Source organism: Perognathus longimembris, chromosome 9 (assembly GCF_023159225.1).
Source record: "Perognathus longimembris pacificus isolate PPM17 chromosome 9, ASM2315922v1, whole genome shotgun sequence".
NCBI classification, from domain to species: domain Eukaryota; kingdom Metazoa; phylum Chordata; class Mammalia; order Rodentia; family Heteromyidae; genus Perognathus; species Perognathus longimembris.
Window position 1 is genome coordinate 5,497,406 of NC_063169.1, and position 71,795 is coordinate 5,569,200.

Consider the following 71,795-nt stretch of genomic DNA (forward strand, 5'->3'; position numbering starts at 1 on the left):
GATCAGTTTCTCTGGATAAGCACTGAGTAGACGGATGTGCACCCAAAGCTTCCTAGTGAAGGCTCTCAGGACACTTGCTAGAAACTAAAAATCAGCGGCCGGGGTGGAGACTGTATGTAGCAGGATTAGAGCTGTGTCTTCTAACTACCCTGTCCCACCAAAGCTCAGGGCCAGTCCAGGGATGAAGGCTGCTGCCCTTGAGCTTTAACACACCTCGCAGCCGGGGAGGTGGGTCTCCCACTGATGGAAGCATCTGAGCCAACACAGCACCTGTCAGACTCCAGGGAGGGAAGCTGTAAACCATAGTGTGATAAGTCCATTTCCTTCTGGATCACCAGTGTGCTTTGCTATGTAAAAATGCAGTGTGTGCGTGTGCACACACACGCACACACATGCACGCACATGTCTTGGGGCTTGAACTCAGGGCTTGGGCACTGTCCCTTAGCATTCTTTCTCAAAGCTAGTGCTCTAGCACTTGATCCACAGCTCCACTTCCAGCTTTTGGTTGGTTTCTTGGAGATTAGATTCTCATGGACTTCCCTGCTTGGACTGACTTTGAACTGAGATCCTTAGATCTCAACCCCCTGAGTAGTTAGCCTGTGAGCCACAGGCACCCAGCAATGAATAACTAAATATGTATTAAGAAATCACATAATTGGGTTCTAGGCCTGGCCCTGGGTTTAATCCAGGATCACAAATAATCATTGTAAGATGCTAAAAGAAGGATTTGTTTGATTTGCTAATTCATTGACCATTTCCAATCCATAGTTTTACATAGTACAGAACTATGGATGCATCATATTTCCTGACATTTTTCCTTCCTTCCTTCCTTCTTCCTTCCTTTCTTTCTCTTTCCCTTCCTTCATTTTTCATTGCTTCCTTTTCCTTCCTTTCTCCACCCCTCCATGCCCCAGTCTCTTTCTCTTGGCTTTCTCTCCTCTATCCTCACCTTCCATCACCAACTATAGTACATCAAACAGAAAAGATAGAAGTAATGGCTCTGGGTAGAAATAGACTTAAGTTTGTCCCAGATTTGTTTCAGGAATAAGCAACGTGCACCTCCAGATTCCCTTTTACTTAGGCATGTGTTGAGTGTTTTTAATTTAGTTAAATATGTCTATCACCATATTCTCTTGGTCTTTCTTTAAACCAATACCAATATTTCTTGGAGATAGTTAACTCTAGAAGGATAAAAATACGTAAGTAAATGCAAAAAAAATCACATAAAACTGACCATTTGTTCAAAGAGAAGGCATGTAGAGGGGCTGTAAGTACAGGAGTGAACCAGCACCTGTGCGTCAGGAGTTGAACTAGGTCTCAATCACCAGGCGGACTCAGCGCCTCTAAGATTGAAATTCCCATCTGGCTTCGTGATTGCTGGGGCCCCGGCTTGACACCCGTGTGCCCCAGCAAGTCTGCAGGTGCCTACTGTAGAGGGTGGGCTCCTGGAAGACATCAAGTGTCTGGGGTGTTAGGGTCTCAGATCTCTACATGCACATGGTCCCCTGCAGGTGTGGAGACTTGGGGACCCCTGCTCCAGTTAGGGAAGCAGATTGCCGTACACATCCTGCTGGACCCAGAGCTCCTGAGAATTCAAAGGATAATAGACAAAATGTTATTGATAAGTATTGACTCCTAAGAAGAACTTTATGTTTAACAGGCTACGTCATGCACAGTGACCTCCTGGGCCTACTGTGCTCTGAGCACTTTAGTTATGGAAAACAAGGCTACTTTTCCTCTAGATGGTGCTTATATGAGCATCTCTAACATTGTCTTCAGTCGTGTCCTTCTTCAATACATTCCATTCTGATGAATTCTCCTTTAAAGCGGCCTGTTCTTGTACAGATATAAATTAATATTTGTTGAGAAAATTATTGATGACTTAATCCTACTTTTAATGTTATAAACTAGTCCAGGATGGACCTAAAGCTATCTGAAATGTGTAATGTTCAGAGGAAAAGTTAATGAAAATGTAAGAACCAAAGAAATAGCCAGATGCTGGTGGTTCATTTGTGTCATCCTACCTACTCGGGAGGCTGAGATCTGAGGACTAAGGTTCAGAGCCAACCCAGGCAGAAAAGTGCATGAGGCTCTTATCTCGGATTAACCAGCAAAAAGCCAGAAGTAAAGTGATGGCTCAAGGGGTAAAGCACCAGCCTTGAGTGGAAAAAAATCCTTGCAAAAACATGAAGGTCTGTATTTAAACCTCAGTACCAGCCCAACAAAAACGAAAGAAACAAAGAAAAAAAACAACACCACAGAACCTGGTTTGGGGGTTTTGTTGTTGTTTGTTTATTTTTAAGGGGGAAAAAAGGAAACATCTCACCAAGTGGACCCCACTTATTTCAAGCAGTTAAGATTGTCATCTGATTAACAGCGAGGTGGAGGCTCTATGAGCCGTGGGGATCCTTTTCCAACTGTATATTGCTTTGGCTCGCGGGCTTGAAGACGCCTCAACGCACGCCCCTCCCCTGCCAGTCAGAACATTTTTAAGGAAACGTAAACGATTCTGAAGTCAGCAGATCTCTGACTCTTTATAAGAAACAGGTTGTGCTGGACTTCGAGATAATTAATGCCATACTTCCCCAGCTATGTGGTGCTATGTCCCCAAGTCTCTCTTTTCATTTTAATTCTCCATGAATCCTTTGGTGGAAACCCAGAATAGTATTTAACTACAAAGAGATAATTATGTGGTATGTGTATACCTTTCATGTTTTCATGACTTCCTTCATCTTGTTAATTCAGAGCAATATGTCCTTACTCATGGATCTGATAACTGAGGTAAATGTAAGGTGCAATGGTCAAGGAACTAAAAGCATTATTCCATTACATAATTCTTGAAAACATGATTGGCTTTTATCTATATTTTATTCCTGTATAAACGATTTAAATCAAGCTGATTATGGTGGCTCCTGCCTGTAATCCCAGCATCTGTGAGGCTGAAACACTTCGCACTTTGGGCGAAGGAACAGATGGATGGATAAAGAAAGTGTGGTCTCTGTACACAACGGAGTTTTACTCATCCATAAGGAAAATGGAATGATATCCTTGATAGACTAGTGGGTGGTACTGGAGGTCAACACGTGAAGTGGCATCAGCCAATGTCACCAAGAGTTAACGATTACATGTTTCCTCTCAGCTGTGGAACACAGGTGGGAGAAGTAAGGACACAGGAGTAGAAGGGAGTTCAGGGTCTTGCAAGGTGACTCTGAGAGGGAGGAGGCTCAAGGGGTGAATGTGTATGTATAGAAATGTCATCGAAAAACTCCTTGCTTTGTGGGATTAATATTTAGTACTAAAAAGAAAGGTGCAAAGAAGATACATTTTAAAATAATTTCTATCATTCCCTGGGGACAAACTCTGCAGGCCACATTGTAGATTCACCCCTGCAAGATGACTTGATTATTCTTCCTCACGGATGAAGCCACGAAGACCTTGTGCAGCACGCACTGGGAGTTCAGCACACCAGCACAGTAACAGGAGCTCGCCTGGGCCTCAGAGATCCTGACAGACCCCAGCGGCTCTGGGTGACCTATCCAGGGCAGCCAGCCCCTCGGCCACACCGAGTGCATCAACCAAATGCTTACAAAGCCATCTCGTGTGTAAAACATCACTGGGTTTGGAAGACATTTTAGATCACTGTCATGAAGGCTTATTTACATTACAGAGGCAATCATCCGATCACGGCAATTAGCCAGGATTATTACCAGATTTGAGTAATTATCTTTTAATGATATAATTTTAAAATTATACATTACATTATCTTCACCAATGCCAAATTTTTTATTTCATAATTTCCCAGCATAAAGTGTAACTTACTATATGGCACTATGTACATTTCCTACAGAAATTACATCTTCTTTTATTCTTAATTACAGGACCAATCTTCTTATAATTTGTTCGCAACCAAAGAAAGTATTTGGCCTTTCAGGAAAATGCAATTGTAGATGGTAAACCAAAAGCGGTCAGATTTCTCCAGGCATATTAGAAAAGCGATTACTTCTCATACAAGACTCCAGGCACTGTCAGCCAATCAGTGCGCCTCAACTCTCCAGTTCAGAGTTCTCTTGGGAATGTCAAACAAGCAAACAAGAAGAACATGGCCGCCAGGGGTCAGCCCCAGGGAGTCTGCTTTCATGGGTGTGGGGTGGGGCTTGTTGCCTTCTCAATCTCTCCTGGGCTGAGAACCACTAGGAAGATAGTTTTAGCCGATGTTTAGTTTCTTGTTTTGGAGAGAGTTGCCCGTGTACAAAGTCAAGATGCCTGTTCAGAGCCATGAACTGAAAGGATGACTGGAAGAAGAGTCAGACAGCAGCAACCATGCTGACTTACAGGCTCATCAAATGGATTTTAACGTATGAAATGCTGAGCATACCAGCAGACCAAGAGTCTCAGCAGTCCCCTTTCCTTGCTGAAATACACAGGATCATTTGTCAGGGACTTGCAAATTACCAGGACTTCGGAATCGATGATTGACCTGCTTCAGGACTGAGCATCTGGGGCCTGAAAGCAAAAGTACTAGAGTGACTAGCTCTTCCTAATATTATGCCTTACAAGTTGAAGTTATTAGAAGATTTTAGTAGACAGGGCTTGGTGCTGGTGGCTTAAGCCTGCAATTGTAGCTACTCAGGGGGCTGAGGTCAGAGCGTAACCCCTCAACGATAACCTGGGCAGACGAATCTGTGGCACTCGACTGTTCAATCAACGAGCAAACAGCCAGAAGTGGAGGTGTGGCTTGACGGGTTGCCTAGCCTTGAGCAAAAAAGCCCAGCGAGATCTGAGTTCAAACCCCAGTACTGGCACTGAGGGAGAGGCCGAAGGTGAATGTGAGGTGGGTAGGGAGGAGTGGGGACCTGATGGAAGCAGGGAGGATGTCCTTTCCTCCTCCTGAGACTCTGGGAAGCCACAATAATGGCTCCGAGGAACGCAAAGCCCCAGTGACCCTGGAGCAGACGCCCTCAGGGGACAGGTACTGTGCCCAGGGCGGACAGTGACCACCACAGACCAGACAGCCGGGACTCACCCCAAAAGACAGTCCGAGGGACCCTGTGAGCCTAGGTGGGGCTACCGATTACTGGGCCCCCGTTCTCACTCTGACACGGAGATGTCTGTGCTGGCGCCATCTTCCTCCTCTTCTTTGCCAGGGAAGCAGGCCAACCAGGCCTCACCACAAGGTGGGTTCCAAATGGGAAGCCCTGGGGGAGACTTGGACCCACCCACCCAGAGTTAAGAGGCGCCCGCACCTCCTCCGGCGTCCTTTCCTCACTTTCTCATCAACTTCGCCTCTGCTCCTATTCCTCTTGCCTCATAATTCTTTATTTGGTGGAGAGAAAGGACCCAAGATACCTAGATGAAAGCAGCACAAGAGAAGAGAATAGAATAGAGGGCTGGGAAGATGGCCTAGTGGCAAGAGCGCTTCCCTCGAATACACGAAGCCCTGGGTTCGATTCCTCAGCACCACATATATAGAAAAAGCCAGCAGTGGCGCTGTGGGTCAAGTGGCAGAGTGCTAGCCTTGGGCAAAAAGAAGCCAGGGACAGTGCTCAGGCCCTGAGTCCAAGGCCCAGGACTGGCAAAAAAAAAATAATAAATAAAGGAATAGAATAGAACTTAGTAGATCTGGCTTTATTTTATTGCTACTAGCTCTCAGAGAGGGAACAATCATAAATTAAAAAATAAATAATATAATATCCGTAAATATATTTACTAAAAACGGCTGCCTTGATGACTTTGTTTGCTGGAAAAAAGACTCACTAGGTATGGCTCTTATTGATCTTCACTTTGATCTAAAAGATCTATTTAAGGATTTAATACCTGAGATTTTCCCTAATTTCTCACAACAGAACAAAACTATTTGATTAAAAAAATTCTAGGCCTGCTGGCTCTTGCTTGTAATCCTAGCTACTCAGGAGGCTGAGATCTTAGAATCACGATTCAAAGCCAGCCCAGGCAGAGAAGTCCATGACTCTTACCTCTAATGAACCACCAAAAAGCCAGAAATGAGTGGAACGGTGGTCCAAGTGGACCCATGGAAACCTATTCACAAGCAAATAGCTGTAGTGAAGAATATCCAGTCCCATTCAATTCCCTTCAACATACAAAAATTCACAGGTGAAGTGCTCCCAGGACTTCGATGGTGAATGACAGATGGTTGCTGCCGCAGGTGGTTGACAGTCTGGTGACTGCCTTCTGACACTGCCTGGACTGCAGGTAGACTCACGTCTCCATGGGGGCTGCCCGGGTAATAGACAGGCTGCCTCAGCAGCGCTGACTACCGTATGGGGCAGCTCTACCATCACAACACTCCACAGGAAACCGTTCAGTTGATGCACCCCAACTTCCCGAGCCCGGGCAGGCAGGTGTGAAATCTCAGCGTGGAACTCCAAAGAAGGCATGCACCCATTCTTTTTCTAGAACCAACCTCCTGAAAGCATAGTGGTCCCACAATCCCATACATATTTAAGTGTGTGGTTTCAAAGGCTTGATAGTTTCGTAGAATCACCACCACACTCAAGATAATAACTGATAGGTAGCCATTTAGACATGAACTTAAAATGGAAAACTCTTCAAGGCCTCCAGTCACTAACGGGAAAAAGGTGAGGTAGGAGAGACACATACATAGTAACCATGAGAGAGGGAGATCGCAGACGCTGAGAGAGACACACCATACTGTCACGACAACTTCCTGACTCACAGACCACAGGTGACTTCTGCCTTGCAGGCCGTTCTTAGCAAGAGGAATTTCTCACAGGCAATCTCAGGAAGTACCCAAATCCAAAGACTCATACTGTTGTGCCGTTCTCATTGTAGAGGCAACCCACTTTCAGTCTATTTGTATTTGAGTGTTGTTTTGTTGTTTTGCCAGTTCCAGGGGTTAAATTCAAGACCTCCACAAACTGGCTTTTTTTGCTCCTGACCAGCATTCCACCACGAGTCACTGGTTTATTGAAGATGGAGTCTTGTGGACTTTCTGACTGAACTGACCTTGATCCTGGCGGTTTCAGCTCCCTGAGTAGCTAGGATTACAGGCCTGAGCCACCAGCACCTTCCAGAAAGTGTATTTGTGACAGGGACTTATACTCTTCTGTGTTGCCATAAGTTAACCAAAAGTAAGAGAAAAGCCAGGTGACAACGGCTCCAGTTTTCCTCTGTCTTTGGCCAGGCCATTTTCCCTAACTATAGGATTGCCTTGGGTCCTAGGAAAGGCAGGACAGATGGATGACACCTTAATGACAAAGGACTGGAATTACCACTAAGGAACAGCCTCACCGGACAAATGACCCCCGAATGAGCACAGTTACCCACGGCAATGAGGCTGTTCCTCAGACTAGGAAAAGCCATCTCATGGAAACTGGATTGCTCCCCTCTAGCGACGTGGTTTCTATGGAACCCTCGAGACTCAGAACTGAGATAAGGGCCATCAGACCACAGCTGTCACTGGGACTTTATGCATCCCTTTTGTCCCTTTCCCTTAACTCTTCCTCTATTTTATCTTACTGCTCATGTCTGTGCTTTGAAGATGAGCTGGTGCGCTATCTTCATGTGGTATGACTATGCATTCCTCATAGTATAGCCTCTCTCTCTCTCTCTCTCTCTCTCTCTCTCTCTCTCTCTCTCTCTCTCTTGTCAGTCATGGGGCTTGAACTCAGGGCCTGAGCACTGTCGCTGAGCCTCTTTGTGATCAAGGCTAGTGCTCTACCACTTGAGCCACAGCGCCACTTCTGATCTTTGAGTAGTTAACTAGAGATAAGAGTCTCACAGGGACTTTTCTGCCTGGGTTAGCTTTAATCCACCATCCTGAGATCTCAGCCTCCTGAGTTGCTAGGAATACAGGTGTATAGACTCTGTACTTTTGTGTTGGTTGTAGGGTGTGTGTGTGTGTGTGTGTGTGTGTGTGTGTGTGTTTCAGAAATAAGATCTCACTCTTCAGTCCTCACTAGCCTCAGACTCCCTTAGGATCCTCTGGCTTCAGTCTCCAAAGAACAAAGACTCTAGGCATGTGCCACCATAGTCAGCTCCAATACCGTTCTTTTGTTTCTGAGAAGAGCCTTCCAGAAGAATCTGCAGGAAGTGGTCGAAAGCCAAAGTCCCCCCATCTCCTGACAGTCAACTTTGTTCACTATGATCTCACTGGAATACCAAATCTCCGCCCAGGGGCTGTTCCTACTTCCCATGAGATAGATGGAGAAGGAAGATCTGGATCGGGGAATGGACTGGCTTCCTCTACATTTAAAGCCATTCTTTCATCTATGAATATGCAGAGGATTCTTCAGTAAAAGCTTCTGCTTTCGCTTGTTCAGTTCAGGGTCGGGTTCTGCTTTGCAAACTGCCCCCTTGCTCACTCTCTTTAGTCACTGCCTGTAGTAACATTTTCCCCTTTTCTCTCTCCTAGCTCTGTTTATTGGTTTTGTACACATCCAGTTGCAAACCCATTTCATTTGGTTACAATGTACAGATTGTTCAAAATCTTTCATCATGTCTAACATAGATCTCTATTTTCCCTTTGCTTTTAAGGCATTGCCTTGATAGCTTGTGTTTTCACTTTCAGACAATTCAAAATACTTTTCTCATGTCCTTTTTGGTTTTGTTCAACCTATGGATTATTAAAAAGTGTGACTGATGCCTGATATTGACTTTACTACTCATCTTTTTGTTATTGATTTCTAATTTAATTTCATTGTGGGTAGGGGATATACTTTATGAGGGCTACATACTTCCTAACTTCTTTTGAGACATTTTTATGAGACTCCGCTCTAGGTTCTACATTGATAAATGTTCCATATGAAACTTGGCATGAAAGCACACTTTGGTCTTGTTGGATGCAGTAATTTACAAATGCACTTAGTTTTGTCCCTTTATTACTAGGATTTGATGCTAGTTATAAAAACTGATAAAAATTTTTGTGCCATCTACTTTGGAAAAAAAATTCTTTTAAGAGTTTTCCTTTGATGAAACACATGTTTTGTGAACTTCTTATTTGGGGAAAGCACAGAGGATCATTTGAAGTTCCCAAGTGGTGTGCAAGACAGGTAGGTTAGCATCACTAAACCATAAAGAGAATGCAGGCTCTTTATTACCTAAGAACTTTAATCTGGAAAATTCTACTAATTTTTTTGTGTGGTAGTACCGGGGCTTGAACTCAGGGCCTTGCACTGTCCCTTAGCTTTTTTCTCAGGGATGATACTCTACCACTTTAGCCACAGCTCCACTTCTGGGTTGTTTTTGTTTTTTTTTTGGTAGTAAGTTGAGGATATCTTACACATTTTCCTGCCTGTACTCTCTTCACACTGGGCTCCTCACATTTCAGCCTCCTGAATAACTAGGATTGCAGGCATGAGCCACCAGCACCCAGCTTAAATCTAAGTTCTTGAAAATACTTGCCAACAGATGGCCAAGCCATTTAGGTTGATGCATATGAAAAAAAAATCAAACTTACCATAACTGAGAACAACTGGAATACTGTCCACTAGGTAAAATTGCTTCCGTTCTTTGTGCTGTATTTGTGTCATTATTTATTATGCGGTCTTTAATACTGTTCCTGTTGCCCCATGCAGGACTTCGCAAATGTTTATCACAATTTTACCTATGGCATAGTGTTCATTTCCTAACTCAAGGGATGAGAGGACTAGAGCATGGAGAGCCTGGTGGGGGACATGGGTTGCAGAGGGCTCAATGGTGCTAAGATGGACACCCGAGTTTGTTTGGACAGCACCACCCAACTCCTCCAATTTCATTCCCCGCTAGCCCCTCCCCTTCAAGCTCCCCAGCTCTCCTTGGGTGGGCAAGGTGAACTCCATCTGGCCCTTCAGTGATGATCCCACAGCTCCGTGAGAAGTCATTTTGCACAGTTGGGGATTTAGCGCAGTGGAGGAAGTACCTGTCTAGCTAAAGTGCAAGGCCCCGACTTCAGTCCTCAGAGTGGTACAACAAATAAAAATAAAGAAGAAAGAAAATCAAAAGGAAAAAGTCCCAAAGCAATTTTCCATAACTTTCTTTGGCTAGACGCCAAGGCCCCAGAGTACACATCTGCTCCCGGCCTGGCGGGAGCGCCCCTCCCTGAGCCCATCCTAAGGTTGCTTTGGACAAAGAGGAATTAGAAATGTCACCTACCACATTGCCATAACAACGAATTCAGTATGTCTAAGGGTATTCATTTCTCTTTGTACAGCTAGGCCTATTAGAAAACATCCGTATCTGTGTTCTGGTAGCTTCCACCTGGTGGTCCTGGTTCTTCCTTGCCGACCAAGGAAGCTCATTCCCCTTCGCTGTGACAGGGTCCCCAGAGGATGAGACGCCCGCTGGACTTTTCCCTCCACCGTCCGGCTAGGCAGAAGCACTCCTTCAACTAACTTGAGTTGTAGGTCTGACTACTTTGATTCTCCCTCTCTTAGAGCCTGGCCTATTGGTCTGAATAGTGGAGGGAGCCAGTTTCGGTGTCAATGGATGCATGACTGGAAATGTAGGCGAGCAGAAAGCTGGAAGCACGGGCATCAGCTCCTCAAATCCAAATTACTGCTGGGCAAAGTGGGCCCCAGGCTGGCCAGATATTACCAGTTTTCTTGAGAATCTGAGTATCAGTATCCCATGAAATTCCTTTTTTTTTTTTTTCTGCCAGTCCTGGGCCTTGAACTCAGGGCCTGGGCACTGTCCCTGGCTTCTTTTCTTTTCTCAAGGCTAGCACTCTGCCTCTTGAGCCACAGCGCCACTTCTGGCTGTTTTCTATATATGTGGTGCTGAGGAATCGAACCCAGGGCTTCATGTATACGAGGCGAGCACTCTTGCCACTAGGCCATATTCCCAGCCCGCAATTCCTCGTTTTTGGTTTTTTTTTTTCCTATTGATAATACTTTATTTGGGGGGCTCTTCCTCACTCCCCAGGATCAAGCAAAGATCTAGCCTGTGGCCATCGATTTGAAATACTTTTTAGAAACACTTCAAGGGCTTTAGATTATCATCTGAACAAAGCAGAGGTTCTATACCACTGGTTCTCAACCCATGTGTGATACAAAGGTTTCTAAGGGCCACAGTGCATAAGGTACTTCTCTGAGGTTAAAAAAACTTATTGGGGGCTGGGGATATAGCCTAGTGGCAAGAGTGCCTGCCTCGGTATACCCGAGGCCCTAGGTTCGATTCCCCAGCACCACATATACAGAAAACGGCCAGAAGCGGCGCTGTGGCTCAAGTGGCAGAGTGCTAGCCTTGAGCGGGAAGAAGCCAGGGACAGTGCTCAGGCCCTGAGTCCAAGGCCCAGGACTGGCCAAAAAAAAAAACACAACTTATTGGGCATTAGTCCCTCCTGCTCCATGAGGAACGTGTCCCCAAACCCTTGGGAGATACTGGGAACTATGGCTAGAGTTGAGCCCCAGTAGCGCAACAAAAACGCACATATCTGTGACAGTAACAAAAGTTTAATGTATAAAACAGGCAACATACAAGATAAACAACAATAACCAAGTAGAATAATTACAACACTATACTGCAGTAAATGTCCTATGAATACAGGCTCTCTCAAGTGCAGGTGTGGTTGCTTCATCCTGTAAGCCCTAGCTACCTGGGAAGCAGAGGTTGGCCAGTCAGGCTCAAAGCCAGTCCAGGCCTGCAAGTTTGTGAGACTATCTCAACCAATAGCTGAGCATTGTGGTATATGCCAATTATCCCAGCGTTAGAGGAGATAAATGGAGGGCACAGTTACTCACACTGTCATCCCCTCCCCAGAACACCAGAAAGCACAAGTAGAAAAAAGCCAAGCTCAGATTGCTCTACTCAGAAACGGAGCCCCTGCCTTTAAAAAAAATCAACACAGAAAGGGGCTAGAGGCATGGGTCAAGGAAGAGAGCACCTGCCTACCAAGCACAAGAAAACAACCAACTTCCCATCTCTCCAGTACTCCCAGAGTGCTTTGCAGATACTTTATCCTAGCATTTGTAACAATGATAGACACATCTATCATTATTTCATTGAAGAGGGGGACTATGTCCTAGTTAACTTGGAACTCCTCGCGCCTCCCTCTGTGACGACGTATTTAGGCATCCTCAATTTGAACGGGCAAGCATGAGTCTCCGGATGGTCCTCAGAGGATGCCCACAGAGCCCTCCCTCTGCCAGGGCATCCTTCTTTCCGTGGCTCTGTGCTGTCCAAGGTATGTTTCTGTGACTGAGTTGCTTTGTTTTTAAATTGCTGATAGTTGCTAGGTGATGTCCCTGAGCCTCTCCTGGTTGCTACGTTTCGCATACTCTGAAAGCTCCGTTTGTAGCCTCTGGAGTGGCACAGGGTCTCAGGAGAACCTGAGCTGCAACCGCACCCGTTTCTGCGGAGGACAGGAGCAGGCGGGAAAGGCATGCAGCAGGAATCAGCCTATCTCTGCCGGTCATTCCTGGCGCCTGTCTGCTCCCTGGGCATCCCACCTCCTCGCTGCCCAGCACTCCTGCCTGAAGGTTCAGTCCACGGGGGATGGACCGATTAACTCACAAAATGAAAAGGTCTACTAATCTGAGCAAGAAAAAAACTATAATACGGAGGTTATCGCTTTTTTAAAGCTTTTATGAGATAATGTCTCTTTCTGTTATTTTACCTGTATACTTTAAAACAGATATTGTATACCAGATGCTTTGTTTCAACAGACGACTTGTATTCAAAGCAGGATTTTGAGGGATCTAGATAATTTTTCTTTTTCCAGATGTTATAGTGAATTTCCTTCCTCTCTAATTAGTGGGAATGAAGGTACTCTGATGAGTTGACTAACCCCAGTTAAGCAACCAAAATATATGGTTTCATGTAAAGAATAATTACTAATAGTCCCCTAAAGTGTGCTCCTAGATAGTCCCTAAGCAAGCAAGGTAGCAGGGAGGAGGGTGGGAAAGATGAAATGAAGAAATAAGTAAAAGCTGTGTGTGTGCCAAAAAGTACATACCCAGAGACGCTTTCCGCCACAGGAGGAACGAAGGGGCGGAGGCCGCCAAAGACCCCTTCTACAATTCAACCAATCCCAAGAAGTGCATACATTACAATTACCCAATAGGAAATGCTGACACGTGAGTGACACCGGAAAGAGTGCACATCCTACACCACTCACCCAATGAGAAGTCAGGGGCGGGGCCTCCTCTCCAGGAGGATAAAATGCTTGCGCCTCTGCCCACCCAATCTTTCAAGGAAGACATTGGTGTCACCTCTTCACCAGTGGCGTCCACTCTCTGAGCCTGGATGGGTGAGTGTGATTCTCGTGCTTTTTCACAACAGTTTCTCAACATTATTCTTGACATTGAGAGGAAATCAGGAAAAGAAGTTCATAACTGTTAGCAGTGAGGAGACATCCAGACACATACACAAACTGGTGAAGCAATTCAGATGATAGTGGGGAGTCCGAATGCCCCCAGCCCAGGAGACCAAGACAGCGCCACTAGGTGGATCTGGCAAGGAATGTGCCCTGGATAGACTCCATGGGGGGGGGGGGTCCCCCCCTCTACCCCTTTCCCTTTGGCCTTTTCTGACGTGATCACTATGTCTGTCTTGGTGGTTAAACAGGCCTTCCAACAGACCAACAGTCTTTATGAGGTCAAGACTCATTTTGAGTCAGGATACCTAGCGGCACCTTTGGTCTAGATTGAAGCCTATTCTAGCAGTGAAACTCTTGCAAACTACCAACTGGCTAGCTTGTTACCTATCGCTTTCTAGCATATTTCTTTGTCACATTTTTTGTTTTCCTGCCCTAAGTCCTCTCTGTTCTCAGTCAAGTTCTCTCCCCACCTCCATCCCAATGGTAGGGTCACTGAGAAAGAAAGCGACACCATTTTAAGTTCTTTTGACTGATCTGATCCAGTTGAAAGGAAGGGATGGGCAACGGACCCTAATCCATGACTAGAGATCTGATCCTTGCCACAAAAATGATCCTTGCTATTTTGTTTTTGTGTGTTTTGTGTGTGTGTGTCTGTCTGTCTGTCTTCTGTGCATGAACTCAGGACCCAGGGGCTGGCTCTTAGCTTTTGTTGGCCCGAGGCTACCACTCACCCCTTGAGCCATAGCTCCAGGAGCCTCACTGACGTTCCTGCCCCAGCTGGCTTCAAGCTGGCATCCTCAGTTCTCAGCCTCCTAAGTAGCTAGGATTACAGCCATGAGCAATTGTTACCCAGAAGTAGCTATGCTGTATTGCTCAAGACAGTTTGCGTTTGAAAGACAGTTGGCTTTTTCCAACCTTATACATTCCTGACTTTGTAGATTCTTAGACTTTTTCATTTCTCCTTAGTACTGACCGACGCTTCCCTGAGTATATCTCTTTAAATATCCTGCCAGATGCAGCTAGCAACAACTGACAAATGGTAGCAATAATCTTTCTTCAACCTCTTCTCTATGTCAGGTATGCTACTTCTCTTCCAATTTACTGCAGACAGAGTTGGACTACGGATTTCGTTACTAGAAAATATAGCTATCTACTCCTGTCTTTAGTGACCGTTTCCTGATTCCCTCTGACCAAGTATTAAACCAAAGCCATGCATTTGGGGGTTTTCCTTTATTATTAAATCCATACCCCACTCTTGAGATTCTGAGTTCTGTCGTCTCAGGTTAAGCTAGGTCATACTGTGGATTCAGATGGCCCCAGATCTCAGCAGTTTCTGTGAAAGGCACTTTGTCCCTCGCGCATGTCCACTGCAGAGGGCTCCCGGGGCTCCGTCCACTCCGGGCGCACAGACAAGGGGAGCAGCAGGAGCTGCTCCACGATCCCAGCTTCCTCTGAGGGAAGGCAGGCTTCGTTTTGGCTACAGGTCCTTGGGAAGTGCTCTGGCAGAAGCCATTCCTCTGCAGAGACTTCCATCCACTCGGCTCGCGGTGATGAAGAAGAGACGCAAGGACTCAGTGGCTGACGGGATAGCTGAGAATGAAAGACACAAACTCTCGGTTGAAAGGCAACGAAACTAAAGAACCAGACTAGGTTGTAGGAACACCTCCCAAAGTCACACCCAGAACCAAATCACTCACAGAACCTCTTAAGCTGACCAGAGGGGCTCGCTTCTGTAGTCCTGGCTGCTTAGAAGGTTGAGATTTGGAGAGTTGTAGTTTGAAGCAAGCTCGGGCAGAAAACAGCAAAAAGCAGAGCAGGGAGTGTGGTTCAAGTGATTCAGTAAACTGCACAACTGCAAGTCCTGGAGTTCAAATGTACCAACTCCGCCCCCCCCACCCCCCAGGAACCTCTTCTTCAGCCAAGAGTCCACTGGTTATCAGAACTGTGTGACAGTAAAGACACGTTCTCAGACAGGAAGTCACCACCTCACCCTCCAGTCTGCCTACAGAGCGGAGGCAGGGAGAACTGCCTCCCAAAACCCACAGAGAGCCAGCTGCAACTGCCTCGCACCCTGTAATCCTAGCTACACGGGAGACTGACATCTAAGGACCAAGGTTCAAAGCCAGCTTGGGAAGGAAAGTCCATAAGAGCCAAAACCAACTCCAGGCCCTGACTTCAAGCCCCTGGACTGGCACAAAACAAAACAAAACCACCACAGAGCAGATGCCAGGGGGAGTCTGCCCAGATGTTTCTATAGAAAAACAATAAATAGAATAACAATAGCGAAATAGAATAACAATAAAGAGAATAAAAATAAAATATTTGATTTAAAAAAAAAAGAAAGCCAAGAAAGAGCATGCACAACAGACGTGGCAAAAGTGTGGTCTCCCCCAAACTTCACTTTCTCAATTTCATGCCAGTGAACCCCAAACCTTAGCTGCCATGCACACTCCAGAATCTGCACAACAACAGCTCTCCAACATTGCCGCTCTTTACAAACACAACAAAAGGGCAGAAGGCAGGTCACCACACTATATGGTAATATAATAAATACTTTTAATTTGGGGCATTTTAAATCCCAGCCAATTCTGAAGTCATTTTAAGAAAGTCACAGGAAGCATTTGTCATCAGTCCCTCAGGGATTCAGGATAAATACAACATTTCTTGGGCTCTCTTGTAACCGAAAGGACTGTATTAGCTATGCACAAAAGATTCAAAGTGAAAAGTTCATACGTTTTTTCCTCTAAAATCAGGAACAAGACAAGGATGTCCACTCTCTCCATTCCTTGTCAATATAGTATTGGAATCCAACCCTACTGTATGCCAACAATGAGATGAATGAGTCTGAAATCAGAAAAGCAACTCCTTTAGTAATAGCCTAAGAAACACTGAAGAATTAACCAAAGTGGTGAAAGACCTCTAAAACTTTAGAAACCTGAAAAAGGAAATTAAAGCAGATTTAAGGGAGTGGAAAAACCTCCCATGCTCCTGGATTGGGAAGACTATCATCATAAAAATGGCTATACTGCCCAAAGCTATCTACAAATTCAATGCAATATCCCAACAACATACTTCAATGAAACAGAATGCAAAAATTCATATGGAGTAACAAAAGGCCTCAAACAGCAAAAACAATCCATAGCAGGAAAAAGTGCTGGAGGAAGTAGTTATAAAAACAGCTTGGTACTGATACATGAACAGCCCAAGGACCAGTGGAATCAAACTGAAGACCTAGATATGGTCCCACAGACCTAGGGCCATCTAATCTTTGATAAGGGGGCCAAAAATCATCAGATCTAAGAAAGACAGCTTCTTCAACAAATGGTGCTGGCAGAATTGGCTATACATGTGTAGAAAACTGATATTAGACTTTCATATATCACCCTGCACCAGAATCAACTCCAAATGGATCAAAGACCTTGAGGTAAGGGCAGATACTGTGAAAATATTACTGGAAGGAAGAGGGGATGCACTAGGATTCCTTGGCACTAGCCAAAACTTTCTAAATAATGATCCAGAAAGACAACAAATCAAAGAAAGGCTGGATAAATGGGAGTGCATTAAACTGCAGATCTTGTGCATGGCAAGGGACATGGCTAGCAAGATAAATAGAAAGCCCACCGATTTGGAGAAGATCTGCACTTGCTATACTACAGACAAAGGTCTCGTATCAAAAGCATACATAAAGCTCAAAAAACTAAACCCCCCAAAACAAATCCTCAAAGGAACAACCACCCATTAATAAGTGAGCTAAAGAATTAAAAAGAGACTTTTGTGGAGAGGAAATAAGAATATCCAATAGACACATGAAGTAATGTTCAACATCTCTGGCCATAAAGGAAATGCAAATCAAAACCACATAGTGATTCCACTGCACTCCAGTTAGGATGTCCATTATCAACAAAACAAATAATAGTAGATGCTGGTGGGGATGTAGCCAAGAGGGAATGCTACTATGCTCTTGGTGGAAACTCCGGAAAGCAGAATGAAGGGTCCTCAAAAGACTAAATATAGAACTACACTATGATCCAACAACCTCACTACTGGGCATTTACCCTAATGATCACAAACAATGCCACACTAAAACTACTAGCACAACCATGTTCATTACAGCATTATTTACCATAGCTAAGATATCAAACCAACCCATATGCCCCTCAGTAGATGAATGGGATCAAGAAAATGTGGTGTATATACACAACAGAATTCTATGCTTCCATCAGAAAGAATGGCATCGCCTCATTCGTAAGGAAATGGAAAGACTTGGAAAAAATCATATTAAGTGAAGTGAGCCAGACCCAAAGAAACACGGGCTCCATGGTTTCCCTCATTGGTAACCAATGGTCTATGCCTAGGATAATCCTAGCAGAGGATCGCAATAGCTCAATAGCTATGTACATATGACCATATAAAATGATGCTAATTGAAATGAACTCCAAGATACGGAAACAAGGGATTTTTGTTTTTTTTTTGTTTTTTTTTGCCAGTCCTGGGCCTTGGACTCAGGGCCTGAGCACTGTCCCTGGCTTCTTCCCGCTCAAGGCTAGCACTCTGCCACTTGAGCCACAGCGCCGCTTCTGGCCGTTTTCTGTATATGTGGTGCTGGGGAATTGAACCTAGGGCCTCGTGTATCCGAGGCAGGCACTCTTGCCGCTAGGCTATATCCCCAGCCCCTGTTGTTGTTTTTTTAAATGTGTGAAGTTATTTCTTTTTTCTTTCATTTTTTTCCTTTGGTTTATCCCCTGCTGTCACTATTTTTTATTTTGGTACCCTGTATCTTGAATATATATTTATCTGATTTGGGGAAGGGAAAGGGAATCACCAAATGGTGAGACAAAGGACAAAGGGTGAACCAGTGCAACAGTGATACTCACAAGACCCTGTGTTGGAAATGAACTTTACGACTTGATGGGGAGAGGAATCAGGGAGGAGGGAAAGTGGGAGAAAATACGCATTACCTTATTTATGTTACTGTCACCCCTCTGAAACCACCCTTACAATTAAAAACAGAAGAGGTAAAGTACCAGATTTTAGACACTGAAGCCTCCCAGCGTTGAGTAGCTGGGCATCTCCAATTTCTGAATCATGAAGCAACATGATAGAGCTGTATCCAATTGTCCTGCATAGCGGCCCCCAACAGCACCTTGATCAAACGGGGTGCAGACAAGGAGGGGCTCTGGCGTGGCACTGCTTTCTCACACCCGAAATCCTAGGTGCTCAGGAAGCTGATCTGAAGATCACACTTTGAAGCCAGCCTTGGCAAGAAAGTCTAGGAGATTCTTATCTCCAATAAATCGACTAAAAGCTAGGAGTGGAGGCGAAGCTCAGGTGGTAAGTGCCAGCCTTGAGTGGAAAAACTAAGAGACGACACCCAGTCCCCGAGTTCAAGGCCCAGGGCCAGTACAACACACACACAAACACACAGACACACACACACAGAATGGACAGAGGTAAAGGCTGGCTGGTTGTAGATATTTACATCTCTTCCTCCTGACTTCCAGAGACAGCCCAGTAGCACAACTTGCCACTTAGTAACCACTAGCTACAGAGAAATGGAGGACTAAAGCATTTGTTTTGTCCAGGACTTTTACCACATTAGAATTTTGTGGGAAAGGAAGTGTAGGGTGGATATTGAGCAGATAACTAACTACATATGCTTCTGATAAAAAACAACCACTATTTCCCTCACATTATAAGGGAATCAACGTTCAAAGAGGTCATGTGGTCATTGTTCAATGATATGAGATTTGAATTTACACCTGTAAATACAAGGCTTTGGGTAAACATTGACTTATACATGATTAAAACATTTTTAAACTGACAAAGAGATAAAAACAGACTCTCCCGCCCCCCCCCCCCAATTTTGGGGAAATCAAAGTAGCAAGGAGCAAATAGGTGAGAGAATTCTAATGTGTTTTCATGCTTAAAAAACAACAACACCAAAAAGCCATGCTTAATAACAGTAGCCTGGAGATTATGCCATGTTTTCAGGCTACTTTTCCACTGGTGGGTAAAAAAATTTACAGCCTTGTGGCTAGAATTCATACTGACCTGGCAAACTCGTTTTATTGCCTCTATTAACTCTTGGCTAGTTCTTCACATTTAGAACAGTCATCCATCAACCTAACCTGAAAATTATCTCCAATTGCTTAATCACAGTTTCCAGAACAGTGCATTTGATTTCTCCTATCCCTAAGCCAGAATGTGAGGGCTGGGATGTAGCTCAGTGGCAAAGCGCTTGCCTAGCAAGTGCAACGTCCTGGGTTCGATCCCCAGTACCAAAACACAAAAGATTTAAAAAAAAAAACAAAAACAAAAAAACAAAACCTGAATGTGTTCACTCCCACTGAGAAAGGAGAAATGGCAGATCTACCCTGAAAGGCAGGATTGTCGAGAACAGTGACACCCATGGCTCTGCTGGGCACCCCCCTTAAAGCTCGCGGGGATCCCGAGATGGGGCAGAATGCAGGAGACAGAAGCCAGCTGCTGGGGTAGCTGGGGTGTGGCTGCGTCTCGCAGTGGGCAGGCAATGACAGTTGCGTCCGGGAATGTGGAGCTCAGCCCAAGAGCAACTCAACTGAGCGTTGGCACCTTGTGGCTTTTTCCCTAGGGGGATGGGAGTCGTCTTTGCTGTGTCCTTACGATGAACCTTGGCGACTTCCCTCTGCTAATTTTCCCCTTCTTGGACCCGGCCAGCTCTTAATAACACGGGACATGCTAGCAATCTGGCAGAAAGGGTTGGCTCCATGAATGTAACCCAACCCCTGATTCTAGCTACTGAGCAGGCCTAACACAGCCCCAAATAGTCATTTGTGGGCTGCAAAGAACTGACTAATTATCCTCCTGTGAATTCAAGCAGCAGAGCAAGAAGGAAAGGTAAACAAAACAGAGATTGAACCTAAAGAACGGGTGGCCAGGAAAGCTGTGTAAAACACATTTGGGATAAATAATCCATTCACAGATTAAATTTGATTAAAGTCTAGGAAAGTGAAAAATGGGTTCCTACTGGAAGGTCACAAGAGGCCCTTCTTGCTGTTAGTTATAAGGTATGCTGGTACAACCCTTGACATAACAACATAGTGAAAGGATGTGGCTTGCAGGATTTGGGCTGAGGTTCTCCTTGAGGAAGTATGGTCAGAGGGGAACTTTAATCTTGTAGGAGGTCATGGAGCTGAGAGAGAGTTAGGGACAAAAATGGTGGACATAACACATGAGAGATAACATATGGTCCATCGTGGCGCTTCTCCTTCCCATAATGCCCTGGGTTCCCATTCAACCAATGAGAAGAGCTGGGACAGTACATCTATGCATGCCCATCAAGCCGTCAGCACAAAGTCCAGAGGAGGAGGTGTAGGATGAGAGGAGTTTGTACTATAATAACCCCCTCCAATAGGACTCCACTGGACTCCCAGCGCTGAGGCCCCTCTCTATGGAGAGCCCATACACTTTTTCCTCTTTTCTTTCTTTCTTTTTTTTTTTTTTTGCCAGTCCTGGGGTTTGAACTCTGGGCCTGGGTTCTGTCCCTGAGCTTTGGTGTTTAAGGCTAGTTAGTACTCTACCACTTGAGCCACAGCTCCACTTCCAGCTTCTTCTGTAATTAATAGGCAATAAGAGTCTTAGGTACTTTCCTACCTCATCTGGCATCAAACTGCCCTCCTCAGATCTCAGCCTCTTGGGTAGCTAAGGTTATCGGTGTGAGCCACAGGCATGTGGCTGTACACTACTTTTTATTTCAAATAAACTAGATCTAGTCCAGAATTCTAAAATTCCAGTGTGGCCATAACATGAGAAGGTTGGAGTTGGGCGGTCTGAAAGCTTGCATTTATTACCAAGTAGCTCATGTGAGTCTGGAGAAGTGGCCCTTGATTATCAGGTTCACTTTGTAACAACTCACTTTAGTCTCTTCCAAAGTTAGTATGCAAAAAAGAAATTAGCATGCAATCAAATTAAGTTTGATTGTAGCTATACAAGAGGTAGAGATGGATGGACTGTGGTCTGAGTATAAAAAGGAGTCTTAATAAAACTCCGTATCAAAACAGAATCCAAACCTGGTGGCACACATTTGTAATCCCAGCAATATAGGAGGAATAGTAAGAACATCCAAATCCAGCCTTACGAAAAAAAAATTGATAAAACACAAAGTAAGAGTATTCTTTTGCTATCTCTTGTTATTTTTGATGTGGTGTTGCACTCCTGAATTCGCTTTGGAGTTCTTTGGCCTATTTAAAGAACCATGCCATTGGCTGGCATTACAGATCAGAGGCGGTGATATGCAAATTGTAGATAGGATAGATATTTCTCCACACATTTGCTATCTCAGAGAAAAGTCCAAGCCTGTCAATGCCGTCCTGGAAGACGGTAGAACAGGTAGATACAGAGGGAGATAACCTGCAAAACGATCCTTTCCTTTCAAACTTCCTTTCATCTTTCCCTTTAGGACTGGAAGATTCCACACCTTCTTCCAGAAGAACCAATTGTGAAAGCCACAAAATTCCCTAAGACTAAGCACTGGGCAGTAGAAAAGCAGCTTTCTTTTTTTTTTTTTTTCCACCAAGACCAATAGCAAAAATATATTTCACATCACAGCTCAGCACACCCATAGCACTCGAGTGTACATAGTACCCCTGCTGCACACACAGCACGTGTGAGCTCATTTGTACATATATGGAAAACGGAAACGATCGTTTTGTAAAACACTACTGGCCATCACCATGTGAGGTGCACTTCAGCTGTTCCCGTGCTCTGCACTTTCTTTTCTTTCCCCTTCTCTTTCTCTACTTTCTCTTTTCCTTGACAACACTGGGAATGGTTTTGCCTTTTTATTTGGGCAGATCTGGGGTCTGTGCTAAGTAGGACTCCAGCAATTTTGAGTGAGAAAGGCAAAAGGGTCTAGAAATGGAAAAGAGATCTGCTCACTCATTTCTTCCTCAGGTCGTAACTCTTGTAATATTGCCAGTCTTGGCTAGCGGAATACCTGCATCCTCAGAGAAGCTTTAACTACCCTAGTGGTCAGTGCTCAGTAGACTGTTGACTTTCTCACTGTGGCATGGTGACCGCATGTGGCATGTTCATTTCTGCTCAGGTGTGTTTCTCTCTCAACCGGGAATTCTACTGATGGATGAAATCATTCTCTCAGCTAACTCCTCTTACCTCCAGTGCTGCCAGCAGAGGTCTGATCTGCTCTTCCCAGATCCTGAAGAAGACTAAGGGTACCAGGGAAATGTTAGAAGTAGCTCGAGATGTTGAGGTGTCATGTTCTCACAGGGCCCTCAGGATGGGGCAAAGCTTACTTCTGCACAAGTGTGCATCAGCAGCCAAAAGTCTAGCAAGTTACACATGCCGAGCAGCTGCCCCCTTTTTATCCCTAACTCCGAAGGCCCCACCCCTCTGCTCCCAGTGGCTGGGCTCAGGTTCCCAATCTGTAAAAGGATGTGATTTAATTAACAGGATGTAACAAAACTTCAAGGAGCCTCTAACAGGATGTCTTAAGTGCAGCAGGAAAAGGATGTAACTGAAATGTAGTTAACAAGGGCCAAGCCCACTAGACCAAGGCAGGAACTTTTCAGGAAAACAATTCCTATGAGATTAATAGAAAGTAAACAGCTGCTTTGATGGAAAAGTTGCTTTTTTCACAGAAAACACACTAAATTCCCCAGTCCTGCTCAGTGCAGTGCAATTTACATGAGAAGAAAGATAGCCATTTCTATTCTTCAACCATTATTTTCAGCACTTGTAAAGGAACTAAGAGTCTCAAATGACTCAAAGTTTCTCATAACCAACTTTGTCTACCCACCTAGCAAGCTTCAATTTTTATCTCAACTATTTTACTATATGGAATAAAAGCAATCACAAATTTGCTTGCAGTTGTGAACTGACCATTTGGCCTTCAGAAGCGTAATGAAGTCACAGTTCAATTTTCATGACAGAGAAGAAAACATTCATCTTAGCCCTGTCCGTGCTATCTTTAAATCGCCATAAAGTTCAATGCACACTGCTCTACCTAGCATCTTTACCATACATCTTATTAAGAATATCTTCCCTAGCTTAAAAAAATACTGTCAGATTCTTGGCAAATTAAGTCTCTTCCAGGATAGCCTCACTATTACTATTATTTTGATGGGTAAAATTATGTAAGAGCCTCTTGGCTTTTATGCAGCTCTAAAGTAATGGATGGGCTTTCTCGTAGTTCTTCTGAGTACATTGTCAACCGATTGAATGCCTGCGAGTAGGGATGATCACAGGCTAGTGGGGAAATAGACATTATTTTGAATAGATTCTCATTGACTACAGACGGGGTGGCATGAGCACTAAAAATAACAATAATGAATGCAGCTGGATGCTACAGCTCCCATCTCTAACACTAGATACTCAAGAGGCTGAGATCTGAGGGTTAGAGGTTCACAGCCAGCTGGACAGGTAAATCCGAGACACTCTTTACCTCCAATTCACGAAAATGGTCAAAATGGAGCTGTGGCTCAAGTGGTACAGTGCGAGCCATGAGCACAAAAGCTGAGGGAAGCACCCAGGCCCCAAGTTCAAGCCCCATTACTGACACACACCCACACAGGTGCATCAAGTACCTGCTGTGTATACATTTACATTAGAAAGTTAACATGCCAATCTTTTACTCTTTCCCCCCCCCCCTTCCTATGAAGTTGCACTCTGTTCTGATTAATTGAAAGGAAGAAAAAAAAAAGCAGCTTAAAACAATGACACTTCAGCACTGGATGTCCAGAGCCACCTAGTTGAACTGCGCATGCTCAGTCACCAGGCAGATTTGTCCTCCGAGTGGAAACTACAACAGCGCGTAGGAGGGGGCGGAACGGGGGGCGTGGCCTCGTGGAAGGGAGAACGCGGGCTCAGCCAATCGGGCCTCGCGTCCGGCGGCCGGGGCCCCTCATTGGCGGAGCGGCTAGGCGAGCGAGTGGAGGGCCGGGCCGGGGGGCCGGCGGGGGCCGGGAGGGAGTCGCTGGAGTGCGGGTCGGCGGCGGCGAGGCCGGGCGGCGCGGTGCCCCGTGCGGGAGCGGGAGCGGCGGCGGGAGCGGCGGCGGGCTGCGAATCCGGGCGGGGCGGCGGGGCCCGCGGTCCGAGCCAGCGGCGTGTACTTTCCACTCCAGCAACACGGTCATTATGCCGAAGAGAAAGGTACGGCTCCCCCTGGGAACGCGCGCGGGGCGGGCGGGCGGGGGGGGGGGTGGGGGGCGCCTCGTCCCGGGCCGCCCTCCCACGGGGCCGGAGCTCCGGGCCCCGGCGGCCGGGCTCCCTGCCAGATGCCTGTTGCGGCCGCCGTCCGTGCCCCCCCCTCCGCCCTCCCTCCCTCCCTCCCTCCCTCCGCCCGTCCCCGCGTCCGTCCCCGGCGTCACGCCCGTGACGCTCTCCGGGGCCGGCTCCCCCGGGCTCGGCGGGGCCCCGGCCGGTCGGTCGGTCGGTCGGTCGGTCGTCCGGCCCGGGGCCGGCGCGGGCTCCCCGCCCCTCTGCGGAGGAGTTTCCTCCTCACAAACTCCGGGCGGCCGGGTGGGGGTGGGGGGAGGGGGGCGGGAGGCGGGCGAGCCGAGGTCGGGGTGACCCCCCCCCACAGCGGGAGCGCCCGGGGGCCGCGCGCGGGGACGGCGCCCCCCCCACCTCACCCCACCAGGCCGAGCCCGGGGCGCGGGGCCTGGAGCCGCGGGGGGGGGGGGGGCGGTGCGCCCCGGGCGCGGGGCCCGAGCGGGGCCGGACGCGGTCGGGGCCCAGGCGGCCTCCCCGCGGTCTCGCCCTCCGCTCCCCGTCGGCGCCCCTGCGTCCCGCGCCGTGCCGGGAGCCGCGCGTGGGGTCGCCGCTGTGGCTCGGGGTCGTGTTTCCGAGCAGCCACTGGCCCGGGCCAGGGAAGGGCAGGGAACCCGCGGGAATGGTGTCTCCGCCCGGCCGGGCCCGGCCAGGAGGGGGGTGCCGTGATCTTGAACGTCCTACTTTATCCAAGACCGGTGGCGGTGGTGGTGATGGTGGTGATGGTGGTGGTGATGTGGTGGTTGTTGTTGGTGGTGATGGTGGTGATGATGGTGATGATGATGATGGTGGTGGTGGTGGTTGGGTGGTGTGATTACATGATTTAAAAATATTGGAGTTTTAAAAATGCAGAATTCATCTAAAATTCATTTGCCTTCTTACTGAGAATTTGGTGCAAACACATCTTCCACACTTTTTTATTTTTAAATAAAAACGCACAGTAGTAGTAGTTATTTTAGCGCTTGGTATTTATTTCACGTGCTCATACTCTGCACCTCATTCTAGGTAAGGAGTTTGACTTGGATTATTTTATTACTCTCTCAGAATAGGTAAGGATGGAGTTCATAAACACAAAAACTGCCTAAATCTCACCAACCATTAGCTAATAGCCAAGAATCAGATGTGCTATATCCCAGAATCCTCTCCCAATTAGTCTTTGCCCCTCTTCCCCCGTGGAGACAGTTAGAATGTAAGAATTTGGTGCATGGCCCCTTAACAGGAAGGAGACTTGAGACCCAGTATTTAAACTTCATTTCCTTGGCACTGTTGCTTTTCTCATGTGCTTGGTTGTTCTGGAACATGGCTGTTAATGGGATGTCATTATTCCCAGCAGTTTATAGAGGATTCCTGGTGGGTTGGAACTCTAGTGGGATTAGAAGACAGTCATGATCAAGATAGGAGTTAAGAGATAAGTGAAGCCAAGTAGCTCATGAATCTAGACCTAACACAGTGATAGTAACAATAAAAATGAGACATGAGCACAATAAAGGGGGAAATAGGGGGGAAACTGGGGGAAGAAAGAGAGGGAAAGGAGAAGATACTGAGAAGCGACAGGATCGGGGTGTATACCACACACACACACCCCATGAAACTAATGATTTTCACTAAATATTCTTTGGAAGAGAAGAGTGCAGATAAGGGTGATAGGAGGTATAATGAGGGACCTCATAATGAGGTCATTATAATGAAGACCCTCTGTACAAGTAACATATGCTAATGTCACCCTTCAGCCCAGTGCCAGGGGCTCACACCTGTTGTTATCCTAGCTATTTAGGAGGCTGGGATATTGGGGGATCAAGGTTCACAGCCAGCCTGGGCAAGAAAGTCCATGAGATTCTGTCTCCAATGAGCCACCAAAAAAAGGCAGAAGTGGTAATGTGCTATAGCGCCTTGAATAAAAAGGATCGGGGTAGTGTCCAGGCCCTGATTTCAAGCCCCAGGACATGTGCACAAGCGCATACACATACACACATACATGCTCCCCTTGTGCTTATTTTGTTTTTCCACCTTACCTTTTTTGTCTCACTTTTCCCTAGAAATCAAGAAGTACTATTTAATGAGCTTCTAAGTTGTTCTGCAGAGCAAGAAGTGATACAAAGTCAGGGAAACATCTGGAATCCTAACACTGTTGTAAGGCTGCCAGGCCCTCCACTTGTCTGGAGCTGTGTGTATGTTGTGAAGTATGTAGATCTACACCACAATGCTTGCCGGAGAGACAAGGAAATGGGGGCTTGAGGTCGGGCTAGTGCCGAAAGGTGGAAAGAACGCCAGTGCACGAAGAGGAAACCAGTCATGTTCTGTTTTCAGGCATTTGAATACCTCTAATTATATCTTAACATGACTAAGTGTTTTCTACAACTTCAAGGTCCTAATATACCCCACATTTAAAACCCTTTTATGTAAGATAAAGGTTTAGAACTTGTATTAAATATATATGCATATACACACACCTATACATATTATAGGTGTGTGTGATAGTTAAGCTTATTTTTGTGTGTGCTGCCAGTATTGAGGCTTGAACTCAGGGCTTTGCAACTCCTGTGTGGCTTTTTCTACTCAAGGTTGAAGCTTCACCATTTGAGCCACACATCCACTTCTGGCTTTTTGTTTTTGCTGGTTCATGGGCGATTAGAGTCTCCTGGACTTTCAGCTCCCTGAGTAACTAGGATTACAAGCAAGAGCCACCAGTGTTCAGCTTAAATACAACAATTAGAAAAGAAAAAGAAGAGTAATGAGTGGATTGGGTTTTGAAGCCTGCTAGCGCCCAGCAGTGTGATCTGGGTTTGCAAGGGTTACAGTTGGGCTTTCTGAGCTATGTAATGGGTAGGGGATGAGCGGAAGAGCAGGAAGAAGATGAATGGCACGGCAGGACAGTGCGTGCTGAGTTCTGGGCTGTTCTGGTCACATGCCCATTCAGGGTCGTGTTGTGTGGTGATCTAATGTGTCACAAGGACGCCGAGGCCAAGAGCCCTGGAATCTGCCGCTTTCTCTGTCCTTTGGGCTCCCCTGTCCGTCGAAGCCCGGTGCTAGCAAGGGTGAGGGCAGGCGGGCTGTGTCTGGGGCAGAGACCAAAGCTTCACAGCGCTGAGGGGAACACAGTTGTAAACTGTGGATAAAAAAGTCGTTTTTCCATCTTAATTTTGTTTTTACTTAATGTCTTAAAAAAAAATTTTTTTTTGGGCATGGGGCTTGAACTCAGGGCCTGGGCGCTGTCCCTGAGCTCCTCAGCTCAAGGCTATAGCGCTCTGCCACTTAAGCCACAGGGCCACTTCTGGCTTTCCGGTGGTTCATTGCAGGTTAGAGTCTCATGGACTTTCCTGCCTGTGTGGTTGGCTGCAAACTGCAATCCTCAGACCTCAGCCTCCTGAGTAGCTAGGATTTCAGGCGGGAGCCACCAGCGCCCAGCTAATTTTAAACATTGTAAAAGTTATCATTAAATAGTTGCACAAGAGGGTAGGAGTTAAATTTCTTTACAAAAACAGGGCTTGCTTACCACGAAGTCCGTGGGTATAGCTGAGCCGGGTGTCCCCCGCCTGGAATCCTAGCCACTCTGAAGGCTGAAGTCTGACCGGTACAGTTTGAAGGCAGCCAGGGCAGACAAACTCACAAGATCCTTAGGTCCACTTACCAGCAAAAAGTTGGAAGTGGAGCTTTAGCTCAAGCGGTGAGAGCACTAGCCTTGAGAGAAAAAGCCAAGTGAGTGCGATACCCTGTGTACCGGCACAAAAATATATATGATTCCGCAGTGTTCAATAAGTTATGAAGTTGTGCAGCCATTCCCACAGTGCTGATCCAGAGCTTTGCTGAAACCTCCAGCACCTCTGCCCCACAACACCAGTGTTACCTGGCTTTCCTCTGTAGATTTGCCCTTAGGGAAATTTTATTTAAGAAAGAAGTCTCACTCAGTTGGTATGTTGTTTTTGAGGTCCTCATGGTAGCTTGTATTTCATTTTTTGTGGGTATGGGCGTATGTGCTAACACCTACTGCTGTATTTTTGCTTATGTATTTTTGCTTGTGGACACGCCGGTGACTTTTAATTTATATGTTTAAAATTTGCATTTCTTTAATAATGTTCAGCATCTTCTCATGTGTTAGTGGGTTTCATGTGTATCTTAAATATTTGCCCATTTTAAAATTGGGTTGTTGGCTGGTTACATCGACATGTAAGATAAAAGAGTCCTTTGCCAAATGTATGATTTTTACGTTCTTTTTTTTTTTAATGAGACCAGGACTCGAACTCAGTACCTGAAGCTTTTGCTCATTGGCTGGTGCTCTACCTACTGAGCCATACCTCCAACCCCAGTTTTAACATACTTTCCTCTAGTCTTGAGCTTTACTCGTTTTTTCTATTTGGGGGAAGCTGGTACTGGTACATGAACTCTGAGCCTCCCTCTCTTGCTCTGTTTTTCACTCAAGGCTCTACCACTTGAACCACACCTCTACTTTCAGTTTTTGCTGGTTAATTGGACATAAGAGTCCCTCCACTGTGTCTGCCCTGGCTCACTTGGGACTGTAATTCTCAGATCTCAGCCTCCTGAGTAGCTAGTGTGAGACACCAGCACCCAGCTCATTTTTTGTTTTCTTGGTATCTTTTGAACAATAAAATAATTCTTAAGACATCCATTTAGTGACATGCTTAACCTCACATCACAGATATCTTCTAGCAATTGTACAGTTTTAGTTGTATTTAGATCTATGACCCATTTTGAACTAATTTTGTGTACGAGATAAGAAATTTAATTCCCCTATTTAAAAATGTGAATACCCAATGGTCACCATTTGCTGAGAAGACTGCCCTTTCTTGCTGGGTGCTGGTGGCTCACACCTCTAATCCAGGAGGCTGAGATCTGAGGATCATGGTTCAAAACCAGTTAGGGGCAGGAAAGTCCATGAGGCTCTTCAGTTAGCCACTCAGAAACCAGGAGTGAAGCTGTGGCTCAAAGTGTACAATATTATCCTTGAACTCAGGGACAGCACCCAGGCGTTCAAGCCCCATGACCAACAAAAGACAAAAGACCATCCTTTTCCTTTCTCAAATCTCAGTTCATTATCAATGTAAAACTTTATTTCTGGGCTGTCAGTTACATTCCATTATCTGTAAGTCTGTCTTGATGCCAATACTCCACTATCTTGATTCCCATGGCTTTGTAGTATAATCTTAAATCTGGTAGTACCAGTCTTACACTTTGTTCTTTCTTCTGTCTAGTAGGTTCTTTATGTTGCATTGGCATCTGAATTCCCACCCCTCCACCCCCCCAAAAAGCCTTCCATGATTTTAATAGGGATTGATTTGAATCATGAGAATTACCTTTGTTAGCAATATTGAGTGTCAGAGTCTGAAGGTAAAAGGAGCTGAAATCCATAAATACTTTGAGTTTAATTGAGTTATACATTGCTATGGCGCCTGTATTTGAGTAAGACTCAAAAATGACAGGGCTGTCTGTACATGTTATTTATTCTCTCCATGTTAAATAAGCATTTATTGAGTACCACCTTTATGCAAGATTTATTACCTTGGGATATTAGATGTAAGTAGTGTTTTGTTTTGTTTTGTTTTCAACCCACTTTAGAGTGAATGAGATTATGCCCTGTTGCTCAAGAATGCCTGGTCTGACAGGATGGATGAGCACAGCCACTGTATTCATAAATCATGGCAAACATAACCATGAACCATGAGGGAGGAATGCTATGAGCGCTCACCATCTGGGTGCCCAAAGAAGAAAGGTTGATGAGCAGTTGTCTCGCTGAGAGCTAGCGATGATACCCCTTCAACCTTTACAGTTTTTTTTTTAAAGTTTTCTTTTAAAGGTGATATACAGAGGGGTCACAGTTACATAAGTTAGGTAGTGAGTTCATTTCTTTTTGAACAGTGTCCTCCCCTCCCTCACTGTCTCCCTCTTTTCCCCCTTGGCCCCCTCTCTCCACCAAGTTGTTGTCAAGTTCATTCTCAGCATAGTGTCTAGTGAGGATCACCGCTGCACTGGTTCACCCTTTGTCCCTCCATTTCTATCTTCCCCTTTCCCTCCCGAATCAGGTAAACATATATAAGACAAAGGGTGCAGAAATCAAAAAACACAGCGATGAAAGGGATTCAACAACAGGGAAAAGAAGAAACAGTACGATAGAAAACCTTTCTATTTCTTGGGTTTTTCGTTTTTTTAAGTATTTTTGTCTGGTGCCATGTTTCTAAATGGATGCAGATTATTTTATTGTTTTTTACACGGGTTATTAGACCTGTTCCTAATTAGTTTTGTTGTGTCATCCTTTTAATCTGACGTGAAGTCTTTGAAGGCTCTGATCTTTTATTCCCCATAACCTTTCATGGAAATACTGTAGATACTTGTTAGATATTTGTTGAAAAGTTGATAAATGAATTATTGTCAGGGGAAGAAAGTGATAAATTGAAATATATCCCATACTTTCTATTCTAGAACCCTGTATGCTCCCAGCGTTCCTTGTTTAGTAACTATATAATTTAGGGCAGTTGCCTTTTAATCCTTCATCAAATTTCTGTGTTCCTGGGCTGGGAATATGGCCTAGTGGCAAGAGAGCTCGCCTCGTATACATGAAGCCCTGGGTTTGATTCTCCAGCACCACATATATAGAAAACGGCCAGAAGTGGCGCTGTGGCTCAAGTGGCAGAGTGCTAGCCTTGAGCAAAAAGAAGCCAGGGACAGTGCTCAGGCCCTGAGTCCAAGCCCCAGGACTGGCCAAAAAAAAAACAAAAAACGACAAAGAACAAATTTCTGTGTTCCTAACTTGACACGACTTGGTTTCCTGAGCTGTAAATAATAAGTATCCCACCTCATAGACTTGGGAGAATTAAAATGAGATGGCGATTATAAATACCCAGCACAGAGGCCAGCATGGACAGAGAGGTGAAGAATGCTCACGGGAGTGATTATGGTTTTTTAATTATGAAGAGAAGCACAGTGTGTCAGTGCTGACGGCTTAAGAGGCCCAATCCCAGCTGTTCAGGAGGCTGAGACCTGCAAAGTGTGCTTTGAAGCTAGCTGGGGTAGATAATCGGCAAGACTTCCCTCCAGTTAGCCAGCAAAAAGCCCGAAATGGAGGTGTAGCCCAAGTACTAGGGTGCCAATCTTGAGTAGACAAAGCCTGGCAAGAGCCCAAGGTCCTGAGTTCAAGCCCCAGTATTGGCATGTGAGCGCACCCATGCGCATGCACACACATACACACACATAACTACAGTGAAATAGTAGGCTGTAAAAATCCTTCCAGTTTCGCTGGGCACTGATGGCTCACCTCTGGCTGTGAGATCTGAGAGTATTGTGGTTCAAAGCCAGCCTGGGCAGGAAAAATCTGTGAGACTCTCTCATCTCCAGTTAATCTCCAAAAAAAGAAGTGGCGCTGTAGTGCAAAGTGGTAGAGCCAGTAGGCTTGAGTGGAAAAGCTCAGGAACAGACCCTGAGTTCAAGCCACACTATTGACAAAACCCTCCAACTTCATCTTGCAAGACAAACAGCCCCTGCATTGGCTAGGAAGCAAGCAGATCCCAACCTGGACATCTGATTGATGGTAGTTTAAGAGGCCTTGCTCAACAACAAATAACAGTGCATTGTTTTTAGAAGAACATTAACCTTAGTACATTTTTAGACATGGTTAATTTTTCTCAGAAAACAGTTCAAAACTATCTCCATATAATATTAAGATTAAAATTGCACTGGCAAATCAGTTAAATACTCTTCCTTTCCTTTATTCTCCTTCCCCCCACCCCAAAAGAACCCCCTCCTTTTTTTATACCAAAGTTAAATGTATTTCATTTCCTTGCTGGGTACAATTTGGAAATGGTGACTAAAATAAATAGCATTTAAACTGTCTGCTTTTTCCTTTGAAAAATTCAGTCAAATCATGTCGCGGCGGTTAGTGGTGGTGTTTATTGAATCCAGTAATCTTATCTTGTGGGTACATCTAGAAATAGAGCCATGTAGATGTGCCCAAGGCAAAGGCCTCTTCAGTCACACGGAAAGCAAAACACTTTGCACAACCTCCAGTAGGGGAACAGAGAAAATGGTGTTAGGTTTTCAAAGTGGCCCCAAAGTTTAATATTTTAGGAGGAATTGGTGACTGTAATTAATGTAAAAATCTGTATTACCTTCCAAATACATGTGAACCAGACCTGAGCGAGACTTGAGGTAATTAGAATGTGAAGCTTTGAAGAGTTCTAACTGGGCATGGTGGTACCTGCTTATAATCCCAGAACTCTGTAGGCACAAGCAGGACACTAGTGAGTTCAAGGTCATACTGGTGATACATAGAAGACACTATTTCAAAAAGTCAGTAATAGAGTCCTTCCAAAGTTCCTGAGATACTCAATTTTTGAAAAGCTGCATTATTTTAACCTACTTTTTATTGATTATTTTATCTCCCAATTACAAGGTTTAATTTAAAATCGTTTTCTTTTAGTGGTCACATACAGAACTCATCACCACAACTAGCTGATTAGTTTTGTGAAAATGCATTGAGCATCACAATTGTATTTTATATTTGCTAGATGTTAATTCATATCTGAACAGTAGAAAAATAAAGTCACCATCCAATAGCACGTCAGAGATCCCTGGTCTGCAGATCTCTCTCGATCTCTCTGAACTCTGTCCTTCATCTCTACGGTGAGAATACTGAGACTGGCCTTTTTTATCTCAGCGATACTGAGACGATATCATATGCAACAACAATTCAAAGGTCCATTGAAAAGCCAGGAGCCAGTGGCTCATGCCTCTTCTAGCTGAGATGTGAGGATTCCGGTTCAAAGCCAGCCTGGACAGAGGAATCTGAGAGACTCTTCCCAGCAGAAGTGGAGCACAAGGCCCTGAGTTCAAGCCCTAGTACCTGTGTGCATGCACCCACGCACACACATACACACACAAAAGGGAGTGCTGTAAAACAGTAGGAATGCATTAGTGTTTGTCTTGAGTGTTGCGTGAGATACCAAAAGAAAGCAAGCCAACAACAAACAGACTTAAATCTGTTGTGCGAACCTTTCACCACTCACAACAGCAAAGTGGGTCTCCCCACGTGTCTCTTCAGTATATCATCACCTCGGGAGGCTGTGAGCGGGGCACTTGTGTAAGCAGTAAGCAGCCACGCCGTGCCCCTCGGCCAGGAGTTTCCCAGGCTGAAAGCCCCGCCCTGTCCGAGAAGCCTATTAGTCCCATATTAAGAATTATGTATTTACTCTAACAAAATTTCACTTGAACATGCCTTTTTTTTATTTTATCTTCTATGAAAACATAAAATTATCTTTTCTACTTGATTATAGGTGTAATACATTCCCTCTAAGTAGCTCTCAGGACAGAGCTCTTGTTTTTGGAGTTCATCTAAAGTCTTGGTGTGCGTGCACAGAGCTACCCGTATGTGTGTGTGGACATATGGTGGTGTGTGTCAGTACTGGGGCTTGAGCTGAGTCCTTGTCACTTGGCTTTGTCACTCGAGGCTGACACTCTTATCACTTGAGCCATGGCTCTACTTCGGGCATTCTTACTGGTTAACTGGAGATGAGAGTCTCCCAAATTTGTCCCCTAGGCTAGCCTCAAACCTTGATCCTCAGGTCTCCACCTCCAGTCCCCTGAGTAGGTAGAATTTTAGGCATGAGCCACTGCCGTTCATCTTGGAGTTACGTTTATCTTGAGTTAGCTGGGGAGTTGGAGAAGGCATACTAGCTTGCAGTGGTGTTAGGGTTTGTAGACATTTCCTGGTGAGAATGTCCAGCCAAGCTGAGGAGGAAAGAGCAGTCAAGAAACTTGATACAACCTTACTATATGTTAATGCATTATGAACCAGCACATTCACATATTATATATAGCTAAAGATTATTTAGAAAATACAGGCACAAAATAACCAACAAAAAATCAGAGCTGGAGGCATGACTCATGGTAGATCAATAGCTGAGTTGACATTAGCTAAGTTCAAATCCCCATACCTCAAAAGCAGACAATGCAGGGCTGGGCGTGTTGGCTTACATATGTAATCTCAGCTACTGAGGAGGTACAGATTGAGAGGATTGTGGTTCAAGCCCAGCTTGGGCAATAGTTAACAAGATACCTTCTCAACCAATAAATCTGGAATAGTGGTGCACACCTAATTGATAGATCATTGTTCAGGTGGGCTGGGGCATAAACATAAGTCACTATTTGGAATCTAACTAAAGTAAAAGGCCCCAGTAGAGGAACCTTAGTGGTAGAGTGCTTTCCTCGTATACAGGAAGCCCTGGGTTCGATTCCTCAGCACCACATACATAGAAAAAGCCAGAAGTGGCGCCGTGGCTCAAGTGGCAGAGTGCTAACCTTGAGCAAAAAGAAGCCAGGGACAGTGCTCAGGCCCTGAGTTCAAGCCTCAGGACTGGCTAAAAAAAACAAAGTTCTAGTGCTTAATTCAAGTGGTAGAGGGCCTGCTTAGCCAAGCACAAAGTTCTGAGCAGTCCTACCAAAAAATACAAATTAAAGAAGCAATGCGGCATTGAGGGCTTTGAAACATGGAACTACAGGGTAAGTGAAGAACGTTCCACATGTCAAACGTAACAGCCCTTGTGGCTTTGAATAAAACCTCCAGTGTCTTTCATATGTCCTGGGAATATATTCATCTCAAGGAAACTACCTGTTATTTAATAAAAAAAAAAAACCTCGTAAGAATATCATGGGCAATAACTTCATTTATGAGGAAAATTTAACCTTGTATGAATCAAGTGGTTATGTGTTCCATTGAGCAGAAAGGCGACAGAATGAGAGATAGACAACTTTCAGTCTTGGCAAGTTCATTTGAACTTTATTGCCCAAGAATGGTTCTGCTCTGCTAATAAGCTCATCATTGGATCAATATATATTTTTTTCTTTCAAGTCTAGGCTTGGGTTTTTAAGAGCAAATGGAAATTGATTTTTGAAGAAATTTGGAGTAGTAAAAAAAAAAAACCTTAAAACTATTGGCCAGCAAGTGGGAGAAAAGTCACGTTGATGGGATAGGTACTTTGCAGTTAGAAGAAGGCTCAGGACCCCGCACCCGGGGCTCAGCGTCCTGGCCCAGGTGATGAGGGCTGCAGACAGAAGCTGTTCAATGACTGCTGGCAAGCACACACTTGACTTCCTAAGTGCTCTGGGATTTCAGCTGCTTCCCTGAAGTTGTCAAGTGACAGGCCTGGTTGCCTAGACTCCTAGAAGTACAAGTAAGCCAGCATGGTGGGCTGGGGCCTGTAATCCTTGCTACTGAGGAAGCTGCAATCTGAAGATAGTGGTTCAAAGCCAGCCCAGGCAGACAGATCTGACAGACAGACTCTTAATTCTCATTAGCCACCAGAAACTCAGACATGGAGGCGTGTGGTTCAAGTGGTAGAGTGCCGACGTTAAGTGAAAAATCTAAGAGGCGGGCTGAGTTCATAGCCTAGTACCCACATATTAAAGAAATTCCAATTAGTGTTGGAGGAACAGGTGAGTGAAGGACTTTGTCCCCGTGAGCCTTAGCCCCGGGGAGGGGTGAAAGGACTCCTTATTTCATCCCTGCTGTGAGTCCCTTCTCTCCACACAGCCCGTGTGCCTGGATACTAACCAACCACGAAGCTTCTGAGCAAGGCTGGCGCTCAACCACTCACGCCACACCACCACTCCTGCTTTTTGGTGGTTAATTGGCAATAAGAGCCTCACAGACTTCCCTTCCTGGGCTGGCTTTGAACTGTGATCCTCAGCTCTCAGCCTCCTGTGTAGCCAGAATTACAGGCGTGAGCCACCAGCCCCCGGCTGACTTGCTAGATCTTGATGCACATCAGCTATCTTGGATGCCACACGTTCCGCTAATGAAGGTTCCGCGCTTCGGAGGGCGATGCTTGGCCAGCTCTGTGTTCCAGGCCAGTCGCTCGGAGCCGGTCACTCCCCAGGCACGTGTCCCCGCTCTCTGGGGGTCCCCAGCTTCCTTGCTCGCTCTCATTCATCACCAGGCTTAGCAGATAGGTACGTAGACGACATCTTTGTTTGACCATTCTGGTTCTCGTCCTGTTGACTCACCCTCCCTGTCAGCCCACAGGTGGCGGTTCTACATCCAAGTCACCTGCCTTCATCTCCTCCTCTATTTGTCCTTCTTTCCTCGTAACGCTTCCAGACAAAAAACGTTGAGCTTCAGTTTCAGTCCCTCCTACCTTGCCTGCTCTCCTCGTGCCTGTCTTGGCCTCCTGGCTAAGGGTTCATGGTGAGAGGTTTGTCGGACTGTAACGGTAGATCTTCCCAAAGGAATGCCTACCCAATCTGTGCAACCAAAACAGAAGACCACTTGGTAGGTAGCTGGATGTAAAGAAATGTGCCTAACCTTAAGACGGTTGAATATAATTCCAGATTTTGTCATTCAGAAAACTTTTTAAGTTGTGAGATCCTTTCTTCAAGTTTTCTTCTCACTTGATCATAAACAAGACCTTCTGATGTCATTAGCACCTGCCATGCACAGATGACAGCCTTTGTGATCAAGCCACCGTCCTGATTCATACAGCTCTTAGGTAGAGGCAAGATGGAGCCACATCCTGCATGTTCTGCGCAGTCACACCGTGACCCCAGAGGAAGTATCTGTTCTAACTGTAAATGTGTCAGAGTTTGCTACCGAAAGCCACATGGAGTGATCTCCAGAGAACTGAGCTGTCTTCAGTTGTAGTTCTTCACATCTGAAGTCATTGATATTTTCAAAGGCAGAGTCTTTCCCTAATATTTATCTTTCTTTCTCTTTCTCTTCCTCCCCCCCCTTCCCCTTCCTCTCCCCCCCTCCTTCTCCCCCTCCTCCCTCCCTTTGTTGGTTGTGGGGCTTGAACGCAGGGCCTAGGCAACTGTCTCTGAGCTTTTTCTGCTCAAGGCTAACACTAAACCACTTTGAGCCACAGCTCCATTTCTGGTTTTCTGGTGGTTCATTGGAGATAAGAGTCTCACAGACTTTCCTGCCCAGGGTTGGCTTCGAACCACAATCCTTAGATCTCAGCCTCTTGAGTAGCTGGAATTACAGGCCTGAGACACCAATACCTGGCTCTCTCTCTCTCTTCAAAAAAAAAAAAGTATATCCAGTACAAACATTAGATGTGTTTTTAAAGATGGATCATGTTGCCTGTTGTGAATCCACAATTGAGAAGAAGAGTATGGGAAAATGTCATTGCTACATCAATGTTTCTGAATGCTGTGTGCTACTTCCATACCTGCTTAAGCCAGTTCTAGGGAGAAGGGGTAGCCCAGCCTCACCTGACCGGTATGAAGGAGAACCGGGTATTCGTAGCACACTCGAGAGAGTGTCGTGTGTGTGGAGCATTGAGTGGATAACGGCAGAAGTGCGCAAGGCCGACTACCCCGTGTAGCAGTGGTCTGGGTGTGCCCTGTGTAGTGGACAGATGGCGCGTGCGTGCGGGGAGCGCTCCCGCGAGGAGGGCACGGGAAGGGAGCTCCGGTCCCGGCAGCACGGAGGTGCGGGTGCGTCGTGGGGGACGAGGAGACAGTGGGAGCTGGAAGCTGGCATGAGGGGCGCACGGTCGATCCTGGAGAGGAGCTAGCCCAAGGAGCGGAGAAGGCTTCCCAGCATCTTTTGCCTAGAAAAGTTTATTTTTCCCAGACTAGAAACAATACTAGGTTATTATCTAAGCTTTTTGAATCATAGCCTCATTTTATGTAGTCTGTCTTTCTTTCCTTCCTTCTTTCTTTCCCTTCCCCTCCCTCCCTCCTTCCCGCCCTTCCCTCCTCCCCTCCCTTCCGGCTTTCCTCCCCTCAGATCTTTGCACTCTTCCTTGGCTTTTTTACTCAGAGCTGGAGCTCTACTACTTGAGCCATAGCTCCACTTTGGCTTTGTGCTAGTTAATTGGGGATAAGAGTCTTGCAGATGTTTCCCTTCAGGTTGTCTCCAAACTGAGATCCTCAGCTCTCTGCTTCCAGAGTATCGAGAATTATAGCTGTGAGCCACCAGTGCCCAGCTTTATACTGTAGTTTTCTGTAGGTTTAATCTCATTGTATTGTAACACAGTTTAAATATATCATTTACTGAATTTGTAGAGTCCAGTTATCTTAGAAATACTAATACAAATGAATCCCTATTGTTTCAAAGAGTTTGTAAAATGAGTATTTTGACAAAATTGGAATTACTGGCTCATTGTCGATTTTGTGCTGTGTCCTTTCTCAAGTTGTTGAAATTATATTAATTTACAGTGTCACCTGCGCTTCTGAAAGAGTGGGTTTTTAATGATCTTATAAATTTTGTACTCGTTTCATCAGAGGCCTTGCTATAGTTATTTTGCTGAGCCAAGCGCACAATGCCAAATGTCGCTTTGCTATTTGTATTTTTTTCCTAATGGGAGCTCTGTTAGTACCCACGGCCCATTTGAGCCTTAGAGAAAGAGTTTTCGCCGTCCAGTGTTGTGTAGTTGCGAAATGTGGGAAGCCGTTTCCTTTTCTAATTAGCATACTTGTTTTATCTTCCATGTTAACTCTTAGCCAGTAGAAACATATTGGGATATGTGAAGTGTTTTACCAACCAAAAATGTATTTTTCTTTGAAACATAAGGGGACATAGCGCATGCATTTTCCCCCAGAGCTGTGCGCAGCCTTTGTCTGCTGTCCGGTCTGAGCTGTCACGGGGTGGGGGGGGGGGGGGCAGGGCGCTGTCCCAGGGGGTGGACCGGGCCCAAGCGGGGCAAGGCTGTGCGCCTGTCAGCCGGGCCGCACCCGGGCATGCCGTAGAGATGCCGGGGCTGACGACAGCAAAGTACCAATCTGTGACGAACAGCAGATCAGCCCAGGAAATGGGCTGGGAGCTGTGTGCTCGGCCTGGCTCCCGAGCCGCCTCCTGTCCTTGATCTTGAAGGACACAGTGGATCGTGACCAGCTGGCTTCTGAGGCCCTGTCCTCAGAACTGGCGGTCCACTCATGACAGACAAACAAACATCGCCTGGGAGGCAAGGGAGTGTGCTGTGAATAAGCCTGAGAGCCCTTTGCCATTCCTGCTTTAAAAGTAGAGCCGTTATGCAGCTAAATACTCTGTGTGTGTGTGTGTGTGTGTGTGTGTGTGTGTGTGTGTGTCTTGAACTTATTTTTCCCTGCAATCAATCTATTGGCTTGTCTGGTCCCTGGAACTACTATCACATTGTGTATTTTCATTTTATTACAGCATATAATTTCCAATTTAAAGACAATTTACTGAAATATTTTCTTTCTAGTCTCCGGAGAATCCAGAGGGCAAAGATGGACCCAAAGTAACCAAACGGGAGGTAAGTGTGTGTGTGTGTGTGTGTGTGTGTGTGTGTGTGTGTGTGTGTGTGTGTGTCTGACAATCCTCCATTGAATGCTGGAAAATGGCAGTGTTTAATGCTATGGAGAACATTTCACATGTGAGTGAAGAGTGTTGTAAACAAGATGGCTGAGACGGCATAAGCCGGCTAAAGGGTTTTGTGTAGTCCCTCTTGTCTGGTGTGATTCACTCGGTATATTGATGAGGTATTCCCGATTGCATTGTTTACCCATCCATCTGTCAGTCCTGCTGTCTGTTAAAGGGAATACTGAGAAGTCCTTCTGGACAAGGAATGAGATAATAGGTAGATTCGTCAAGGGGAACAGAGTGAGCGCCTTTCATAGCAGGAAACTGAAAAGCTGTTGATCTCGTAAATTTTCTGCTCCAGTAAGTGAATTATCAATTACTTTTTAGATGTGAGTACTCAAATAAAAAGATCTATCCATCTCTTAGGTAAAAAAATAAATAAAAACTATGAAAGGATATATAATACATCCAAAAATACAAAAGCTTTGTTTAAGTTAGGAAAACTCTTAGGGTTTTGAGATGACTAATTAGGCAGTGATTCAAAAATTAGGTAATGACTCAAAGACACTGATTAAAATACAGAAAGCTGCAAAAGGGGAGGAACCTGGCAGAGATGCTTGTATTTGGCCCTTTGTGGTAGAATTACAAGAAGCATCTCAAAGGAGATGGAGGAGAAAGGAGGAAATGAGATGCATTTGTATCTGTAATGACAGCCATTCCCTGCTGTAGAGACCTTTATAGTGTGGGGCAAACTATAGCTCTTACACGTGAGCATATAAACAAAAAGGGGTCATAGGACAGACAAAAACAGCATCCAGTCACAGATTCCTTGATTGGGTGATTCATGCTGTGGTTAATAATTCAGAGGCACTTGTCATTATACCTAAACCCCTGCACATGATTTATACAAGGAAATTCCTTCTGCTAAAGGGAAAATCTTTACCAGAAACTACAAAGAAGTAATTTAAAAGCAAAACCGAAAAAAGCTGCCTGTTCCCACCATCCGTGTACGAGGCATCCACTGTCTGACAGAATTTGGGATAAACATGAAGTTTGTAATCCAAAGTTAAGTCGTCACAGAGTGCTAGAGACATCTGAAAAATGACAAGTGCTTGTTGCATAGCCTTAGAAAATGGCAGAATGTGATTTTGAGGAGAGTTGGCTTAGTGTAACTAACCTTAATGTTTTAAAATTTGGGCACACACACACACAGATCTGGGTTTCTCTTCAGGGACTGACATTTAAATGGATTAGGCATTTGGGAAACCTAAAAACGATTATACGTAGTAAAATTCAGTAAGAAAAATCTCCTCAATTCCTCTACACTAAAATCGAATCAAGCTGGTTAAGAGACATAAAAGATACGTATATTATTATTTTAGCCCAAGACATTTTCTCCTTTATATTTTAGGTGATTACTGGTTTTACATTTTTATTTCATCTTGTTTCATCTGTATGTTTTTAATATTACTAGTAACAAAAATCTTCTCCAGTCAAGATCCTGTCATTTAAATCAATACCAGCTTAACACTCAACGATCATGTCTTGAAGTCATCGCCCTTGTGAAAAGGTCAATCAGTTCACTGGTAGCTTCTGGTAAGAAGTACTGTCAGGGAGTATATATTTATTGAACCCTCCCCCACCTCCTTGGGTTGGAATTTGTTTCAGGCTGAATTCTGTAGTTATGTTATTGGGTATCCACAGCTTTGACGATGGTGAACGGATAGTGATTTCAGAGGTGTTTCCTCTTCTGGAAACCCTCCACCAGTGCCGAGTACCCAGTGTAGTGTGTACTACTGCAGGAGACTCAGCCAGGAAACCACGCACAGTGTATCGCCAGCATCGTCCTCAGCAACTTACCAAGCTCTTCCAGTCCATTATTTTGTCCGATCCACACAATAATTTAAGGTCCATTCCTTCTCCACCTCTCTTTTTTTTTCCTCTTCGTGCTTGAGCCTTGCACGTACTAAGTTTAGCTCTACCTTTAAGAACCTGGGGCTTCGCACATACTACGTTTATCCTCTACCATTAAGTGCCAGATCAGCTCAGACTCTTTGCTTACCAGAAATCTCTGAGCACCTACAATGCAAGAAGCCCTACAGTGAAAAGCACCCAAAAATCTGTCTTCTGAGACCCTCCATTGTGGCGAGGAAAAATAAACGAATTGGATAAATAAAATAATCGGAGCTGGTTGCTAGAGCATGAGTCACCAGCAATCCTGAATTCCTTGCTGCTCAGGAGGCTGACACCTGAGGTTTGTAGCCACCCCACGCAGGATAATAAAGTCTGTAAGACTTTTCTCTAGCACCTGGAAGAGAGGATATGCCTCAAGTGGTAGAGCACTAGTCTTCAGCAAAGAAGATAAGGGATATCACCCAGGATCTGAGTTCAAGACCCCCTACCAGAATAATGATTAGCAGAGAAGGATATTTTCTGTCAAGCAGAAATAAAGTAAGGGACAGACGTGGTGAACATCAGAGAATTGCTGTTTTTCATTACAGATAGGCAAATATTATTCCTATCTTAGCTAAGAACAAAGATCTCTGAAATGATAAAATTTTGCCCAAGTGTGACAACTTTCAAGTCACAGAACCCAGGACAAATGTCTGGATCTCCTCCTGCAAAATCCTCTGTTCCCTTGTGCATTTCCTATAGTTAGAAACATCTGGCAAAACCATTTCTCAGTCTTTACCTTTGTTCATTGGAGGCTTAACAATGTATATTTTTCCCTCTGTCCCAGATTTTAAGGAAGGTAAATTCTCCTTAACATCGCATTTGTTTTGACAATTAAGAGCAATTTGTCTTTTGAGTTTTACTTGGAAATACACGGTCAGGTTCAAAAGCACATAAATATATAAGTAAACAAACAAAAACAGCTCATGAAAATAAGCCTACTCTCCAAGCCAGGTGCCTAATGGCTCAATGCCTGTCATCCTTGCTACTTGGGACACTTGAGAATGTGAGGAACGTGGTTCAAGGCAAAGATCGCTCACTTTCCCACTCAAGCTGGGTGTGGTGAGATGAGAAGGTCCTGGTGCTGGACCAGCCCAGGCAGAAAACGTCCATCGGATTCTGTCCCCACAGAGAGAAGCTAGTCCGGATAGCGTATGCCTACCGTCCCAGCAACCATTCGAAGCCTGGGGTGGGTGGATCATCACCTAGGCATGTGCCCGGAAGCGAGACCCAGTCCTAAGCCTAACCAGTGGCCCATAGGGTGCGGCCTAACCAGCCACCAGGGCCTGAGCTGAAGCCCCAGGATCGCCTCCCCCACTGCAAGACTAATTCCAGATCCCAAGGAAATGGTCCGTGTATTTAGGACACTAGCCAGTGAAGTCCAGCAGTTCTGCTTGGATCCAGCTCTCCTTGTGAACTTTGTCCTTGTAGGATTAGACGCGCATGCTGCTGTCACAGCATGCTAGAAGGCAGAGAATCAATCCACTCCATGTCTTTCTCCTGGTAGCCTTCACCAGAATTGTCTCCAGCCTGGAGGATGATAACAAACCGGAAATGTTACTGGGGTCATTCTAATGTCCCAGCACCTGGCAGACCCTCGCGTCACGTGGACTGTGTCTGTGCTTGTGATGGGATTCGTTCTTGTTAAGACCTTTCTTCCCTCCCACACAGCCATGCTTTTGGGCCATTTCTCCTGAGGTTTCACACTGAATCAACAAATTAGGAGGAATTCTTACCTTTTTTTCTTATTCATCCCCAGCCAGGCTGTCTTAAACGGGTACTTGAGATGCTAGGGTTGTTTTAAAGAGGGGGAGGGGGGAAACTAGCAGTCTTGTCTCTTTCATGTGCAATAAATACAGTCCAATCATTTATAGATTTTAAGCCTGAGGAAGCTGGTGGAACTTTCCAGGAAGGCACCCACACTTGCATGCATAATCAGCACTGCTGACTTGGTAAAGTGTTCGTCTCAGTCTTGTCTGTGTGCACTGAGAAAGAAAATATCATGGTGGGTATTACTGGATAGGAAATTTTCAGGTGTCTGGCTTTTTTCATAAGATGGTTTTCCAGTAAAAGATGGCGCTTTTAGAGGCTGTCAGGCTTGGAAAACCTATAGAGAATCAAGTTTGTGTTTGTCATTCATTTCCTAAGCTTTGTATTTTTGAGCTGTCGTCCCGGCTGCGTGAAGTGCCCTGGATGGGACCGTTAGATGCGGTGTGGACGAAAGCTTTGACGGGAATGTTTCTGGAAATCCCAGAGGGCTTCCTGACGTCACTTAGCCTCTGCTCGCTTGCTCGTGGGTGGCCACGTGGGGAGGGCAGGTCCCTCGTGAGCGTGTTGCCCTGGGGAATGGTTTTCACGGGGTGTTGCCTCACTTCCGTGAGATCTTTTTTCCTGCGAACAGTTGATTGACAGGCAGTTGGGGGACGTGGCTAAGAACATAGTTGCCCTTGTTCGCGGCGCAGCTAGAGAGCTAAAGCAGTAGCCTAGTGAATTCTGGTGTTTGCGTCTTCTGTTCATCTCGCCCTTGAAGGCCCCTGCTAGGCCTTGCAGCTCCTGAGCCGGAAGAGAAAGGGGGGCCTGGGAAAAGAGGAGATGGACGACCGGCGGGGTGGAAGTGCGGGAAAGCAGCCCCAAGGCGGGAGGGGCCCAGCCGGGGCCCGCGGCTCCTCCTCGCTCTGCATGGCGTCCGGGGGGCCCGTGGGGGCCGCCGTGGAGCTCGCACAGCAGCCCCAGAGCTGGGCTCCCGTGGTAGTGCGCACTTGTTCTTTTCTGTCAAGTTCAGAAAGCGTCTTGAAGAAGCCCAGGACACTTGTGTGCGCCAGAACCGGGGCCTGAAAGCAGAGCCCGGGCACCGTCGCTTAGCTGTTTCACTTCTGCATGGCACTCTGCCACTTGAGCCACAGCTTTTTGCTGGCTAGTGGATAAAGAGTCTCGGATTGTTCTGCCCAGGCTGCCTCCTCAGACGTCGGCTTTCCACGCGCCCATTTCACCTTGCCTATTCTCCAAGTGATAGTCACCGGCAAGGACGGGGTCCTGACTGCTAGGGATTTGGGGGGGGGGGGCCTCGCCATGAATGTGCCCAGATAACCACGGCTCTTCACGTGCAGACGGCTCCACACCTGACTCCTCAGAGGCCCGGGCTGGGGTTCCATCTGTGCACCCACCAGCACATCCTCCTGTGCCCGCCGGCCCGCCACCCAAGCCGCACAGTCTCCTCATCCGCACACTGCACTGGCTGTCACCCTTCTTCCCAGACCCCAGGGCTCAACTGCATGGGGAGCCAGGCCCTTCATTTCCCTCTGTGCAGTGTGAAGGAAGAAGAGCGCAGCTTCTCTGACCTCATCTAACAACAGGTCTTAGACGTGGAGGTGGCAAGACACAGTTCCTCCCAGTTTGGCCTGGGGGCCTGACCCAGACTGCCTTCCACGCAGCTTTGAGAACACCCCCCCCCCCCCCGCCCCGTCTAACCCACCCCGTCTCCGGGCGTCAGGTGTGGCTCCCGGGAGCGCGCCGCAGGACGGGATCTGAACGAAGCATTGAACTGCACGTGAGGCTAAACCCTGGGGGAAGCAATGAGAAAGAAATAGGGGAAAGCTTGAACCCGTTCACTCAGTAGATGAGGAGCGAGGAGGGACGTGCTGAGCAGCGTCCTCGTCCACGCGAGAAGGCAGTGGGCGAGGCAGGGAAGCTGTGGGGCTGGCGCGCTCCTTCTGGAATCCTTGCTTGTGTTTCGAGTACAAAAATCAGTTGCCGTTTTGGAATATGAATTCCTCGCAGAAGTCCGTTTCTGCTGGATAGTAAATAAAGTATCGGTTCTGTGGGCAGTTGTGGAATTGTCTAGAACAGTCCATCATTTTTAAGTTTTCATGACAGTCTTAATTGCTGTGAACTGGTGCTGTCCTTGAGGAAGTAGTTTCCTGAAAAAACATTAACCTAAAGTTAATATCGGTGAATAATCTCTCAGCTTCCTGAAGTTTGAAATTAAAAGACTAGTGAACCTTTTACTCTAGTCAAATGATGGAGCATACATGCTTTTAGTAGATAAGTGTTTTATTTTATTACAGGCTAAAAAAAATGTCTCTCTTATTAACTGTAGAAGATTTATAGTGATTCTCTTCTCCAGCCCAGCAGAAAGATAGGGAACTCGTGCTACTGTGGTTCCTATGCAATTAATATAAATCTCTTTTATTAACTGCAAGCTGGAGCTTCATTGGAAGTCGAGGTGGACAGCAGCAACCATTCCATCTTCAGATTAAGCTTCCAGGATTGGGAGTCAGTATCAGTGATTCCCTCCTGTTGCTGTTCACCAACCTTCCTTGGGAAAGACTGCTCCTTTGAGCAGAGTGCCAGGCCTCATGTTCCATCTAGAACACCTTTGAAAAGTTAGCGATCGTAGCTTTCCTCTGGAGGAACGGGAACGCGGGGTGGAGTCTGTCGGATGTTTCACGGCGCTAACCTGGACAGGGTGCTGGGAGTCATACGTTAGATTGTTCTGACAAAGTAGGATATATCATTTGGATTTAGAAAATCAACCTGATTTTACGTAATTTCATATATGTGTTTTTTTTTCCATTTTGTAGCCCACGAGACGGTCTGCCAGATTGTCCGCAGTGAGTATCTTAACGCCCCCGTGGCGGGGGGGTGGGGGGCAGTACGAGTTCCCTTTGTGCAAAGCAGCAGCAGGACGATTAAGATGGCAGATGGTAATTCCCCAGAGAGTAGCTGCTCTCTGAAAATCACCTGGGGTCACCTCTCCAGCCCATCTGACCCCTGTTGCTAAGCAGTTCACCTGAGGGAGGGGTCTGTGAGAAACAGCAGCCTCCTTGCCAAGAGCTCAAGGCGCAGGACCCTTGATGTTTATTGCCAGATACCGGAAAGGAAAGACGTACATCATGCGGAGTCCTACTCTGGAAATTCTGCATCCACGTCCCAACTCACGCTTTGTATTCCAGGGTCAGAATGTTCCCGCAATTATCGAGATCTGTGTACTTTAGCCTCACTTCACACCTGGGACATCTGTGGAACAGTAATGATTTTACTTTGTCATCCAGAGTCTCCTCCTGTGTAGGCCCTCCCCGGGGCGCGGGGAAGGTTAGGGTCCAGCTGGGGTGGGTGGGGGTGGCCGGGTCTGACACCCTGAGCCTGGTTGGTGGCACTGATGATCGAGGCTCTGCCAGGGAACGGATTGCAAAAGGAAACGGCTCGATGAAAATGGAAAGCCTGAACACAGAATATCCAGTGAGTGTGTGTGTGTGTGTGTGTGTGTGTGTGTGTGTGTGTGTGTGTGTGTTGTCAGAACAATCAGAGCAAAGAGGCGGGAGCCCGGGACCGCGGGTTCTCAGCTTCCCGCTCACCGCTGGCCTCGACCACTTGAACGAAGCCTCCTGTTTGATAGTTCGCTAGTCTCCGAGAGATGGTGTCTCCTCCAGCTTTCTGCCTGGATAGGCTTTGAGCTGCCGAGGAGGAGGAGGAGGAATTACCTTTCCAAAAAAAAAGGCAACTGAGCTTCAAACGCCCTGGCCAGTGTTTGGTGTTTGAAGACATTCTTCTAGTGACGGGAAAGAGTCAGCAAGCGGAGCCACGCTCAATACCCACCGTCTTCCCCACACTGTGCGCGCCGCCTACTCGTGGGTTCCTGGGGGCCGGAAGCGAAGGCTAGGGATCCCGGTGGCTCACGCTTGTATTCAGCTGCTTTGTAGGCTGAAAGCAGAAATCATGGTTCAAGGCCAGCCTGGGCAGAAGGATGCTCAGTACACCTCCTCAGCCCACAGCCGGTCCACGGGCACACGCCTCTCCCCAAGCTGCGGTGCCAGGCCGGCCCAGGCAGACTATCAGAGACCGCGTCTTCACTGAAGGGAACACGGACACGGGAGTACACCCGGCGTCCCTGCTGCAGAGACACGGCGTAGGCAGAGCTCGGCCCAGCCACCCACTGGGAAGCAAGACCCTGATTTTGAAACAATAACCAGTGACAAAGAGGGCTGGAAATGTAGCTCGGTGGTCTCCTGACTAGCCTAGCAAGCATGGGGCCCTGAGTTCAAATCCCAGTACTGCCAGAGAGACAGGAGAAATTGGTTTAGAGAACTCTTTGGCTAATAGTATCTGTAAGTGTTCAATGTCAGGCATCAACCATGGACATGTCACTATAATCGTGTTCTTCATAAATAAGTTCTAGCGATGAAACTAGCCCATGGTCTGGGCGGGGGTAAACACATGATGCTGACATTAAAGAGAATAGAAGTTGAAAGCTGTTGGGGTACAGAACTCAAGGTCCACATCAGAGAGGAAGGTTCTGACCCCCCAGATTTGAGAGACATGTCCGGATGGATCGTCATGACTTGAGGGGTGGGCCTTGCTGTGCTCTCTAGACTGTTGGGAAGGCTAGTGTGACCAGATTCAAACGGAGTCGTTTGGCCAAGGCTCTGAGCCACTCCTCCAGCTTCTGGACTGGGGTAACGGCAGGGCGGAGATGCCAGAGACAGAAGCTTCGCTCTGTTTCCCGAGAGCTATTCTGGACCAGTGACTAATGAGCTTGCTTTTCAGTCGCAACCCGCCGTTCACTTGCGAACCCGAGATGGAAATAGGAAACACGGATGTCCTGGTGCCGTACCCTAGTGCTGAAAATAGTAGGAGACCATGTTTAAAATGAACGCCACTGGGAGCCGGAGGGGACGGCGGTCATTGACAATCCTTTCCTGCTCTTTCTCATTCCCTCATCTTCTCTCTACAGAAGCCTGCTCCACCACCCAAACCTGAGCCTAAACCAAGGAAAACAGCTGCGAAGGTAAGGGCGACTCCCACCTCGGGGCTTCTAAAGCAATCAATAAACGCTCGTTCCAAAAATCATCTTGAGGAAAGGTCATGTGTAATGATCTACACTAAAATGACGGAATCCAAGTGTTAGGTAAGTCTCAAAGGACATAAAACACAGTTTTAGGCCTTAGCAGGATGGGTTTCCCATTGCTAAATGAGGCCCAGGTCAGGCTGAGGGGCCCTACGTGGGAACTTGGGCTGGCAGCTGCCTTAGAACCTGCAGTGGTTCTCACGGTGCCCCGGCAGGGGGGAGGAGCTCCCGGACTCAGGTCCCTGACGCCCGACTTTGATCTACCCTGGTAGACGGCCAGTCTTGACAAACGGCCATTAAGCCCTCTATGGCAGCCCCTGTGGTGATGGCTTGATCGCCTCCCACGTAACCTTCCCGTGTTCTCTATTGAGGTGCATACAGATGCACCAGGAGGACACTTCCATCGAGTGCGCAGTCTCGCGGGATCAGGCCTCAGGTGACTCTGCCGCCCTCCGCCCTTGCTCTGCGCTATCCGCGAGGGATGTGCTGCGGCCGAGCTTGCCGCCCTGGCTCGGTCTTCGCAGTGAGGAGTGCTTGCTCCTCAGGGCCGAGTGCGCTGGCCGTGCTGCGGTGCTGATTCTCGTGGATGGGGTCTCGCTGGGAAGCCGCCTGGTGTGACTTCTCCAGCCCGGGCAGTGCCATCCTCGCCCTGGAAGAGAGGCGCTCCAGGAAGCCAGCCCTCGGGGGCCAGCTCATAGGGTTGCCACGGCAGGGAGGGCCCAGAGGCTGGCTTTAAAGCCGGTGACGGTGTCAGAATGTCAGAGTTACTCACTTGAAACCCAAACCGGGGTCCTATTTGCCCCTAAAAATCACCACGGTCGCCGTTTTTCCATTGCGCCACTTGTTTGGATGGGTCGATTAGTAATCCACTCTCTCCCTGTGCTTTCATCTTCCATCAGAAAGAACCCGGAGCAAAGATTAGCAGAGGAGCCAAAGGGAAGAAGGAGGAGAAGCAGGACGTAGGAAAGGAAAGCACTGCGCCATCTGAAAATGGCGAAACCAAAGCTAAAGAGGTACTTTGTGCAAACACCTCCCGCTGACAGACTCTGTGTCTGACAGAGAAGCGACTCGGTCCTGCGGCCTGTGACTGCACATTTATCATGTCCTCTTTTTATTGCCATAATGTAATTCCAGATCCACATTTCTCGCTCAAGTGTTAATGTCTCCACCTCCAGAAGTACCCCACCCACTACCCTGTCAGTAAAGGGGCACGTTGAAACAGTGAGAATTAAGGGTACAGTAGAAACTCGGCATGTTTGCAGTGACTAGAATCAGATAGTAGTGTGCTGTTTTTGTAATTAATATTATAAGCAACGGGAGCACACAGGTAAGGCTGCTGTGGTTGTTTGAGAAGCAGAACACAGTAACTATGGCCCAGCATTGGCAGAATGTCTTCCCACCCTGTCTGTCTCCACCCAGAGCTGATGTAGATTGTACAGTAGAGCTGCCAAATACTGAATTTTTCCTGTGTGTTTGCACATGGATGGACATTGCTTTGATTATAGTCATTTTCAAGTGAATCAGACTACATCTCTCTTCTTTTTCTTTTCCACAGGCACAGAAAACTGAATCTATAGATAACGAAGGAGAATAAGTTTGCTGTGGAAAATCGGGGGTGATTTTATTTACCTCTTGGGACAACTTTTAAAAGCTATTTTTACCAAGTATTTTGTAAATGCTAATTTTTTTAGGACTCTACTAGTTGGCATATAGTATATATAAAGATGGACATTCGACCCTCTCATAATCATGCTTTTTTGGAAGTTTTCGATCATCCTCAAGTAATATAAATATCTACATAATAATTGGAAACTATGTTTAAAATTGAGTCAGCATTCCATGCCCTCACTTTAAGAAATTTAGTCTGTGCAACCTGTGGTGTTTTTACTGTGCAAATTTGAATTTTTCATGCAGTTTTTCTAGAGCAATAATCAGTGGTGCTTTTGCACCTAGGTTTTACGTGATTTTAATGAGACATGGGTAGTTGTGGCCACCTGCTGATTATTCGTGGTTTAAAATAAAAGAGTTTCTTGTCTGCAAAATACCTGCCTGTTGTTGTCTTTACTTGGTGAGGAAGGATTTCATTTTCCTACTGCAGATCACATAAGGGATTTCTACAGACTTAGCTGGGCTGCAATGGCTCATGCCTACAATCCTAGCTACTAAGGAGTCTGAAATCTGAGGATCAGGTTTGGAGCCAGCTCGAGGTCCATGAGGGATTCTTTATTTTCACTTTACCAGTAAAAAAAAAACAGCAGTGGAGGTGTGATTCAAGTGGCAGAGCACCAGCCTTGAGTAAAAAAGCTAAGGAATAGCACCCAAGCCCTGCGTTCAAACCCCAGTACTGGAGATGGAATTTCTCCAGTTTGTTCCGTGAGATAGAATTGCTGCTGAATGGTCTGGCTCTTCACGTTGTTACTACTTGAGTAAAACATCTGTGACTGCAGGTACGGAAGAACAGCTAACTCCCCTACGCGCACAGCAGCGGTTACCATATGTAGTAAAACTTAACAAGTCCTGGGAAAGCCGGTTTGCTAAAGCAATGGCTTGTCTTTGAAAACCTGCCATTTTCCAGATAACACTTGGTCACATTTGTACTAAATGCCTCTTTCTCACTGAAAGCTCACCCTACATGGCCACGCCGCCAGCCCGAGGAGTCGGCAAAGATATTATTAGCGCCCCTTGTTGTGTCCTCCGGAGGGGAGAAAGGCAGGCTTGAATCTTTGGAATGTTACACCATGTCCCTCTGTCTGTGAGAGAACTTAGGAAGGCTAGGACCCGATTTGGTCCATGGAATTCATTGTCGTTGTGTTCATCAGATAGTGGAGTCCCTCAGGAAAGCTGAATTCTTTGGATTCTGTGCAGTTGGAGATTGACGTAGCTCGAGGTGGAGAGAGTAAAGCTGAACTCGGCAGAGCCTGCTGTTGGGAAGACTGTTGCTTGTCTCCTGTCTGAGACGTTGTTAGGTACTGCCTCTATCCTTTGTCCAGCATCTATCGGGGGCTAAGAACTTAAGCTGCGTCCCTGTCTCAAGTCTGCCATTATCCTGCTACAGATCCGAGCCACGTGAAGCCCTGGCTCACCTCGCGTGCAGTGGACGGGGCCTCTCATGATGAAAGCTATCACGATTTGTGACTTTGGGATGTGCTAAAACCCACTTGGTCTCAGACAAAAATGTCTGATAGCCTATCAACACCGTGTTTAAAAATAGGCTCCCTATGGGCCAGCACATAATCGAAGGACATTGCTAGCTAGTATCTAGTTGAGAAGTGGATTTGAATCTATGTAAGTTTACTTCTGAAAAGTGACATGAGCTGATGCACCTTTTAATTTTTTTCCAATCACTACCTTGTTGTTTATTAGTTGCACCTAGAAGTATGTAAATGAGATTCACTGTCCTGTCTAGAATAATAGTACGTAAAGCAAGAACTCAGAGTCTCTCCCATTTATACATGAGACATCATTATTGCACACTTATTTACATGAGCCCACCTATGTGCACATATACAAGCATACGCATAATTTAAAAGGATGTTTGCATTTATCAATCTAGTTGACATACAGATGTCTATATTTCTCATATTTTAGCACTACCAGTGAAAGTGGAGTTAACAAGCTTAGAGCCAGAGTCCTGCCTGCTTTGCTTGCGGCTTAGTTGAGTATTTCTGCTCAACAAAACCATTTCCTAGAAATGGAATGTCGAAATGAAAGGCAATGTACATTTGACATTTTGACTGTGCCAGAAAATAAAAAAAGGTACGCTAACTTCTACTTCCATCAGCAGCGTGAGAAGGCCATTCCTTTCCGCCTTGGCTAACGTTCTGATTTTGGCCATTTAACAAATATAAAATAGGTTCCATTTGCTTTCATTTTAAATACAGTTATAAAATGACCAGTAAAACTGCAATTGTTCTGATATCTAATGGCCACTTGGGTTTCTTTTACAAATTCTGATTTTTGCCTGTAGTTTTTCTTTTGAAGAATTAGTCTGCTTTAGGTTATTATTCATAACAGCTCTCAGTGCCATCACTCTGGGTATGTGTGCCGGTGCTGGGCCTTGAACTCAAGGCCTTGCCCCCTCATCTTTTGCCTTTTTAAAATCAAGGCTAATGCTCTACCGCTGGAGCCCCATCCCTGCAAAAGCACTTGCATGAGCTGCTAGAAAAGTCGTCGCCCTGCGAATCTACCCTAACAGTCAGGTGGTTCCCCTTGTGCCAGAGCTGAACTACTCGTGTGGTTTTCCCGAAGGTGCCCAGTGGTTTCCGTGTACATGGTACTGGAATTTCCCATTTTGAATTCTGTACTAAAGTAACCTGAGCCAAGAGGCAAACTACACTGTTCTAACAATAGACCAACTACCCCATATCATCTTGAGTGTATATTTATATAATGAGACATTTATATAAATGAGACATGAAGTGGTTCCTCTCTGTCCCCCACATTTTAGGGGACTTTGCTCTTGGCTAGAAGACAAGGACTGTCGCTCAGGTTGTCGGCTGAGCCAGCTTGGCGAGCCATCACTGGGCTCAGCTATCACCGCCTTGCTTAGCTCTCTAACATGAATTCCAAATTCGGGTTTCCTATGAGTTTATTCAGCACATTGACTTTTAAATCTCAGAATAATAATGATTCATAATATAATAGGCAGAATTTATTTAATACTTTTTAATAGGCTCTTCATGTGAATTCCCAATTTGGGAGGCCATTTATTAATAATGACTTGGGATAGGCATCAGTGCCTCCTGCCTGTAATCCCAGCTACTCATGTAGGCTGAGAGCTCACAATTGTAGTTTGAAGCCAGCCTGGGCGGGAAAGTGTTGTAAGAGTTTTATCTCCACTCAACCTCTGAAAAAGCTGGAAATGAGTTGTGTCTCAAGTGGTAGAGTGCTAGCCTTGAGCAAAAGAGCTCAGGGACAACACTCAAGCCCCAGAACCAGCACACAAAAATTACTTGGTTGTTCTGTTCCTAGTGCAAAGAGCTCAAATCTTCAACATCTAGTAGAGATGAGCCCGCTTAAGGCTGAGTGAGGCACCGGAAGCTTCCCCCTGGGGAAGAATAGAAAGTCCTTTGAGAGTCTGTTCAAAAATCTTCATATGTAAAGTTCCAGGACCTTGGACTGCACCACGATTTCTATGATATGAGAAACACAAGAAATTAAATCAGGGATAGGTTGGATAACATCAAAATTGAAGGCATTGGAGAAAACACAGGATGGCAGAGAAGATTAAAACACATGCAGGTGCATGTGTGAACGCACAAGCTGGATATCAAGGATCTAGTTTCCAGATATAAAATAACTAAGATGCTCTGCTTTAAAGATGAGCAAGGGATTTGAGTAGATGGTTCTCGAGACCTGTCAGTGGCCAATAAACACAGCAAGAGGAGGCCAGCACTTTAGTGAGATGAGTTTACATGGGTGAAAATAACGTTGAAAAGAAAATACATGTTGCAACAGACATGGGGGAAATTTGAACAGGCAGTCAGTGCTGGTGGAAAAGGAAACTAATATGGCCCTTTGAAAACAACTTAGCTCCTCCAAAAGCTGAGCATTGTGTTAGTCTCACCCAGTACCTCCGTTTTCCTACTACTACAGGACAAGCTCTGTGCATGTAAGAAAATATGTATATTCATAAAACACTTCCCATCATAGCCCCCGAATGGAAACAATCCATACACCCATCAGGGAGTAGAGGAAAAGTATAAGCACATGCAAAGAAGTACTACTGAGCTCTAAAAATGGGGCAAAATACTTTTAATATGCTCCTACACAGGTGATCCTTAAAAACCCCGTACCAAGCAATAGGAGCTGGGTGCAAAAGGCCACATGCCATTTCCATTCATGTGAAATGTCCCGTGTGCAAATCGATTTCAAAGAAGCACAGAGTTGACTAGCTGCCAGGCGATGGGGCAGGGAGAAATGAGTTTCTGCTAATGGTGCAGGGTGTCTTTGTGGGGGGGTGGGGATGATAGACATATTATGGAATTAATGATGGTGCTTGCACAACTGTATAGCTATTGACTCCCACTCTTCCTGAAAGCTGGGTGTATAGCTTACTAAAGCCTATGATGTGGAATCAGTAGACCTAGTCCACGTGTCCGCTGCGGAGGCGGAGGTCGGGAGGCTCACCGTTCCAGGAGGGCACAGGCAGAGCGTCAGCAAGAGCCCTGTGTCCGCCGGTGAGCTGGGCCTCGTGTCTCATCCTAGATCCGAGGGGGGCGGGCCCCGGGTGCCCTGAGAAGCAGAGGAAGCCTTGCGTGACCGTCCTGGAGACGTAGCACAGGTTGGGCACACGCAAAGCTGTGAGTTCAAACCCCAGCACTGGAAAAAAAGGAAAGTGCGCATGGGCCACAGTCATTTAACCTCTGCGTCTCAGTCTTGTCGCCTCTTGAATGGAGCTGCCCCGCCTGCCAAAGCTCTCAGGAGTGGCGGCGTGCTGGCGAAGCCGGGGAGGGCCGTGTGTGCACGAGCGCCATCACCGGGGCTCGTGTGTGCCGGGTGCAGGCAGTCGGCTTTGTCAGTGCACCACTCTCGAGAGCGACAGGAAGAACTGTCCTCCACTGAGAACACGGTACCCGGGGGCTGAACTCCAGAGCCCCACCGCCTGGGCTCCGCCTTCATTCCTCGTGGATCCTGTGAGCCAGGAAAATTAGGTCGCTCCCATCCATCGGTGGGGATTGAAGAAGCACTGTCATGGCCGGGCGTAGAGCCGCCTCTCGTCATCCTGGCGACGCGGGAGGCTGGGATCTGAGGATCTAGCTGGAGGATCTGGGCAGAAAAGCCCATGAGATGCTTATCTCCAATTAACCAGCAAAATGCCGGACATAGAACTGGCTCGCCTGGTAGAGCAGCAGTCTTGAGGGGAAAGGCCAAGGGGGAGCACAAGGCCCCGAGTGTGGAGTGAGAGTTGGGGAGTGCTGACACTAGGGTTGAGAATCACGACTCTGCAGTCCTGTCTCCTGCCGGGTAGGCAGCGTGGTCTCCGTCTCCCTTCGTGCCCCCGCAGCCTCCCAGAGATGTCTGTGGTCCCCAGTGCTCAGGGAAGGGCCTTAGGAGAGGGTGACCACCGCGTGTCCAGCTCCCAATGAAGCCAGCTGGCCGGCGTAGAGGGCGTCAGGGGGGTGGGGGGTTCGTATGCCAAGCACAGAAACTATAATTCTGCCCAGTATTCCTGGAAATTAACCCATGTGTGGAAACCATCCTTATTGTGCCTCGTTCTTATTTAGCTGAAGTCTTTTGAGCACTAATAATGAAAACTTGAACACCTTCTTGTATAGTACTATTATTATTGTTTTGTTGGTCATGGGGCTTGAGCTCTGGGGCTAGTCACTGGCCATGAGCTCTTCCGCTCAAGGCTAGCAGTGTTCTATCCATTGAACCACAGCACCACTTCTGCTTTTCTGGTGGTTCATTGGAGATAAGAGTCTCGTGCACTTTCCTGCCTGGGCTGGCTTTGAACTGTGATCCTCAGATCTCAGCCTCCTGAGTACCTAAGACTACATAGGTATGAGCCACCAGCACCCGGTTTATAGTACTATTCTTGTGACAAGAATTGCTCATTCTCTTAACTCACATATTTACATTTTTTTTTGTCAGTTGTGGGGCTTGAACTCAGTGCCTGGGTGCTATCCCTGAGCTCTTTTGCTCAAGGCTGTGCTCTACTGCTTTGAACCACAGCTCTGCTACTGGTTTTTGAGTGGTTAATTGCAGAGAAGAGGGACTTTTCTGCCAGAGCTGGCTTCGAACTGTGATTCTCAGTTCTCAGCCTCCTTAGAAGCTAGGATTACCAAGCATAAGCCACCTGCACCTGGCTTCATTTTACTTTTAATCTAAGTCTAACGACTTTTCAGGAAACATTGCACCATCATCCCTAATCCCTTCCTTTCTTGATCATTAAATACTTAGCAATTGGAATTAAGTGTCCACCTAGAGATAAGCACACCCCTATCTAGATTAATGGGTCTCCTGAGCTCCTTCAGGCCCAGTCCTAGGCCACAGGCTTGTCATCCAATCCCTTCGGTATGGCTTAGATTCCCTGCTACAATGGAACCCAACAGAGTGGCTCAGACTAATTGAACATATCCTGCTATTAAGGGGCCACCACTCAAGCAGTTAGAAAGTGCTTTTTAATTCGTCACTTACGATTATTGATCTCAGCTCCGCTAGATCAGAGCCACGTCAGTGAATTTCATTCTGACCCAGCAGCATTTCAGATAATCTAGGACCTGCCCCGCCCCCCACCATCCTCACAGGGCATTACATCCCTTTGGAGCCTCTTGACTTAAGAGAAGCATTTGAGAAATTCCAGCAGGACATTTTCAGAAATGATGCCGGTGGCTCACGCCTGTAATCCTAACTACTCAGGGGGCTGAGATCTGAGAACCAAAGTTCAAAGATGGCTCAGACAGGAGAGTCCATTAGACTCTTATCTCCATTTAACCAGCAAAAAGCGGGAAGTGGAAGTGTGGGTCAACTGGTAGAGCACCAGCCTTGAGTGGAAAAGCCAAGCAAGAAAGAGCAGAAAGCTTGAGTTCTAGCTCTGAGTTCTAGGTCATGCACACATGCACACATCAATATTAGATTGAACACAGGAAGTGCCTTTTTTCTCTTTGGACCTGCAAAAACAGCAATGTTATATGGCTCAAACTACATTTTCCCCAAGTTTTTATTATTATACCTTCTGTGCATTCATACTGATCTCAAGTATATTTTGCTTGGCATAGGCACTGCAGAAGTGCATCGTCAGTCTGTCTTTCAAGTTTATACATGCATCCAATCTATGTTAATGGCTGGAGGAATAACCTAAGTGGTAGAGGGTCATCTGGATGAGCAAGCAAGCAAGCCAAGTGACATTGAGGCGCTGAGTTCAAACCCAGTACCACCACACACGTGTGCACACCCACCCACACATATCCACATGCACATAGTGAGCATCTAAATTCCAGACACTGTGCAGTTTCCTTGCTCTGTGGAGCATAGACTGGTAGTCAACATTAATTACATCCTAACCCAAATAAATGTACAGTTGCAAGAGGCATTATAGAGCCCTGACCTCTTCCACAGGAAGCCCTTGTTCCCTAATGCATTTTGAGACTTGTATCTCAAGGACCCTAACAGACGTTAGCCAGAAACCTCTCCACAAGGAAGGAAGGAAGTTAACTTATCAACCCATTCTTGAAGTATCATTCATCTAGTTGCCACAGAGGACCCAAAAATAGCCATTTACATTTGGCATAATTGTTTGAATTACACTTCCAAAAAAATAATTAGGTATGAGTCCTTCTTATAGTTCTTCCAGTGACTGTCTTTCCAGACAGAAAGCTCAGTCTGTCACGCACGTGACTAGCAGAGTTTGAATGACTGACGGGTAGATAACGGTTTAGGGTAAGGAGAGGCTGGAAGGAAGGTGACCTCACAGTTGTAAACCGGACTGGGCTGGCCTTAGCATGTGATGTTGCTTTGTTCTTAGAGTTCACCGAGTCTCAGTGTTCCAAAAGAATTATTCTTTTTCTGTGCAATAGGTGTGATCTCCTAATAGTAGGAAATAAATCAGAATAATCGAATTAAAAGGTATGCTTTCCACTGGGTGCTGATGACTCACACCTATCATCCTAGCTACTCAAGAGGCTGAGATATGGGGACCACTGTTCACAGGCAGCCAAAGCAGAAAAGTCCATGAGATTCTGATCTCTAATTACCCAGCCACAAGCCAGAAGTGGAGACCTGTCTCAATTAATAGAGCACCAGCACTGAGAAAAAAAAGCAAGCTAGAAAGCTGGGGGACCAGTAGTTCACGCCTATAATCCTAGCTACTCAGGAGGCTTGGATTTGCGATCGCGGTTCAAAGCCACTCTGAGGAGAAAAGTCCCCATGAGACTTTTATCTCAACCACTCAAAAACCAGAAGTGGTGTTGTGGCTCAAAGTGGTAGAGCACTATCCTTGAGAAAAAAAAGCTTAGGTCCTGAGTTTGATCTCACTCCCACAACTGACAAACAACAAAAACAAAGCAGCCAAGTTAGAGTATGAGGCCCTGAGTTCAAGCCCCAGTAAAGGCACAAGAAAAAAAAAAAGAAGGAAGGAAGGAAGAAAAGTAGGAAATGACTCTAAAACTATACTTTCACTCTGATGGAATTCAAAGTGAGAGAATGGTAATCATTTTTTAAAAACTGGTTACTTAGCCAGGTGCCAGTGGCTAGCCTGAAATCCTCGCTACTCAGGAGAGTGAAATCTGAGGATGGGGATTCAAAGCCAGCCCATGCACAAAAACTCAGGGACAGTGTCCAGGCCCTGAGTTCAAACCCCAGACACACACACACACACACACACACACACACACACACACACACAGAGAGAGAGAGAGAGAGAGAGAGAGAGAGAGAGAGAGATCCAAAAACACTCAGCAAAGGAAGGAGATGACATTGTCTCAAAAGAAGTTAACTAACTCACTCTCTGACTTACAGAACAGTAACCCCTCTGTACAACACCTTAATAATAACAATAGAATTATATTTTGAAAACCTGGCTACTTACTATATGCAAAGCACCATGCTATATATGTTTCACAGACAAGTTAACTGTTGAGCACCGGGGGTGTTCTGGTCATCATTTAAACAAGAGCTGTCACTTTTGGCTTTGATCTTAAGAGGCAAGACAGGCCTTTGAGTGGAATTTTTTTTTTTACAGTGAAGTTGGGTACTGATTTATCAAAACTAAGAACTAAAACCCTGTCAGTCACGTGTTCACAGGGGGTCTGGGAGGTACAGGGATGGGGTCAACCTCTCCATCCCTCTGTCACCATGCGTTGCCTTTGTCGTTCATGCTCATAGCCACTGCGCTGGTCCACTGAACAATGTTGCTTTCTTATCTGTTTCCACCAGTGGAACTGGAGACTTGAGTGGGAGCTAGGAAACTAGTTCTTCTCCTCATACTCTACACACCTGACTGATGCCAGGTACCTAATTACTCAATAGCTGTTTATTGAATTATTCATGTAGACTAAATGAAAGGTCTACCTTGCAAAGTAACAGGAAGCAAATCTAAACTACAAAAAGAAAAGATTTCCTGGGACTACATATTAGATATTGAATTTAGTTTGTAGATAACAGTAATGAGATTATACAAACATAATCTTGTTCTTCAAGGATAGATTCTAAAGCTGTTAGATACAAAAATATTACAATGACTACAAATAATTCAGAAAAAATAATTATCTGTCCACCATTAAAAACCATTCAATTTCATTTAAAATTTGTAAAAGAAGGCAGGGGGCGGGGAAGGTAAAATGTGTGCAGCTCACACTAAAAAAGCTCCAGGAAACCAGACAAGGAATTCATCTTAAAATAAACTTCTTTGTTAGATGGCAAAAAAAAAAACAACCCATCTCAATATATAAACTAAAAATGACGAAAAGTGAGGATAGAGGTAGGATGGGATGGAAGGGTAAGAATGTTGAAAGAGGTAACATTGATTAAGATGAGAAGTGTTCATAAACTGCTCTGTTGAATGGCAACTCCTTTGTACAACTGTGTAAAGATGATAACATTCCAAAGAAAAGTGGAGAAGGAGAGAGAGAGACTTAATGATGGAGAAAGTGCAAATTGTCCCAATTGTCCAAGTATTTGTGAATGGACTGGGTGCCGGGGACCAGGGAGCAGGGGCCAGGCAAGTTCCAAGGGCCGGAAGGAAGTATGTAGTAGGCTCAAACATTCGTGGGTTGGGTTCCTGACAAGCAAAGCTTTGCTACCTGAGAAAAATCCATTCACTGTGGGCTTCCATTTCTTTTGTAAAATGGTTATATTGAATTTGATTAGTGACTTTTAGAACCACTAAAAGCAACCGAGTGCCAGTGATTACTTCCTGGTGGTAGTAGGGGAACTTCAAGGAAGGCCTGTGATCTGCCCTTTAGCCCCTGCACCTCTGGAGCCCATGGCTGAATCTACAGGATACACGTGGAAGACCACTGAGCCAGGAAGCCTCTGAAGGCTGCGGTGACAGAATGATGCCTCTGAACAATCAACGCACAAAGTCTGTGCACTGGAGAGGAGGGAAGTTGGTGGGGACCAATGACAACTAAGGTTATAAAAAGCACTTAGCACCATGCCTGGCACACTAAAAGAAATATGATGTAAATCTACACTACATGGGAGTGTGGGCTACATCTGTGAGACACATGATTTCCGTAGGGAAGAGACAGCATGAGCAGGGTCCAGAGAAAAAGGATCTGGGAAACAAAACAGATCCCTAAGTAACTTGGTTTTTTTTCTTTCTTTGATTATAATGTAATCTGGTTAATACATATTAGGGAATCATTGTGAGCCTTTAAAGTTAGTATGAACACTTAATGATTTTGTAATTATTGTACAGAAATGCATGCTGACGTTTTTAAGGATGATTGGTTGTAAAAGCTATGACCTACTTAAACATGATTCAGCAAAAATTATGACCCATGGAGGTTGGAGACCCCAAATAGCAAAAGCAATCCTTAGCAGGAAGAATGGTGGTGTAGGAATGTCAATACCAAACATTAAACTCTATTACAAACCAATAGTAATAAAAACAGCTTGATACTGGCACAAGAATAGGCCTGATGACCAGTGGAACAGAATAGAAAACCCACAGATGAACCCACAAAACTATAGCCATCTACTATTTGTTTAAAGAAGCCAAAAACATAGATTGAAAGAAAGTCAGCCTCTTCAACAAGTGGTGCTGGCAAAATTGGCTATCCACATACAGAAAACTGAAGCTAGATCCTTATATATCACCTCGCAACAGGATCAATTCAAAACAGATCAGAGAAGAAATGACACTGTTCAAAAAGAAATGCACTCATTGCCTGACTTGCTTAACTATAACCCCTCTGTACATCGCCTCTACAATAACAAAAAAAAAAAAAAAAGACCTCAGTGTAAGGCCAGAAACCATGAATATATTACAGGATGGGGTAGGGACAACATTAGGGCTCCTAGGCATGGGTTGCAGCTTCCTAAGTAACATCAACAAATCAAAGAAAGACTGTATAAATGGGATTGGCATCAAACTTAAAAGTTTCTTCATGGCAAAGGACATAGCTAACAAGCTAAATAGAAAGCCCACAGAATGATTTTTACCACCAGATAATAACATCCAAAATATACTTAGAGCTCAAAAACATTAAATTTGCTAAAAGTAAATCCTCAAAGAAACAACTTAATTAATAAGTGGGCTGAAGACTTAAAGAGAGACTTCTCAGAAGAAGAATGGCCATCAGATACACGAAGAAATGTTCAACATCTCTGGCCACAAAGGAAATGCAAATCAAAACAACACTGAGATTCTACTTCACCCCAGTTACAAGAAAACTAACAATAACAAATACTGGCAAAGATATGGCCAAAAAGAAACTCTGTTACATTGTTAGCAGGAATGTAAACTTGAATCACTGTGAAAAGCTGCATGGAGGTTCCTCAAAAGACTAAACATAGAGCTTTCCTATGACCCAGTGAATCTACCCCTGGGCATTTATCTAATATACCACAAACCAGGCCACACTAAAGCTACCCTCACAACCATGTTCATTGCTGCATTGTTTACTATAGCCAAGATATAGAATCAACCCAGATGCCTTTCAGTGGATGAATGGATGAAGAAAATGTGGTATATAGATAGACACAATGGAATTCTGTGCTTCCATCAGGAAGGATGATACTATACCGTTCATAAGGAAATGGAAAGATTTCAGGAAAATTATATTAAGTAAAATAAGCCAGACCCAGAGAATCACCGGCTTCATTGGCTTTCCTCATTTGTAGTAGTTAGAATGTGCCTATAAATCTACAAGTAAACACATTGGATGGTAAGACAAAAATCTGGAGAACATGATAAATTATACAAGACTCTAGCCATTCACACATAGTGAGACCAAATGTGGATCTTCTTAGGAGAGGAACATGAAGCACAATACCTATGTGCATCTGATCCTATAAAATAATATTTATCAAAAACAACTCCAAGAAATGGAAATAAGAGTTTTTTTTTTCTTATTGTTGTTTTTTTTTCTCTGTTTATTTGTTTATCTGCCTTTGGGCAGGTAAGGGAGACACTGAAATGGAGAGACCGGGTGAGCAAAGGCAGCAGGGATCTCATTAGACACTGTTGAGAATGAACTATACAACTTGTGGGTGGGGATGGGAGGGAAAAACTAGGAAAGTGTGAGGGAAGGGGTGACATTGTCCAAAAGAAATGCACTCTTATCTGACTCTTAGGTAACTGTAACCCCCTCTGCACATCACCTTGTAGTAACAGTTTAAATTTTTTTTAACTCAAATATATTAAACTTCTAAAATACACCAAAAAATATGACATGAGGGGCGGTTGGAGGCATGGCTCAGTTGGTAGAGCACTTGCTGATGAGCAAAAACATCAGGTCCAGAGTTGGAGTTCTGCTCTCCAACCCCCAAATAAATTTTTTAAATGACATGTATAAATAATACATGTTTTGTATTCCCATATATGTACACATAAACTCATTTAGAGAGATAAAAAATAAATGCACCCATAATACTCATTGTTGGATGTAGCAGCGATAGTATGCAGGTGTTTCTTGCAATATTGTACATTTTCATAATAATAAATGACGTGGGAAAATGTTATGCCTTGATGTCATATAGAGGACAATTATTAGTAATCGTGTACGTTAGGAGGGTGCTAATCGTGTGCCAGATTGAATGATAAAGAATTTGGCCTGACCAAAGTGAGGTGCAGATCTTGCCCATTTCCAGTAGGTCATGCTAGCAGAGTGATGCTGAGGGATTCCTCAGCTCTTCTGCTAGCCGCTTAACCTCAAGACTGAGCTGGACCCACAGGGGCAATCGACCAATCGATTAATCATGCCTAGGTAATAAAGTGTCAATCAAAACTCGGGGCATTGACGTCCAAGTAAGCATTCCAGCTGCCTTCCAGGCTGTGAAGTCCGACCTTGACACGCAGATCAAGCCCAGCCTTCGGGACAGGGAGGCTTTGAGATTCAAACTCGCCCAATTCTTCATTGTGTGTCTCTTCCTTTGGTTGGTTCCAGTTCATATCCCCTTGCTGTAATTGGTGGCAACCACGAGTATGATGGTAATAAGTGAGTTCTAGGAACTCTTCCAGTGAGTAACTAGAGGTGGAGTGGAAACTCCTTGAACTTGACACCTGTCAAAAATGAGCACATGCTCTGGGAACTGTGTATTCACAGTGCATGGTTTGATGAATTCTCCTTGTCTCAGTATGCTCTTTAATGCTTTTACAAAAACAATACAGTGTGTGTGTGAACGGATTGTAACAAGAGCTCAGATTTTATCTAAAGTACAGATGGGGACGTTTAGGAAAAGAACTCTGATTTGCCCAACACCATACAGTGAGTTCGTTGTGGCACTAGTAATCAAGCCCTGAGCCAGGGTCTCACACCTGTAATCCTAGTTCCTCAGGAGGCAGAGACCTGAGGAACACAGTTCAAAGCCAGCCCAGGCAGAAAGGCCCATCAGACTGTTATCTCCAAGAAACCAACAAAAATCCACAAGCCAAGGTCTGGTTCGAAAGGCCAAAAAGCCGAGGGAGAGTATGAGCCCTTGAGTTCAAGTTCCAGGCCTGGCATGCACACATAATAATAATAACAATGATAATAATTAATGTAAACCCTGACAATCTGCTCTAGTGCCTACGCACACTCCTGATGAGAAATGAACACATCAGAAATGTAAGTGAAAATGACTTCTGCGCGGAGAGCAGGGCGCAGCATGGGTTGGGCTCTGTCCTGTCCGCTCTGCTCTGGAACCGCCGCTCTGCACGTTCAGAATGAGAGCAGCGAGGCCCAGCAGCCCCCTATTGTCGGAATGAAGGATACGGTGCTGCTTAGTGCTCCCCACTTTGTTTTCTAAGGCCATTAAGGGGACCAATGAATCTCGCAAAGAGTCCAAGAGGTCTAAGAAAATGGCTTCCTCACAAACCTTCCCTATCCATGCTATCAGACCTCCACTTATCTAGCCATGCCAGTTAATAGCAAGCTTGCTGTAAAGTGGCAGTGGCATGGAAAATGCTAGAAAGGGGGGGGGGATAACCCACACCTCTCTCCACTAATTGGTAATTGACAGTAATCCAAATCTAACTGGTACAGGCTTCAGAATTCCAAAATAGTGGCACTACCAAAACAACAGCAACAACAACAACAACAGCAACAACAACACCTCAATACCCTAAAGAAATTCTACGAGGCAAGATCTGTCTGATAATTGAAGTTTCTATTTTTCTTTTATGAAATCCAAAAGGCTCTAGTAGGGAATCCTACTTCTAATAGACCATAAGTGTGAAGACATTGCAGGTATCCTGCTAATCTTTTTTAAATAAGAAGCTGACTGTGCTTTACATTTGAATCGAATCTTTAGAAAGACATGCAGATAATGGTAGTACGGAGGTGCAAGCAAAATGTCTAAATGACTTACTGCAGCAGTGGTGGGGGCGGGGCGTCCAGGCTTTGAGTGTGGGCATTGGTGTGTGAACAATGCTCTTACACAGGTTGTGAGATTGCCATTCTTCTCTCGCCATCTCCCAAAAGCCTGGAGGTAAGCAATTCACTAGGGGGGACAAAATCAGGCAATGTCAAGAGCACACAGAAGTAAGAGAAGTCCAGGAGATTAAAACCTCTGCTGGCCGCTTTGTTCTGCTAAGTTGGGTCTAATGTCCACATGAATCTCTAAAACCTTTTCGTTATAGTTTTCTATGAATTTTTAAAGTGGTTCATTCATATTTTACTTAGAAAAAAAATTCCGCAAGTCTAAAACATTGTTTATTTAGGGGGAGGGGCTGAGGAGTTGACTTTGATCTCTACTATAGTCATTGCATGATTTTGTTTCCTTTCATTCATGAAAATTTGAGGGTATGAGTGGAATAGACACATTGGATTGAAACCCCTTTATATAACTACCTAAAGACACACACACACACTTAGAGTGAGAGAGAGAGAGTTGGTTGCGGGGTTTGAAGTCAGGACACGTCTACCACTTGAGCCAAAGCTCCACGTCCCGTTTTTGAGTGGTTAATTAGAGACAGGAGGCTCACAGGGACTTTTTTGCCCTGGCCAACTTTGAGCTGAGCTCCTTAGATCTCAGCCTCCTGAGAAGCTAAAAGCCATGAGCCACCAGTGCCCAGTGACATTTTTTTAAAGAAAAAAAAAAGGGGGAGCTCTAAAACATGATTACATATTCTTTCAGAGCCTTAGGTGAAGAAACAAAAGAAAAACACTGGAAGCAAATAGGGAACAATACTGACACAGTCCCACCTCTGTATGATGAGAATGCATGATGAACCGCATATGCGTGGAGTAGAGTCAGTGAGCAGCAGAACACCTTTTCTGCCTTCCCTCCAGGGAAGCGTGTGCCCGGCCTTGCAGAGGCAGAGAGCACCGGGGCAGCGCGGGGGAAGCGTGGGTCCAGCCAGTCTCAGCAGAGGTTGGTTTATTTCTCTTCTGCAAGCATCGGGCCACGAGGGGTGGATTTCCCACGCGGAGGACCCGCCTGCTCCCACCACTTCTTCTCAAAATTTACCATTGCAAAACGATAGAAACGCGCCAGTTTTCCACCATTTTGCAATGGGAACTCCATCCCTCCTGGCTTTGGGGGGTGATTCATTGGAGATGAGACTCTGCCTGGACTTCATAGATGTAAATGCCACCAGAAGGCATTTAACTCTCCAGCTTCACATTTATTTTCTTTTTCAACCTATGAGGGAAAAGGAATGCTCATTAAGCACTGTAAATAACCATGTCATGGGGAAATAGACACTGCACTATATGAGCGTAAACACCATAGAAATAACTAAGTAAATAAATAAATAAATGTGAAGGTGCAGCCTATTCAAGAAAACAAGAAATAGGGTCTTGGCTCTTATCTGTTGTCACACTCTGATGACGCCCTGATGAGCTGTGTAAGGCAAAATTAGAGTCCTGTCTTTTCTTCGTAGTTCCTTCTCATGAAGGACATATGTTTGCTATCTCTTGTTGAGTTTTAAATGGGAGGGAGAAGGTGCCACCTCCAGGTTCACTGCTGGCGGCTCTTTCCTATAATCTTAGCTACCCAAGAGGATGAGATCTGAAGATCAAGGTTCGAAGCTAGCCCTGATACAAAAGTCCATAAGACTCTTATCGTCAATTGACTAGCAAAAAAGCCAGAAGTGGAGATGTGGCTCAAGTAGGAGCCTTGAATGAAAAAGCCATGATACAATGGAAGGCCCTGAGTTCAAACCCCGATACAGGCGCACAAAAAGAATTAGGTATATAGAAAAATCTTAAGGAAGGAAAGAAAATAAAACATATGGATAGATTTCAAGATACAAGAGCAATATGTAACAATCAATTGCATTTTGATTTACTGGCAATGAGCAATTTAAAATAGTCTAAAGCTATATTTTGGTAATGGTTCCATAACTTGATAAAGGGGCTGGGAGTATGGCCTAGTGGTAGAGGGCTTGCCCCATAACTTGATAAACTTACCCCTCAAATAATTCTACATTTGTCTATTTTTCTGGTATGTTAATTATACCTCTATATAACATTTTTTAAATCAAGGCATGTCAATACAATGGGTAGAAGCAATATTTTTTCCCAAAAGAAAAAAATTAAAAGAATTTTTCTCATTATCTGTGCTCAATTTGTTGCAACCCATGTGTTGCAATCTCTAGAGTCAACTACTCTGGCCTTAAAGAATGGAGTCCCAGTCAGGGTTATGTGCAGACCACTTTCAGAACACAAGTCAACTATACCGTGTCATAAGCCTCGCCATTGGCACTACGGGCAAAACTTGGACCATCACATTTGGTTACTGTTGACCTGGCAAACACCGGTGAGCCTGGTTTCAGCAAAACAGGTGACACGAAAGGGCAAGTCAAGAGTCACAGGTGGCCGTGGAAGGCCAGCAGAGCCTTTCTCTCTGGGATTGATTGATTGCCCCTTGGCCTACAGGGAGAAGCCACACTGGATGCTTTGGAGGAAACCAACTCTGCAGCTCCCAGGACGGGATCTGCCTTTGGGCCCTGGTAGAGAGCTTGCTTGCTTGCATCAAGAGGAAGAGTCAGAACTCCAACCAACTCTCCACACCTTGGCAGATGCAGAGGGAAACACAACCCTGGCGTCCTGCAGTAATTGCAGGACATCTCAGTGTAGCAAACCCTACCATAGCCCTCTGTTTGGAGTGGGTTTTTTTTCAGGCCCTCTGATTGTAATTTAAGGTATAGTCGGTGCTGGTGGCTCATGCCTGTAAGCCTAGTGACTTGGGAGGCTGAGATCTGAGGATCATGGTTCGAAGCCAGCTGAGGCAGGAAAGTCTGTGAGATTCTTATCCCTAATAGACTACTCAGAAAAAAAGCTGGAAGTAGAGCTGTGGCTCGAGTGGTAGAGTGCTAGCTTGGACAGAACCCAAGCCCTGATTTCAAGCCCCACAACAAACCATGTATACATACAGACATTTACTAAATAAATTAAAATAAAAATCCCCAGAAATCAACGTATGATACTGTAACCTCTCTGTACATCAGTTTGACAATAAAAATTTGAGAAAAAAAAAAATCCCCAGTAATAGCCATAAAATATTTAGTAGTAGTTGCAAGAATAGTTTGGATTTCCTGACTAGAAATATCTTAGGAGTAAATTTAGATTCTGTCTCAGAAGCAAAGTATCTAGATATAATCTCCCAGGCTTCCGTGATGAAAATAAGCAGGGTGGGTCACCTGCAAAGCAAAGCATTTTTGTCGATAGTCATGCCATCCAAAATGTGCCAAATCTTGGCTAATCTCGGAAACGAAATAGGGTCAGTCCCAGTGGGGGGTTGCAACGATTAGAGTTCGTGAAGTGATTCTGTAGCATGTAGGCCTGTCGTTACATTACCAAACTTTTGTTATTTTTAATCTATTATATTTTAGTTGTACAGTAGGATTTCATTTTAACAAGTCATATATACTGTGTACACATTATATATTATATTGTATTATACATTACAGATATATGTATATAATGTTTTGTGTGTGCACAGGTGCTCCTGTACTGGAACTTGAACTCAGGACCTCGTGCTCTCATTTGGGTTTTTAACTCATGGCTGGCACCTCCATCATTTGAGCCACACCTCTGTTTACGGCTTTTTGCTGGTTAATTAGGGACGGATTTGCCTGCGTGGCTGGCTCTCCCATGGCGGCTTTCTAAGCGGCGAGGGTTACAGGTGTGACCCCGGCTCCCCCGCTCAGCCACGCTGCTCGATCGTAGTTACGCCTCCGCCATTCTCCCTCGCCCCGCTCCACCTTCCCAAATGAAATTCCACTTTCACACGTGCAAAGCGCTTTAGCTCTCATCACCCCCCCCCCGCCCCCCGCCCATTAACCTGCCCCCTTCTCACTCACACTCAAACTCCACACAAGGCATGTCTCAACTTGGGAAGATTTGTTGATTTTTAAGTATGTGAACTGTTCAAAGGGGTTTTCACCATGGTGTCTCATACGTCCATACACTGCACTTCAGTCAAATTAATCACATATATATGTATAAAATATAAATAAGTATATACAGTATATATATATATATATACTAATTTATATTTTTAAGTCTAACACCCTTATGAGGGAAATATGTGTCCTTTGTCCTTCTGTACCTGGTTTACTTCCCTTAATCTGATGATTTCCAGACCCAGCCATGTCCCTACAAATGACAGAATGAATAGTATTCCATTCTGTCTATAGACCACATGTTTTAGTCCATTCATTACTGATAGGGCACCTGAGCTGTTCCCATGACTTGGCGACTGTGAATAGTGGACCAGCAAATAGGAGTGTGCCCCCAGGTCTTGACAGAAACGCATCGTAACACTCTGCAAAGAAATTTGGATGAGAAAAACATCTTTGCGTGGCCAGAGGCGCAGCACCCCGTATTTCCAAAATGCCAGACACCGAGCTAAGCACTTCGTATACACTGCAGCCTGCACACTTCATTAAAAAAAATATATAAGGAGTCTACCGCTAGGCTTATCTTACAGATTAAACAACAAAAACAAAACAGGAATTGAGGTAGACCTCTTGCCCAGAGATGGTCATTAAAAATTCACCAGAAGAATCTCAGCAGAATCAACCGACACAGAAAGTCCATTCTTCACCTCTTCTGCACGTGGTCCCCAGTGGCTTTACGTTGGTGATAACACACGCATGCCAAGCAAGGCAAGGGCTTAGCTATAGAACTGGATGCGAATCCAAGATTCACATGAAAAAACAAAACTAAAAACGATCGGCATGGTCAACACCTGCCGCCCCGCTTCTGCATTTCACTGATGGCATGTTCTGCCAGGGGCCTCTCACAGGACAAAGTAATGGTCCCTTGAGATTCAACATCGGGACTCAGCAGGAGCAACAGGAAAGGAAGCTATCGGGGTGGCTCTGTTGCAAGGCTTGGTTGAGAAGGGCGTTTACTTTAAAGGGGAGAATGAAGAGCATGAGGATGAACGAATGAGTACTCAGTCAGGTTTTCGCCTTGTTCAGTTTTTTGCTGGTCATGGGGCTTGAACCCGGTGCCTGGGCGCTCTCTACCACTCGAGTCACAACATCATTTCTGTTTTTTTTTCTGTGTGCTTTATTGGAGATAAGCGTGTCCTGGACTTCTCTGCCCTGGCCGGCTTTGAACCTTGATCCTCAGATCTCAGCCTCCTGAGTAGCTAGGATGACAGGTGTGAGCCATCGGTGCCCGGCTCAGATTTGGTTTTTGGTTTTTGTTTTTTTTTTGTAATTTTTGTTGTTTTGCCTTTGGGTTGTTTTTTTTTTTTTTTAATATCCTGATAAAGGACATTTTAGAGAGTGACCATGTATAATTTCATTCTTTTAGATTAGCATTTATTTAAGAATAGCCAATTATTTACCTCTAGCTCTCTTCTAAAATTAAATAAGTTGGTTTTAAGGACAGGGTTTAAATAAGACGTCTCTGTTGTTGGTGCACTCACATCTCCTTTCACGACACGCTCATAAAGTCCCAGAGATGGAGAGGTTTTCTGGGCGGGCGGTGGGGGTGTGGCCCTGCTAGAGCCAGGCGACGTGGCCATTGGCCAAGTGTGGGTGAGCGGAGGGGCCGAGCAGGCTTTTCTGAATGAGCAGGAGAGGAATGCGGGTCTCTTAACCGGGCGGCACGCAAGCACCGTTTAGCAGCAGCTGGAGCCGCATATTGCTAGCACCAGATTCATCTTTAAAACGGAAACTCCCTGGGATCCTGTCAAAATTCTCTTTCACATTTTTGCTCATTAGTGTGCTCCGCATGGGTTTAGAGCTCGCTCACGGGAGGCTGTAGTGAGTGCTTGTACACACAGATGTGTTATTTCCTTTTCACAACAACCAAGTAAGATATTGACTTGGTTACAATTCACTGCCAAAAAAAGAAGAAAGAAAGAAAGGAAGGAAGGAAGGAAGGAAGGAAGGAAGGAAGGAAGGAAGGAAGGAAGGAAGGGAGAGAAAGGAACCACTGTACACATTTTCTTCAGGCTGGATTGAATGTGGGAAATTCATGTTCAAAAAATCATTGCAAGGGTTGAAGAAATCTGTTCTAGGCTGTGTCAGCAGAAATAATTCCCAAAGAACCACATAACTGGTCCAGAAAGAAAGTCAGTACCGTCAAGGGCTGAGTACATTAAAATCGCCTCTCAGCTGGGGACTAGGGCTTACACCTGTCATCCTAGCTACTCAGGAGGCAGGGATAGGAGCACAGGCCCTGGCTGAAAGTGAGCCTGGGCAGGAAAGTCGGTGAGACTCTTACCTCCAATTAACCAGCCCCAACACGGAACTGGAGGCGTAGCTCGAGTGGTAAAGCTCCAGCCGTGAGAGAAAAACTAAAGGGTAACAAACACCCGGGTCCCAAGTTCAAGCCCAAGTACTGGCACCAAAAAGAAAAAAAGAAAAAGGAGGAGGAGGAGGATAGACTAGAATAGAAGAATAGGAGCAGAGCAGAATAGGAGCTATAATGAATAGAACAGAGGAGAAGAGAACGCAGTAGACAGAACCGCACAGAATAGAATGGAGCAAAGTGAAATGAAGTTGAACCCCTTCCCAGAGCGGAAACCAAGAAGCCGCCGTGGACGCACTACATCTTTATCTGTTCACCAGTCCAAAAACATTTGGATTGTTTCTACTCTTTCAGTTAGATTCTAAAAGTTTTTTCCTGACATGG

At 45.5% G+C, this 71,795-nt stretch overlaps 1 protein-coding gene across 3 annotated transcripts; it reads left to right on the forward strand.

Moving 5' to 3' along the window:
- Positions 1-24,313: 24,313 nt before the first annotated feature.
- On the forward strand, positions 24,314-50,647 carry Hmgn3 (high mobility group nucleosomal binding domain 3). 3 transcript variants are annotated; one of them, XM_048353651.1, is made up of 7 exons: positions 24,314-24,418; positions 39,709-39,759; positions 46,340-46,369; positions 48,490-48,543; positions 49,503-49,616; positions 49,738-49,837; positions 50,159-50,647. In XM_048353651.1, the coding sequence occupies exons 1-7, from the start codon at positions 24,404-24,406 to the stop codon at positions 50,170-50,172; spliced, it is 378 nt and encodes a 125-aa protein (XP_048209608.1). In that variant the 5' UTR covers positions 24,314-24,403; the 3' UTR covers positions 50,173-50,647. The 3 variants fall into 3 exon arrangements, with proteins under 3 accessions (XP_048209608.1, XP_048209606.1, XP_048209609.1); XM_048353649.1 differs by having other exon boundaries at positions 49,738-49,824; XM_048353652.1 differs by lacking the exon at positions 49,738-49,837.
- The last annotated feature ends 21,148 nt before the right edge of the window (positions 50,648-71,795 follow it).

Coding starts and splice junctions, on each gene's coding strand:
- Hmgn3 (XM_048353649.1), top strand. Junction 39,760..46,339: donor CCAAAGTAACCAAACGGGAG/GTAAGTGTGTGT, acceptor TCCATTTTGTAG/CCCACGAGACGGTCTGCCAG. Junction 49,617..49,737: donor GCGAAACCAAAGCTAAAGAG/GTACTTTGTGCA, acceptor ATGTAATTCCAG/ATCCACATTTCTCGCTCAAG.